We start from the raw sequence: 69921 nt of genomic DNA on the forward strand, positions 1-69921 counted from the left end.
ATCTATAATCTCAAATCTCAAATTATTAATTTTAATTATAATTATTGAAACAAAATTATCTATAATATTAAGAAGTGTTTTACTTTAGACTCTATCAATCATAATATATCACGTATTTGTTTATTTCTTTTAATTACTTTAAAAGGGAAAAAAACATATAAAATGATACAATTGATGTAGCATATAAAGTGAGCACACAAATTAAGACATAGGATTTTTGTTTAGCATGACCTTGCTTGACCTACCCCTCCCTCCAAATTGTGTGTGACCACATATGATAGAATTTATATAAGAGTAGGTCCCAAAAAATCCTTATACAAAATCCCAAACGTCCTTATACAATATAACTAATAATCCAAAACTCCCAACTGTTTATTCTTTCTCGGGGACAATTCTAGGCTGAGTCCCCAGTCAAAAAGCTTCTTCTATCTTTGTTGGCCTAAAAAGACATACATTAAAGGGCACCAAATAATTTGAACACGAAGCACTCAGCAGTGGTAGAAAAAGGAGTGTTTGAATGAAAGAGAAGAATATATATACAATGCACTTACTTAGATTACGCCCCAAACCCATCCCTTTTCTCTTTCTCTATCTTTCACCAATAACGGTTAACTTCATCTAAATAAAGGCGTAGCTATAGCAAAAGCCATCCCTAACTGTTGCTAGCTAAATCTGTGTGTTTTAATTGACCCCATGAAATTTGTGTCAAAGTGAAAGTTAGTGTTAGCCTATAGCTTTTCTCTCATTTCACAATCACACCATTTAGTTTTTCATGGGAACACACATTACATTAGAGCTCTAATTTTATATATATCTCCTTCTCTTTTGCTTAAAGTAAAGCACTCTCTCATAAAGCAACACTAAAAAGTAAAATATGGCATTATCTACTCAAAAGGGACGCTCATTTTGTGCTTTTAAGCTTCAAATAAGCATCTTTGGGCCTATACGTGGCCATGTGGGTGAAAGCAATATTCAAGAGAGGGAACAAAACTCGCACACAGAGAGAGAGAGAGAGAGAGAGTATAGTTAATAGTATTATGCTGGCCGGCCAGACTTTATACTTTAAAGGTAACAACGGAGGAAAAGTAGCTCTAATTTTGACATGACAGCCTTGTTAATGTAAAAGGTGATGGAATTACGTACCAGTACCACACTCCTTTTCCTAAAAGTTTTCATTATTTTATGCTTAGTATCTAAATCCACTAAACAAACTTAAGTTTGATTTTTTAAACTTAAAGGCCGGCATCATGAGACTATAATGGTTATTCTTATTTCTTAGCTCATAATATTCTCTGCAGTGAATTGATGGACTCCGTGCTTTACATGGTTGTACCCTCAGGGGTGGCTCAGTCTTGCACTCGAATGAATAAAAGGATAATTCTATCTAACTCAACCTACAAAGCAGGAGCTTCTCCAACACTGCTTGTACTGCTGTGTTTCTAATTAATTAGCATGGTTTAGCGCATCTAAATTTGTTAAAAGGGATTCAATTTAAATTTTGAACTCTACCCATCTTAATCCAATAAACTTAGTAACTCAAAAAATTTCATCTCTTTTTACAATTGTTAGTGGTGAGCTCATATGAAAGTAACGTTACATCAATCACACAACTTGCTATCTTAACAATCTATGAAGTTTTTTTTTTTTTTTTTTTTTTTTTTTTTGTATCCCGAACATGGTTCAATCTAATAAGTATAGTGACAAACATACCTTAACAAGTTAAGAAAATCTTTTGTATCCCTAACATGGTTCATCTTGACCAATTTACTTTGCCTAGGCTGCTTTACTTTTCTAAAGAATTTTACTTCCTTAGAAAATATTCCATGTATATGCTCTCTGCTGGTCAATTAGGATAGTGCCTTAACGTTGCAACTAGGTGTATGTAAAACCCAGTTGAGAAGGACCAGATAGAGTGGCATCTTCTATACCATGACTGCAAAAGCATTTTACTATAGATGATTAGATGTCAATAGGTATAAAGGGCAGAATCATGTGATGGAGTGTGCATACACAGCGCCTCTGTCAGTGACCCTAACATTATATCAACAATTCTCCAACGCTCCAGTCCGTATAAATTTCCATTTTCCACCATACAAAGAATATTTGAATGTATATTCCTTCCTCTTATGTGATCAATGACTTGAATGCATAAATTTCCACCTTATAGAATTTGAACGTTACGTGTTTTATTCTATACCCAAAAGAAAAGCATTGTCACATGTTTTAACTCGTTATAGGCAGTCATCACGCATGTCGTAGCTAGGCCATTTTGTTAGAATGGAGTACTGTACGGAGATGATATGATTTATTCTCATTCATCCAAAATAAGAAGTACATGTTCATCAAAAAAAAAAAAAAATTGAAGTACATGGTTTTCTTTCTTTCATCAAAAAAAGCACACAGGACTTGACATCCAATAGGTCTTTTCCCTTTTCTGTATTTTAATTTCTTTGTCTTCACTGTTAGTGCTTGAGAAAATGCCCTTTCAGTGCCTCGGGATAAATGGGATAATGATGTATTACTTTCCATCAAGGGCTCTCTGGCTGGAAGATGAACCAGTTTGGCCCCCTATTTTACAAAGAAACCGCGCTTGCCATGGGAGATGACAGATTTTAGTTACTTTCGGTTGCCAAGCATTTCATTTCCTATCCACTGTAATACTGGCAAACAACCAAACAATAAAAGCGATCTGTAAGGATGGAGAGTATGTAATCACTAATCAATGAAAAAGCTTCAACAACAGTAGCCAAATATTCAAAGGAATAACAAAGAGAGAAATTTTTGATAGGGGAAAAAAAAAGGGGGGGGGGGGGGGGGGGGGGGGGAGAGAGAGAACAAAAATTTCAGACTTGGACCCATCCAACGCAACAGCTTCACAAATGCACAAATAAAAGCAGGCAGGGCCCAAGGTAGGATAGAACCATTTACTTTATTACAGAAACCCCATTTAGCAAGAGCATAAGCAAATCTGTTTTTGACTCTAGGAACCAAATTGAAGGAGAGTAGCGTGAAAGAATAATCATTTATTAGGTACTTCTGGATTACAATAACATCATACTTCCCTCTCACATTTATGGTGAATCCTACTAATTACAAAGTATCTAATAATTTTCCTTGTAGACAAGTCTGCAACTAGGCCTGACATTTCCTGAGACCCAACCCATATCAACATTAACCTCAACCCAATCTGAGGGAGGAGGCTCCTAAAAATCCTTGCGCCCCACATCCGCTCTCACCTCTTCCTCGTGTGTTTTCAAGGGTCGGGTCAAAGGGTCCACACTCCTTTTCAAACAAAACCGTATTTCTTGTTTTGACAATCCTTCACAAATCACAGCTGCAAATAAGGTTAATTAGGACTCAAAACATACCTTCACCGAGCAACTCACAAGGTAGATTTACTAGCATGTTTACTCATTTCAGGTCTCAATACTTTATAAAGCACACAAAATAAGTATAAGACACCTTTTTGGTTTCCCTTCTGCTAGAAAGTTACTTGGACATATTTCTATTATCTCTGTATCTTACATTGAAATCGACTACTACATGCTTAAAAATATAACACAAAATAATGGACAGTGTCTTTATGGAGCTACTAATGCATTTGATGACAGAAACCACTACTGTGCAGAGCCGTCCTATCTATGTCACAAAAACAAAATAACAAAACTGTAAGCTAAGCTACAACACCTCGTATGTGAGCTTCACTCATCTTCAACATCTGATAAATTTCCAAGATAATCATCCTGAAGTAGTGGAGCAAGTATGCTTTCCACAAAGGATCTTTGTTTACTAGTTTCCTCGAGTATCAACAACCGAGCTGCCTCACAAGCTTTTGCAGTGGGAAAACCTAGTGTCCATTTCCCATCTGCAACATGATTGGACATCTTCAAGTGGTTGCTTCTAGCTTTACTTGTATTGAATTTTGGGTCAAACTCTCTGATTCGGAGATGCAACCATGAAGGATGGTCGTTGTCTATCTTCGGCTGTATTAAGTGACAAAAATGTTACATCAGAATGTATTATCAAACATAGGGATCTAGCGCAGACACGCACGCGTGCGCACGCACTCACACACACACACACACACACACACACATTTATAAAAGAGAATCATGAGTTTGTAGAACCCCCTTACATCTTTGGCTAAACTCCTCACTAAGCCTTTTCCTCAATAAGAGATAAAATTGAAAGAAAACATGCAGCAAAAAAATTGCAAATTGTTTATGATAAAGGGAAAAGTGAACACGCTGTAATTACAGAAAGACCATTGATGCCACTTCATAGCTCAAATCAATAATGGGAATACAAATTATACAACCAGGATATCCCTGCCAACCAAGACTGTCAACCCATGTGAGCACCCGAGCACCAAATCCAGGAAAGATAGTCAAACCCCATTAAAATCAGTGATCACACCACCAAGATCATGGATATAATGAGAGCGGTTATGCCCGTTACTTAAGAACCATTACTACCACGATGGAGGATGTCTAAAAACAAAGAAGCTTCCCATAGCAATATAACAACAGCTGTATATAAAGGACTCCAATCAAATACAGGAATGAGACAATCAGTGAATAGTTTCCTTCCTTGATCATATTTTCTAACTTATGCATCAGCGGGCCAATGCCACACCAATACCACTCCAACTTTCTCTCATTATTGGCAGGTATCTTCTGGATCAATCCATCATATAAACAACTGCATGAACTGTTTAAATCTGTCATACCTACAGTCACATCTCATTAGTCCTGCATTATTATCTTCAGAAGTGAGCACAACTACAATGCATTGCCCTAACCTAATCATTCCCATTCCTTTTCAATTGATATTGTCATGATAAAATAAACATGCAAATGTGTGATAACTAACAACGCAAAATTTCTTGACTCTCAGATTTATTGACACCTGTTAAGTACAATACATGGTTTTTCTTTTTGCCTCCCTCCTCCCCCTCCTTTTCAATCTAACCCTTCATAGTTCATTGAACAGCGGATACATAAGGTAATTGCAAAATTCTGCTGTAAACCATCTATATTTTATTTTTTCGGGCAAAAGTCAATGTGTAAAAATTGAATGCTGGCATTGCAAAGCACAAGAGAATCAAGCACTCCAGCTGTAAACCTACTTGATATAATTTAGAATTTAAAGAAGAAGAAAAAAAACAAGCATCTCCAAATGCGGCCCAAGAAAGGCCAAAGTTGATAATTGTAAACATCTTTACTTAAATCAATTTAATCATGTGGTCAGACCATCAACAACACTCTGAATGTTGACCAAAGTCTATCAGTATTGGGACTTACACTCAAGCCAGCCAATGGAGCAATAGCAATAACAACTCCTCGTTGACTGCGGAAGGGATGTTTCTCTGTGAGAAGCAATTTTCCAGTTGTTTCCCTTGCCACTGGAATCAGGTAGATATCCCTGATTCCTGCATTGGAAAATGCTATTCTGCAAGGGATTCCAGAGCCTGAAAAAGTTGTATGGAGTTAGAGCATAGTTAGACAGCTAACTGAATTTTTTCTGGAATGATGCCCCACCTAAAGAAACATCCGATCCAAAGCTTGCAGATGGGGTATCCGAAGCATGACCTCTTCCAGAATCAGCAGTTGGACCATTCGGCATGTTCAGCACAGGTTTTTCAAGCAAGCTTCCTTTGAAAATAACAGCCTTAAGCTGAAGATGGAGAATGAAAACCTATAACACAAAATTATTATAAGATATACAATAGCCCAGAAAACTTAAATAACGAATGAACAGTGCCCAGTGGTATATAACATATAACATATTACAACTTTACAACAGAAAACAGGTTCTTCCAAAGTATGAGCTTGGGTTCAACCGGCAAACTAGATATGCAATCACAAAGACAGAAGCAGATGTTTGTAACAGAGAAAGATTATTCAAATGAAATCAGACAAACATATCAGCATGAATTTATGTACAAGAAAATAATTTTTAGGTTCAAAAATTATAACCTAAATTGATACAACCTAAGACAATCTCTAACAAGGAATATGTTAGCTGTAGAGATAAAGCTATAGACAACATGAATAGAAAAAGACAACACACAATGTGCTTAGGCAAGTATTCAGTCAAAGTACATCAATAATATTTAATTGACATTTCTAAACTCTCTTCGTCTACAGAACATGTCAATATAATCTATACACTAAGAACACTACAATTTCAACATTTCTGCCAGGTTGGACACCATCTGCACACCAAACCCACCCACATAGTATTCATTCTGCTCCAAGTTGAGTTAGACAATTTGTAGCCATACTGAAAACTGACCCATATTGGCATCCACATTAAATAGCTTAGAACCCTAATTATACTGAGAAGGCATCCTTTAAACAAAACTAAATGTTGCAGAAAAAAATAAAACCTAGATTTCATTGATTGCCCAATGTATAAATTGCTTAAATGACAAACATCAATACAATACAACACACCCAATAATATAGGTAGTTGAGACTCAAGCTAACATCTGTAGTGAAGAAGGCAAAAAAAGTTCAATTATTAGATTTCAGCCAATAGAAACCAAAAGGTAGTGTCTACTCTCTTTTTTGATGATGAAAAAGGTTGTATCTCTCTCTCTCTCTCTCTCTCTCAATACATCTATATGCTAAACTAACAGGGCTATTAAAAGACAAAATGAGCTCAAATCCCATTATAACAGGCTAATCAGAGTCATTCACCTCTAGCATATTGAATTCAAAAAAATATAATAAAATGTGTTCAACAAAATAAATTTTTAATAAGATTTAATTTTAAAGACCTTCACAGCTTCTACCATCCTTTGCCAAGCAGAAACAGTAGTGGCATCACCTGCAATACGTAAATAATATTTGTTTACTCCAAAAAAGAACAATGTCTTATAAGAGGAAGAAACTCAAATAATTACAACAATTAATTTCAATTAATATAAAAGGTACAATACCATCAGTATCTTGTTGGCAGACAGCAATCTCTAACGCAAAAAAGGGATCTTTAAATTGGGATGATTCCTCAAGAGCTGTATCCAACATTAATATATATAAAATCAATCACATAAACTTTTTTTTTTTTTAAAGAAATCAATCACATATATTTTAAAAAAATATTCCCCTTCTTTTTTACTATGGTCTAACTTTGGTGACACCAAGCAGCAGGGCTAACTACAACAATCTCCTGAAGGGGCACAATTTGCTCAAACCCTTAAGAGTTGATGCCCTACTGCCTCCTAAGGAAAGATTCAGCTCCTAAATGAAGGAAATAAAATCATAAATACCTGTTTTACAGCTTAGCCATTCATTTCTGAGAGTATCCGGGATATAATCAAACCAGCATCCATCAAGTTCTTTACGAAGGCGTTCACGAGACTGCTCATATGAAGTCTGTCAATGAAAACTAAAAAATATAGAACTTTAGATAGTTTGAGACACTAAAATCATGTGATTTGCATGAAAAATATCAATGCAAAAGAATGTGGCAATGTTCTCTATTTATTTCAGCATGTGACAAACTCCCATGATTGATAACCAAATGCAAGATGAGTCCTGAGTCCTGAGTACTGAGTCCTAAATCTGAAGATTATACAATAACAACAAACAAAGCCTTAGTCCCAAAATTTTGGAAAAAACAACTATGGATCCTCAACAAGTTAGTTAGGGTTGGCCATATATATTGTTTTCCTCCATTCTACTCTATTTATAGTCATACTCTTTGTTACTCCCTTAATTGCCATGTCCTTTTTTATTACTTCTACTAATTTTGGTCTTCCTCTACCTTTTTTGGTTCCCTCAACTTGGATCAACTCGCTCTTTCTTACTAGTGAATTAGTCAATCTCTTTTGAACATGACCAAACCATCTTAAGTAACTCTCCCTCATCTTTTCATCTATATAGGGGGCTATCCCTATCTTTAAGCGAATTTTCTCATTTCAAACCCTATCTTTCCATATATTTCCACTTATCCATCTTAACATTCTCATTTCAGCTACACTCATTTTATAAATATGTTTCTTTTTAATCACCTAAAGCATAGTTGAGCATATAGCAATCTTATCAAATTATTATGTAAATATGAATTACATTTTAAGTGTCTTGAGTTAAAGGAATATGACAATCATACGAGTAGAAACTAAGCAAATCATGAAGACAGGGTGAGTTTCAGAAAACCCATCACTCTATCAAAGTTTCAAAAGAAAAAGTACTTCAAATATCACAACCAGGAAAAACAAAGAAACTTACAAGTTGCAGTCAATTAAAAATAAATTTTTATTAACATAATGTATACCAGATCAGATAAATTCTTACATTGAATAGGTGAAAGTTAAGATCATTCACCGTCTTCCCTTGAGAAATCTGAGAAATCAGTAGCTTCCGCAAGAACCACCCTGTATGCCATTGTATTAGTACAGACAACGGTGGTTGGCTTGCTAAAATCTTCAACAATGCATTTAAAATCTGTAAAATAAAAGAAAATGTAAATTCATAATGAAATTGAAAGCCATACTGAACCAGGACATTCCAGGTTACCATTAAGAGTTTAATCAACATCAGCTAGTTGAAACCCCCAAAAAGTAATAAAATGAAATGCATTCCTAATATAAAATTAAAACAATAACACAACAATTATTAAATCAAACATATACCTGGGGCATAAATTTCACAAAAAGACTTCCATCCACTACTTGTGAAGCTGACAAGTCATGATTCTGTAGATGAATATGCCAATACTGTTAAAGAAAAATATCAAAGGATTCTGGGTCTAAATCATCTCAAAAGCACATAGAATTGTTAAAAATGGAGGCTAATTCTACAACTTTTTCAGGTAAGCACATATAGAACAGAGAATGGTTAGTTAAGAAATATATTTTATATTTCCTATAACTGGAAGTATTTCCTCATGGCTAATAAGAGCAGGACAACAAGACCAGTGTAGCGGACAATGAGAAAAGTGGTAGTAAATCCCATCATTATTGATGATAAAGAAACCTTGATTCAGGTACATGTTTAGATTAAAATAAAATTGATCCACCCAGTAATACAGTATTGATACTTACCACTATATCCTGAATTCTGCTTAACCCAATCATTGAAGCTAGCAAATAATCAAGATCTGCACATACACAGAACACACATATGAAACAAACAAACAAACAAACAAATGAACAGCACAAAGATGAAAAAGTAAAAGAGAGAAAGCCAAATACACTACACATTCCAAAGTAATAAATGGATACCTTTACTTTCTGCTAAAATGAGCAATAAAAATAGAGATGCTAGCAGCAGACTGTGATTATTGTCGGCAAAAATATGTGCAAGTACCCCACCCCTGCAACAGTTAAAACTTTCATAAATAATATAAATATACATGGTAGTTCTCACCATTCCTACAATAAGGAAAACAAACTTAGCATGAAAGGCTCTTCATCCAGATGTCAAACATAGCCCATGATGCTATTTGCCACAGATGTCAAACTCAATTACCTGAGTAGCTTAAAAGTCTCCCTAAACTAACACCAAAATAATACAATGGAAGATATGGGCCACAGAAGTGGGAGGAATTATTCACACACAAAAAAAGTGGTCATACAGCAACTAACTTGCTATGCTCAACACTTAACATTGCATTGCTCTCAAGAGCTTTGCAATCAGAGATAAGTATGACCTTGATATCACTGCATTGCTCTCTAGATGAACTTTACCATCATCCTTTAGTTAAATATTTTGGAAAGGAAATCAGCATACAAATAAAATCAGCAAACCTCCATGACAAAACTATTATTCTACCTTTTGGGTGGAAAAAAGTTTAGCACTTGCAATGAATTATCTTCCAAAGTAACTAATGATGGAATCATGCTAAGATTCAAATTTTGAACAGCAACCATAACCTATATGTCAGAGACATTCATCCTATTTTGAGAAATAATCAATTAATTTCATCGATTTTTATTTCCTACAATATTAGTTAAATATTATTCATCCAAGAGTATCACAGGAATAAAATAAGGAAAGAACAGGGGAAAAAATGAAACAGTGAAATAAGGGTGTTCTCTTTTAAAAGTTCCAAAGAATATGAGCTTGATTACTTGAATGTAAAAGATCAGTTTTCATCACGGACCCACCTTTCTACACAGTCATCATTCTGAAGGCCACTTATCAATTGAGAATTAGATGATAAGTACTCTGCCAAATGCCCAAACAAATTGTTGCTTTTGATGTTTTCTGCTCCTTCAGACTCGGGACCAGAGCGTACCCTCTTTTCCATATCATTCAAATGGTCTAGAAATGAACTAGCATTACAAACGCCATCAACTGTGTCCCCTTTCATAGCATCTCCCACACTTAAGGTCATATAAGGATATAGAATAATACCAGCCACAGCATTTACCATGCTTTTTCCATCGACAACTTGAAGAAGACGAGAAACTATGTACAGAGAAGTGACTGATGATATATTTGACCCCTAGAGAAAATACAAAAAATAGTGTTGAATGAACACATCATACATAAAAATCATACGGAGAGAAAGAGTTAAGGGGAAGATATCTCACATCATTCTGCCTTAACTGCAGTAATGGAAGCAATGTAGGAAAAACAAGCAAGCTGAAAAGATTTTGTGAGATTAATCTATTCAAACGATACTCGCCGACACTTAGTATGTCTTTCAAGTAGTAAATATCATCTACAATTTTATCAGTTTCTAGAACTAGTTCATTTCTCCTCTCACGAGTGGATGTTTCCCTGCATAAATGACAAGCAATTTTTTTTCCTTAAATAGATATTTAAACATGCCAAACTATAATTTACCAAACGACTAGATTTCTCTTAAAATTTGAGAAACATACTCTTTAGAATGTAGAAGGGTGTCTAGATGAACGCATTGCTCCTTCAATCTACAAACCAAGTCTGAGAAGTAATTGGAGACTGGAGGAGTTGTTATAAATTGATAGACCATATCATCGCTCACTGCATAATCAAAATGATATTGTTGCAAGATATCACAAATGTATCTTATATCCAATATTTGGCATATATCTTCTACTTGGAGAAGATGGAAAAAGATAATGACACAATACCATTGTATATGTTGAGAGTTAATGCACGTACAGCCGTCTGAATCATCTTTTCCCCATGCCGAGCAAACTTAAGAGCTTCATTATACAGGGGAAATGAGACTACAGCATCCTGCAATTGGAGAGACATGATTCCAAAATAAATGAAGGGAAAAAAGAAAAGAAAAGAAAAACCAAACCAAATACATATAAAGAGAGCAATGGCATTTGAGGCATGCATGCAAGAACAGTGACAGACACATACAAATATAATTCAGACTCCTGATCAAATAATTGTGATACTGTATAATTCAGTTCTCATGTCAAAACCTGTACTTCTTCTTTGAGTTAATTCAACAGAGAAACCGCAAACATGTGGAGGTAGAACATGCCAATTTATTATTGAATGTGGTGATTTTCATCCTCCCATAAATTAGGGGAAAAAAAGTTAACCTGGCCTAAAAGATAATAATTAAGCATAATGTGCCTTTAACCTATGAATGGCATCATGTGCCTCTAAAGAAAAAAGGTAATGAATGTCTGCGCAAGAAATAGAAATGGGGAACACATGGCACACCACTAAGTTCATGTTCTAGCCTAACAAACTTTACCCAACATGGCCTCAAACCAAAGTCTTTCTTTTTTTTTTCTAGACTTGAAATTATAATAATCAAATGCCTTAATCCCTATAATTGCATTTTCTCATCCATCACAAAACCATATTTAGGATAAGATTTAACATACAACCTTTCATGCCAAAATGCATATGCCATGGCCTTAGTAGGCAAATGATACATAACCGTAATTACAGTATATCTAACAAAGCATGAGCTTTAACATACCCCATGAACCTTCACAAGAAGGCAAAGTGTGTCTCTGTTTATTTTGCTGCTCACTGCCCTGATTCAAGAAAGAACCAACAAGGTCAGGAAAGTAGTGAAGAAAAGTTAACATTCCTTGTTCAACAATTTGAAACAAATTACCACAGCAAAAAAGGGATTAAATGTAAAGCAGCTCGAGTATTTTACCAAAATTCAGTTAGAGCGAGAGAGAGAGAGAGGATTAAAACCTTAAAAATGATACATAATATGGAGCTAGATCTCCCACATCAAATTCGTACTGATGTTCTATGATGCTGTTAATGTAATCATTGCTTAAACAGTAATCTGCATCATGCAACCACAAAATGCATCACAAATTTGTATTAGCAGTAGTCATAGGACAAGCCAACATAAACATTTGATAAGAGAAGAAAAGGGGAATAAAAGCTTCAGGCTCATTGTTTACAAAGGAAAAAAAAAAGCCTTTCAGCCTGATCATAGCTTTGATAATCCTCCTCTCAAAAGCCCAAATCCATGATTATGGACAGGAAAAAAAAGGAGAGATAAGGATAGAACCTAAGGTCTTACATATCGCATGCTCACTATCCATATTTTGAATCATTATGCTTAGGTACTGTAGTAATGGTGCCTCGATCCTTGCATTTTTGCCAATTTTTAGCACACGAACAAATTCGGCTAAAACTTGGTATTCCATGAAACATCTGCAATATTTTAAAAGTAGCTATTACAACATTGTCGAGATACTCAGAACCATAACCTCGTAGAGAAAGCTGAATCATTATTAATTCATACTCGAATATCATCGGATCTTGTCTATCGCCATATGTGACTATCTCAACTATAGACTGCAGTAAATCTATTACCAATTCCTGGATTGAACAGATCGAGTGAAGACAAGTTAATACAAAAAAAGAATTTTCGCATGTTATATCATATTATCAAATGAAATTATCAAAAATTCAACTGAATTACCCTGTTATGCTTATGTACAACTTTGATCCCCCGCAGTTCATTGATTACATATCTATATCCACAACAAGATCAAACAAGCTCTTAGTAATAGTACCCAAAAACAACAACGACAACGACAATCATTAAAAAAAGGATTTTACTAATGTGTGCCCTTAGGGCACACATTAATTTCCATTTTTAGAAATAATTTTCTCGAGAATTGAAAAAGTAATGACAGCTTTTTCAATTACCGAGAAAATGTTTCCAAAAATAAAAAGCTTAATGTGTGCCCTTAGGGCACACATTAACCGGACCCTTAAAAAAATAATAACATTGAAAATAAACTTCTTTACCAAGTGAAATTTCTTTCTTAAAAAATGCAAACTAACCTAAAGTGATATCAATACATCATAGACCTTTTCTTGAAGCTTTTAAAAGCCCTAAACTAAACCACTTAAATGAATCATACTCGATGCCCAAACATAAATAATTGGCTACAATACAAAACTCAACCTCTAAGTTTCTTCAAAATTCATTTCAATTCTCTAACTTCGCTTTCGCCCATTTCAGTCTTCTAAGTTTCAAATTTATTCAATCAAAGCCTTACCACAACATTTGTTACAATTTTTTGAAAAAAAAAAAAAAAAATTGGAAAATATTTTTCAATCATTAATTGAATTTTTTTTAATTTAGAAATTTGGAAAATTAACCATAACATATAACAAAAGTTGATGTAAAAACCTTAATTGAATAAACTTAAAAATAGAGGACTGAAATGAATTTTGGTGAAACATAGCCAGTGGATTTTGCATTTTTGCCTAAATAGTTAACCATTCTATTTCTTCCTTGATATCGACTTAGAGTGGATTCCAGTTAGTTCAATTGGTAAAACCTTTTATCATCAAATAAGTGATCTGAGTTTCAATCATCAACTATACCAAAAACTAATTGGTATCTTGATATGATGATAAAAAGCTCTTATCAGTCAGGTGCAGAAGTCATAAGTTAGAAATCTAATGCTAATTTGGTTATTCACGCAGAAAATACTATTTAGTACATTGATAATTAAGCTGATCATGGTTCTAAAGCTTAAATTTTCTAATAAAACCTAATTAGTTTCGGAATCAATTAGTTCAATCGTAAATCTATTGCATGTGATGTGAATGGAATTTCTAGGAGATTAAAATTCATAGCACGAAACGAAAATTTGAAAACTATTAGGAACTTACTTGAAGTGTTGGAGCGAAAAGCGATCGATGGATCGCCAGAGAGAGCGCCACATGGTGAGGTATCTCGATGGCAGATCTGGCTGTGGGATAAGCACTAAAACGCAGAAGAAGAAATGTTGGAGAAGTGAGAATTTGGGGGAAAAGGAGTGTGCGTGTGTGTGGGACTGGGGGGTTTTGGTTTGTACACGTTTGGTTTGGCCGTTTGTTGGTGGTGGTGGTTTTGCTTTGTTGAATTGAAATCTGGCAACCAACTTTCAACGTTTTGGGGTTTTCTTTTTCTTTTTTTAATATTTTAGTTTTTAGGCGGTTGATAGAGAAGTTTTTTCTCTTCTTTTCTTTTTTGGTGAGAAACAATTGATAGAGAAGCAACTGAAGGAAAAGAGTCAGTACGAGTTGAAAATTGAAAAGTAAAAAATAGTGAAGAGTTTGACTTCATATGTGTTTGGAGTCTAGACTTTAACCACAAAAAAAAATGACAGTGTAGGTAGCTTGGTGCATTGAATTCGAGACGGGTTGGATTAATATTAATGAGATGACTTCAACATTAATGAGATAAAAATGAAATGTAAACAGAAAATATATATATATAAAAAGAAATAAGTATAAACAATTAAAGATAGTAATAAAATTTTGTCTCTTGCAGCCTAGGAATCAAAAATATATATTATAACTATGAAATATATATAATCAAAAATTACAATATTATATGAATAAATAAGTAAAGTATATGTTAGATAAAATATGTATTATCCATTTGGGGCGGGACAAGGTAGGTTAAGTCAGGATAAAGTGAGGAAAACCTATCCTACCTCATCACCTTTTCGAGATGAAAAAACCAAAACAAGACAAGGCGAGTCATGGTGAGTAAAGTTTTTGTCATCCCTAAAATCAAACCCAAATTTTTTGCCATTTTAAAGTGTAGACTTTATATGTCTTAACAATTTAACCCCTTCACCCATATATATTTTTCCTAAAATCATTAACAAATCAACCTATAGATTGAAGGAAAATTTTTATTAGAACCCATAAAACACAAACATCATTGTTCGACTTTTGGGTCTTCATAGGTTGGGTTGGAGAATTTTTTCAAACCAACCTATCACTTATGTAGAAACCAACCCATTGGATTGAGTGGGTTTGTGCGTACATGTTTGATGTATTGTAAAAAATTTGAGTTTTTTTCATTACTTATTTAAACACATTTTTTAAAAGAATATTACAACTTGTATAATATGGTTAAATTATATTCCAAATTCTCAAATTCATCAAAACTAATTCTTAAAATACCAAAATTAACCAAACTTAGATATTAAAATAAGGCAATAAATTAAATTTATATACATGGTGTATTGGGTTGGATTAGATGAATTGAAAAACTATCATCCCAAATCCAACCAAACTCAAGACTTAAAATAAAAATTTCAAGCCAACCCAACTCACACAAACCAACCCAAAGCCTTGGGTTATGTTGGGTTAGATCATTTTTGTCAGGTTGGTGAATTTGATACACACATCTAGTTTGCTTATGCTACTATATTAATTTTTTATCTTTACTATCCATATTGTTATTTCTTTTTATTGTATCCATGTTCCACCCTCCCTCAGATTTTCCCTCTATAGTGCGGAGAAAAAGACAAATCTCCCATAAAAAAATCGTGTTATTTGGAGTTTTTACTTTTTAGACACCCATGAATATTCTTCCAGTTAGATAGGTTGTTTCATTATGGTTTTTAAAAATAAATATGGAAGGAATGATTGATTAAATTGTTATAGATTATAAAATTAAAGGTTTAAAATGATAAAATTAAAATGTCAGAGTTTAATTTGTCACGAGTGACAAAATTTTGGATATTTATTTGTTGGTTGGATTTTTCCATATAAATATATTAAATAAGAAGTTAAGATTTAAATAACAAATCCACAGTAAGATTGTTTTTTCAAAAAGATAAAAGACTAATAACTTTGTGATTAATCAAATGTTTAAATTTTAAGTTTTTGTAATCTTAAATTATAAATAAAAAATAAGTTTATTGATCGAATAATAAATAACATCTTATTTGAACGAAATTTGATATGCGAGTTAAGAACATAGAGAGTATACAATCCAATGGTTAGATTTTCAAAATATATAGTTATGTTAATTTTTTAGCAAGAGTTTAAAAGGTTTAAAGAGAAATTTTGTCCTTTTGTAAGACCAATAGCAAATTTTCTTAAAGACGGACCTTTTGTTTTTAGAGAGAGTTTCAACCTATGACATTCGCTCCTAATGATAATTTTATATCATCAAACCAAGACACCAACTGGTTTTTAGTGTGACGGGATTAAACCTCAGATCTCTTATTCAACCATCAGAGACTTTATTAATTGAGTTAATTGGAACCCACTTCTTAAAGACAAACCTATATGTCTTAGTACAAAACAATTTACAGAGTTAAGGGTTCTCTTGTTGTTGTTATTGCCATCATGATTCATGAAGTTCTAAAAATTTAAATCGCAAAATACGTTTGGATTGGGCTAAAGTTCATTTTAACGGCGTTAGATTATCTGCGTGGGTCTCGATCAGACTTTGCGGGGGACCGTGTAAATTGGGCTGGGCTAGTCTGATATCAGCCCATTATGAGTTGATATGGGCCTAAAGCTGAATCCCGAAACTAAAAACAAATATAGTACGCTACACTGCTTGGCCCAACTCTATTACATAAAAATCTTCCACGATCCATTCAAATAGCAGGTAAACATATTTTTTTGGATTTCAATTTCTATGTAATACCTTTTTTCTTCTTCTTTTGTTTTTTGTTTTTTCCTCTTTTGAGTTTGGGTTTGTCCTATAACATGACCAGCTTACTGTGAAACTCATAATGATTTTGATGACATAAGTTAATCGTCTGTTTTAAGACATGTTGATTACAGTTTTATAGTTATTTCTTTTCAACTTCGGGATAATTGCCTAATTGGGTAAAGGTAGATCCTTTGAAAGGTGCACCAAACTTAACTAACTACAACGAAAAAACCAAAAGGAGAATATTGTGGATGCTATAGAAGGATTATATGTCGATTTGAAATAGCTTATTTAGTTTTTGGCGGAGAGTGTGTTAAAAAATATACTCAATACTTTGAAAAAAATGAAATACAAAAACATGAAGTTTTAAAAAGTTATACAAAAAAGCTAGAAATTAAAAATTGAGATTATAAGTTGATGCCAAATAAACAATATATAAAGGATACTTAACTAAACCAGGTAAAAAATTAAAAATAGCCACAAGCGGAGGGGAAAAAAAATCAAATTATTATCAGGCAGTTGAAAGTTGGAACTTGGAATTTATTAGGAAAATGGTTGAGAAAAGAGAATGCAACAACAATATTTCTAATTTTCTAACATGGGTCTATTTGTTGGCACTTACATCAAAATAAAATTTTGAAGCCAAAAAGTGAAAACATCAAAACAAATTCTTACTACTAGTATTAAATTTCTTCATTTTTGAGATTTTGTGTAGAAATTACATTGCGTGAACACCTGCATGGACTATTACAAATGCTTAGTCTAGGATATTGTAGTTATTAACATGGTTTAGACTATTTTGGTACCTTCATTATCTCTCTTTGACTTTAATTACTCAGTACAATTTTTTTTGGGCTACTTTGGTAGCTTCATTGGAAGGCAAGCGATGAGTATAGACTGTATATCGGTTAACCAGTCCACATCCTCGACACCTGCTTTGGCATGTAGCCACCAACAGACCAAGTTATTTTCCAATTTCAAACATCATATCATGGATGATCCAAATGTTTTGGTTTATCGTTTATATGACTCTAGAATTTGCCGACTAAATTTTGTGATATCTGTAATTTGTTGCATTGCCATTTAGTTAGTTGCTAATAGCAGAAGAATCAATGGAAAAGCACATTTGGGACGAACAAACACATATGGTAACCTTAGGTTGTCAATTTTTGTCTACTAAAGATGCTTGAACAAGCTTGAAAGAGAAGAGAAAAGCAAAAGAGGGAAAAGGAAAAAGAAAAGAAGAAAGAAAGGAGAACCAATTCTTGTTATGTCTGGTTGATTACAGAGAGAAAAAGAGGCACATGCCTTTTATTAGTATTTATTTTAATTAAAAAAAAAAAATGAGAATCCAAAAGGCAAGAGTTTTTTCTCATCCATTTTTCTAATTTTCTCTGCTTCTAGGTTAAGACTTCCTAGCAATGACAATATTGAGGGATACATATCAGAATTTCAACAAAATGAGATAATAAATAAACATCAATTTTCATATTTAGAAGTTATAAAAAGATGACAAGCACATCATTACTTAGAACTTAAAGTCTTTCTCCAAGAACTTAAACTCAAAATTTAGGCTTAATCGGATGGTCTGTTAAAAAGTGATGAAGCGCATTGGTTAAGGTTGAGTTTTTTTATTGTAGCCGATCCATGTTTTTTTAGGAATAGCACAACATTAAGTTAAAGGGATACTCCTTTGATTATTGGCATGATAATGATTATGATCGATGAATTTCAACCGCCTAATAAATGAATGTTTGAATCTTTTTTTGTTGATTTGTGATACTTGTTTGTAAGCTATATACAGTAAAATTCGTAGTATCCTTAGCATCACTTTTGTTTATTTGATTTTTTTTACTTCTTAATCCAGTCAATTTCTCCTAAACCGAGTGCAATTGAGCACTCGTTAACATATTTCATCTTAAATAAATGTTTGTATATATAGAGTGTATTAACAGATGCCCTTAAAACAATCATTAAAGACACATAATATAAAATTCACACATTACGGGCCCGTTTGGTAGAGAAGTTTGAGTAATATTATTTGTAGTTTTTTAAAATACGTGTGGATGAAAAAGTATGTGAAAATATGTATAATGTTGTTTAAAAATTGAAAATGAGTTGTTTAATAACTCTACCAAACAGGCCAGTACATCTCTCAATAGAGACTAATCTATATTGTTCACAAACATAAAAATATTGACATGACTCAAATTTCGGTTAAAACATCTCTAAATTATTGTGTAATGTTATTTGTAGAGAAGTTTGAATAATATTATTTGTAGTTTTTTAAAATACGTGTGGATGAAAAAGTATGTGAAAATGTGTGTAATGTTGTTTAAAAATTGAAAATGAGTTGATTAACAACTCTACCAAACGGGCCAGTACATCTCTCAATTGAGACTAATCTATATTGTTCACAAACATAAAAATATTGACATGACTCAGATTTCGGTTAAAACATCTCTAAATTTCCAACAAGTTAAGAAATCATCATGTCAGTGGTGGACATTTTAAGTTTTTAACAAAAGGCACGAGCACTATCAAAGAAGATCAGAAACAAACCCACCAAAAATGCCACTCCAAGACCCACTATATATTGAAAAGTAAAACCACTTAGCACTCGCACCCTTTTTAGAGAGATTCCAAATGCAATATGAAAAACCCATTAAGTTTTCAATTCACAACCATGTGCTCTGAGTCATTTCTTTTTTTCATATCCGAACATGACATTCAATCTTCATTATCACACACGTCCCTATAATCTTCCCCTCATAAATTAAACCCTCTTTTAAAGTTATATATTTTCTAATCAAATTTTTTTTTTCCCTACTTGTGATTGAGGAAAAATGTAATGTGGAAGTTCCAAATTCAATGCTATTTTTGTCATTCAGTGATATTGATTGTTGTGTTCGATTAGATTGTTCTTCCTCACAAATGACAAATGAGTGAGGTAATGAAACCTATCCAAAAGTGGTCCTGCATACTTCCTCTTCTTTAAATTGAAGTGGTCCTGATTGTTATTATTATTATTATTATTATTAGGTTGTTTTCTTTGGTATTTTATTTTAATGGTAGTCAATAGGATAAGGTTTCACCCATATTTATTACTTGGTTATCTATCTCATATAGTTATATATACAAGACATTTCTATGTTTTTTTTTTTTTGGTGAGAAGAACATTTCTATGTTTGTTGAAAGAAGACAAATTACCTTTGTGGGGCTCAAGAAGTTGTGGCCTTGGCCCATTTTTACATTGGGGCTCAAGGCCCGAGCCGAGGAAGGGTATAGCCAAGGACGTGTAATAAAAGTTCAAGTAGTCTTGAGACATAACCGAGGATGATTCTGTCCTCGGCATATCCGAGGTCCCCCTGAAAGAAAGGGTAAGAACGGTATAGGAACAGTTTTGGGAAAAATCTAAAATATCTATGTTAATAGAGAAGGGAACGCGGGATAATATAACGACCAAGGGCAAAGGGAAAGCTACCATTACTGCCATTGAACACTCTGTACCTGACAGAGCCATGCTCTTCAGCTTTTACAACCAACCCCAACCACTTTGGGTATGGGCTGATGGAACAAATATCAGTCATGGAAAATCGAACCTACATGTGGACATAGGATAAGGAATACAGGCTAATATAAAAGGAGAAGCAAGCAATCCGGAAAAAGGGGGGCTGGGAAAAAAGGCCAAGAACCAGAGCCTCCCAGACCGCCTCAAGGAGAAAGACTCCTCGAGCGAACACGATTTAATTCTGTATGAACACCACGATTAACCACCATCCGGTAACCAAGGCCTAGCCTTTCAAACCCATACTCTACAAATGATATTGTTTGGGCCCTCTTTACGTATAAGCCCAATATTATCTTGAGGTCGTCACGAATTGAGTCCCTACAATTGGCACCGTCTGTGGTAAGGGCTTGTGTGTTGGCACAGGTGGTGGGTTGAGACAATCCCCCCATCATTTCAAAGTTCCACAAGGGGCTACGTTTCTTCGATAAGGGTTACGCTTCGTAGCGTCAGCAGCGCGGAAGGTTCTAAGGCCTTGGCCGAGGAGCTAATCCCCCTAAACCAAGGTCCCCCGCCATAGCCGAGGGGTTAATTCTCCTAACTACTTAAAAAATCAAGTTTTGGACAGAACCAAGGTATTGCATGGTCCTCAGACTCAAACCTATGGGGAAACCAACTACTTAAAAAAATCAAGTTTTGGACAGAACCAAGGTATTGCATGGTCCTCGGACTCAAACCTATGGGGAAACCAACTATTTAAAAATCAAGTTTTAGACAGAACCAAAGTATTGCATGGTCCTCGAACTCAAACCTATGGGAAAACCAACTACTTAAAAAATCAAGTTTTGGATAGAATCAAGGTATTGCATGGTCCTCGAACTCAAACCTATGGGGAAACCAACTACTTAAAAATCAATTTTTGGACAGAACCAAGGTATTGCATGGTCCTCGGACTCAAACCTATGGGAAAACCAACTACTTAAAAATCAAGTTTTGGACAGAACCAAGGTATTGCATGGTCCTCGAACTCAAACCTATAGGGAAACCAACTACTTAAAAAATCAAGTTTTGGATAGAACCAAGATATTGCATGGTCCTCGGACTCAAATCTATGGGGAAACTAACTACTTTAAAAATCAAGTTTTGGACAGAACCAAGGTATTGCATGGTCCTCGGACTCAAACCTATGGGGAAACCAACTACTTAAAAATCAAGTTTTGGACAGAACCAAGATATTGCATAGTCCTCGGACTCAAACCTATGGAGAAATCAGCCACTTAAGGAGAATTCTAAGTCACTCAGTCTTTGGACCGAATACCAGAAAAGACTAAAGCTATGAAGGTCATTAGGAAGATGGCGAAACACCTTAGTACTCAGCAACCAGCATAGGCTGCTCATTTTGGGTTACATATCCTCGAATGATTACCTCCTGCACAGCACCGAGCATTCAACCATCATCTCATTCAGTTTGGGGTATACAACCCTTTTTCAGGTCGGCTTTATTGTGCAAGATAGTTTCAATAAGTTCATAATAACATCTTTTATAAGGGTTTCGGCCCTAAGTATTGTTTTCTCAGGTCGGCATTACTGTGCCAGACAGCTCTAATAAGTTCATAATAACATCTTTTATAGGGGTTTCGGCCCTAAGTATTGTTTTCTCAGGTCGGCATTACTGTGCCGGACAACTCTAATAAGTTCATAATAACATCTTTTATAGGGGTTTCGACCTTAAGTATTGTTTTCTCAGGTCGGCATTACTGTGCCGGATAACTCTAATAAGTTCATAATAACATCTTTTATAAGAGTTTCGGCCCTAAGTATCGTTTTCTCAAGTCGGCATTATTATGCCGGACAGCTCTGATAAGTTCATAATAACATCTTTTATAAGGGTTTCTGCCCTAAGTATCATTTGTTCAAGTCGGCATTATTGTGCTGAATAATTTCAATAAGCGCAGAGTAAGGTCTTTTTATCAGCAAGGATTTCGGCCTTAAGCATCGTCCAGAGTATAAAAATGAAAAGAAGTCATACGGTAGTACGTCCATTCACGGCATAACCATTGCAGGAAAGAAAGAATACATAAAATAAAACAATGGCAACTTTTATTAATGTAAAGAAGTAGTACATCGTACAATGAGGGGCTTAAACAAGCCTATATAGGAAACAAATTACAAAAACAAGAATAAAAAAAAAAAAAAACAAAACAAACAACAATAAGAAGTCTTTCTAAATTCTGCTCTACTAGCTACCATATTGAGAGGAGGACCCCTTTTGATGGAAGAGGAGAAGAAGAGGAAGAAGTAAAAGCACCAGGATGGATCTGGTGATGACAAAGAAGAAAAAGGGGAGGCAAAAGGAGGCACCAGTGAAGGAACAGAGGAAGAAGCAGGGATACTTAGTCCCTGCGTCAGCCCTAACTCCTAACACGCTAGCGCCATATTAGCTATGCTCATAAAAGAGCGGCTGGTACTGATAATGGATAAACCCAGCTCAATCGCACCAAAAGCTTGATGCGACTAGCACCTGCTTCGGATTTTGGCTGAAGGAGAGTGGGAAATATCTTGAGTCTCTGCCAACCCTGTCCTGACCGAGCCATCTTAAGTTTCAAAGGGACATAACGCTTCTGAGAAGGATGTGATCTTTTCATCCCCGCTTCTACCATAAACGTGTCACACTATAAGCTTCGACTATGCTGATGAGGAAGACTTTGAGCACAGCTTGAGGTTTATGGCGTTAGAAAGGTTAAAGGGTCTTTACGCGAAGGGAATACCCTCTCGTCTGGCTTTTTATATGGAAGGTAAGTTCAGTGGCATTTAATCCGTACAGATTTCCAAGAAGATCTGCAAATGAGGTAGCGTCTATTCAACTCTCCAATGTCATCTATAACCGTCAGATTTGATCGGCCTCATAGTGTAAATCTATTAAAGATGCGCCTCGTACACTGAAACGGCAGGAACGTCCCGTGTGAAAATCTAGACGAATGTCTCGTAACCCAGCGCAGTTCCTAAATAGATGAAGGAATTCCAACATTAATAAAGGTCAAAGCTAAACGAACTGTAATAAAGGCTTGGCATCACCAAAACCTTCCTCTCCGACTAAGAGGTCAGACAGCAGGATTTTGAGGGGCTATTGTGGGGCTCAAGAAGTTGTGGCCTTGGCCCATTTTTATATTGGGGCCTAAGGCCCGAGCCGAGGAGGGGTATAGCCGAGGACGTGTAATAAAAGTCCAAGTAGTCTTGAGACATAACCGAGGATGATTCTGTCCTCGGCATATCCGAGGTCCCCCTAAAAGAAAGGGTAAGAACGGTATAGGAACAGTTTTGGGAAAAATCTAAAATATCTATGTTAATAGAGAAGGGAATGCGGGATAGTATAACGACCAAGGGCAAAGAGAAAGCTGCCATTACTGCCATTGAATACTCTGTACCTGACAGAGCCATGCTCTTCAGCTTTTACAACCACCCCCAACCACTTTGAGTATGGGTTGATGGGACAAGTATCAGTCCTGGAAAATCGAACCTACATGTGGACATAGGATAAGGAATACAGGCTAATATAAAAGGAGAAGCAAGCAATCCGGAAAAAGGGGGGCTAGGAAAAAAGCCCAAGAACCAGAGCCTCCCAGACCGCCTCAAGGAGAAAGACTCCTCGAGCGAACACGGTTTAATTCTGTATGAACACCACGATTAACCACCGTCCGGTAATCAAGGCCTAGTCTTTCAAACCCACGCTCTACAAATGATATTGTTTGGACCCTCTTTACGTATGAGCCCAATATTATCTTGGGGTCGTCACGAATTGAGTCCCTACAACCCTTATATGCTCAGGGGGATCTTTCAATAAACCCATTAATGAATGGTTGGAAGATAACTGTAATACAAAATTGTCCTTTACTATATGGGAATCCCGGGGGTATTGTATTTCCTATGGTAATTTGACACCTTTGGCTACAACGTAATGCTTGTGTGTTTAGGACTAGTATTCCTAATACTAAGGCTATTGATAAATGCAAACAAAGCGCTCCAGAATTTTTTGCTATAGGAATGAGAGCTAAGCTCGCTATTTCTAAGTCCATAATCCTTGTGGCTTGGAGGAAACCACCAGTGGGATGGGCTAAACTCAATACTGATGGTTTGGTATTAGGGTACCCTGGAAAGGCTAGAGGAGGCGAGCTGATTAGGGATCACAATGGAGACTGGATTACAGGCTTCTCTAGAAGTCTTGGCTGCACTAATAGCTTTATGGCAGAGTTGTGGGCCTTAAGAGATGGTCTTATTCTAGCCAAGGACCTCAATCTAAATAGCCTTATTGTTGAATTGGATGCTAAGAGTGTAGTTCAACTAATGAATAACGATTTTGCCAATTTGCTAATGGAGCTTCTTTTGACTGACTACAAGACCCTTGCGAGAGCCATCCCCAACAAACGGGTTGAGCACATCTATCGCGAAGCTAATCAATGTGCTGATGCTTTAGCAAGAGTAGGGGCTAGGCGTAATTTTTCTCCTTTGTAGGTTTTGTGGAACCACGGCCAGTGGTGGAGTCTCTGTTAGCTCATGATAAAGCTAACACTTTTTGTAATAGACTTAAGTAGCCTTTTTTGACCAAAAAAGTAAAGAATACAAAACCCGCGGTGAAATAAGTTTATACATATGCCTTCATAAATTTTTTTTTTTTGGGTGTACTATGCCTTGATAATTGAGAATAAAGAGACAAAACTAGTGGAATAAGTTTCTATGTATGCCTTCATAATTGAGAATAAAGAGACAAAACCGGTGGAATAAGTTTTTATGTATGCCTTCATAATTGAGATAAAGAGATTGAATAAATCTAGGGAAATGTTAATGAATACTCTAAGGATATTGGTTTATGAACTATTTTTTAGAAACATTTTATGGGAAAATGATAAAATAATTAATTTTTCTGCAAATTTTTTATATTTCTCATAAAAGTGATAATAAAACTTTCATATTATGATTTATTAACAATTGTCCTAAGAGTACTCTTTTTTTTTTTTTTTTTTTTTTGATAGAACATCCGTTAATATGACCCATAAATCTAATATAGGTAAATAGTAAATACCAACATGGGATTACCCACATGTAGAAATTAGAAGTGGAGGTTATACAATAAGTACAATTAGACCTGACTATATGTAAAGACAAGGCAGTTTATCTCGTCATGCAGGGTGAAGCGGGAATGAGATAAGACAAAATCATGTGAGGCAAGATGAATACACAATTCTTTGACCCCGCCATGCCCCATTACCATCCCCAATCCTAATCGGTATGCTTTAGGGTATTGAAGGTTTTTAATTGGAGCTGCCAAAAGTAGCATATATATAGATTTGTTCACAGCTCTTGTTTTCAATTTACTTGTGAGTTTCCACACATGCTTCAACGGTGGCCAATTGAAGTCTGAGGTAAGTTGTTGCACAGATTAAAATGTATTGCACGTATTTTAATTGCCTCACCTAATTCAAATTAAAAGCTTCACCTAAAGGCTAAAGGTAATGTTGCTGTCATGCGCATGTATGCAAGATCCGCGACAATGGGGTTCTAATGAAATGCGTGCTCATCATATTGAGAGGAGTTGCCATTATTTCATGTGCACCAAATCATTATTCTTGACAAACAAATCAATAGCATCTAAATATCAATGTCTACTGGCTCAGATTTGTTCCTGTTTGGTTGAGTTTTTTTCTTTTTAAGGCAAATGTTAACAAACATCTATTAAGGTTAAAATAATGAGAGTCCCACTTAATAAAAAAAATTAAATAAATGGAAGAAATGGTATAAAATTGACCTTAAAATCTATAAAATTGACAAAATACTAATATAAAGCTGAGTGACTGATAAAAATTCCAACATAAAGCTGAGTATTAACTGGTACAATTTACAAATCAATTAAACAGATGAAATAAAAGTCATTCAAATGCACAGTAAAGTGATTGAAAAAATGGAATTAAAAGTGACAAAAGGGTTCAGAAGCTTACCTACGAAGATAAAAAAGAAAAAGGAAGACGCCGCAGCCAAAAAGTCATGCTTAGAAACAGGAATAGAACACCCACAAAAATGCATGATGTTACAGTAGAAAGCAACATAAAAACAACACCATCAACAGCTACTGTAGATTAAGAACTTAGAACATATAACGGCTAATAATTATAATTAGATCTGAATAGAAAATTTTGAAAATTCCACAAGACATCATTCAAAAAATGTCAACATCTTTTGATAAATTATTATGAAAGAGATATCAATGATATCATCATCCTAAAACATAACATTATTTTACTATCTGAACGATCATCATAAGAATATTAAAAAAAAAAAAAAAAAAAAAAAAAAAAAACAACACACACACACACAGTAAATTTGACTACAACCCCAATAGGCACCGTAAGCAAAAATGGCTTTGATGTCATCACCACCCAGCATTATCTTTGCCTCTCATTCCTCAGCAACCTTCACATGCATAACGTGCCCATACCCAATAATGACCAATCCTTTTTGGCAGCATTATTTTCAACTAGTACCAACTTTTACCTATAATTTGAGCTTAGTCCAGCTCACTTGTTACAGCTTTGTTGCCTAAATCCAAATCTCTCATTTTCCAAATCATACTCCACATATAAATTCTGCTGCTGAAAATTCCCCAAAATTATAGCTGGACCGACTGTTAGTCCTGGACCAAATCCACCGTCTGTCACAATAGTCAAGCACACCACACTAGAATTACCAGCAAATGCAAAATAATTTACCACTGGTAATTCCAACTTTGCTCCACCTTTAAAGTGAAAGGTTAAATCTGGAAATTTAACCTTCTCTAATTTTACCCCAGCAAGATTATAACAAGGCCCCAAGCCAGATTTTGCTTCCACGTCAGCAGCTCTAGGCAAATTACCCATTTGGGTCTTGAACGCCGTTACCACGGCGTCAAATACTGGCTTTTCCATGAAGGTGAGGGTGGTACCAGAGTCCACGATAGTGCCACCGTTACCGTTACTGTCAGGAACCAAGTACTTGTACGGAATATTGACTGACTTACCGCCCACAATGACTTTACGAAGGTTAAGGTAATAGTACTCGAGAAAAGCTGAGTTGTTGGACACTGGGTTTTTCCTAAACGGTGTGTAGCTCAGGCCACTGGTTTTGGAATCGGAACTAGACCCACCGTACAAAACGAGGTCACCGCTCTCTGATGTATCGTCGAGGCTGCGAGAAATTAAGCAGTATGAGAATTTACTGAGACCCAATTGGGAAGGTAAAGATTCTGGGCTCCGACCAAACCCGGCAATGCCAGCAGGTTGTCGAGTCGAGAAAATGGAGCACCCAACGAGAAAATCAGTGAAAAGTTTCTCAGGAAAATTGAGGGTCTCGGAAAGTGATAGCCCAAGAGTTGAGCCTGAACCGTATTGAAGCAAATACGGAGGGCAAGCTTGGGTACAGTTTTCTGAGTTAGTACAGTCTTGGCAGCGAGACACGACATTTGGGCCTGAAATCCAACCACATTTGGGGTTTTTGCAGCCGATGATTTTGGAAGAAGATGATAGTTTTGGAATGAAAGATGGGATTTTTGATGGGTCTATGTTGGGGAAATTGCAGTCGGTGCAGAGATATCGTGAGGTACAGGGAAACCAAACGAGGCTACTGCCAGTGTCTAAGAGAAAAGGAATGGTTTGTGGGGGTGTGCCAAAGCTGAGAGAGATTGAGTAGCCTCCATAGCTGTGAGGAAAGACTTTGGTTTTGGCAAGTGGGGATTTTGATTTTGGGTGTTTGAGGTGGTGAGCTCTGGTTAGAGAAGCAGAGGCTAAGGAATTGAGAGTCTTGATTGGATCTGAAGATGGGTGTTTTGTGAAGATGGGTGTGAGAGGAATGGTGAAGGTTGTGGAGTTGGGAGTAGCTTTGGATGGTGATGAAGATGAAGCTAAGAGGGAAAGTGTTGAGATGAGAAAGATAAGAGAGAGAAGCAACGAAGCCGCCATTGATGGATGGGATTTGAGAGTAAGTGTGTGAGAGTGAAGAAAAGTGGTTTTAGGCTGTTTTGGATTTTGGGGTTGTGTTGTGTTGTTTATAGGAGATGAGGAAAAAAAGTCAAGAAAACAACGGTCGGCAAGAGAATCAAGTTCGATTAACCAAACATGCCATAACTTGTAGGTGAAGAGGTCTTTTTTTATTCTTTTATTTTCTCATTTATTTATCTTTTACTTTACAAAAAAAGGTTCCTTTTCATATTTCAATTGTGGTTTCTTTTCTTTTCTTTATTGTTTTTATTTTTGGTGGAATAGCAGCATGCGTGAGATTAGTGTAATAGAAATGTAGACTATGTCACCAATTCTCCTTTTCTCCCTTTCCCTACTAATGAAGCAATGGTGCTTCTTATGGTTTACAAAAATAAGGTTTTGTCCGAAGACGGTTGAGGACTGCTACTATCCCTTTCTAACCATTTTTTTTTTCTTCTCTATAAAAAGGAAAAAGGAAAAAGTTCTATCTTCTGCAATTATATTTGATCAGTTATCACTTTATCACCTTCCCTTACTAGTGCCAAAACATCTTGCTGTAAGTGATGTTTCTTTTCGTTTTATTAATTAATTTATTTTTTATATTTGTTTTGATTGTGGGGGCATTCTAGAATCACCTTTTGTTTAAAAATAATAATAAATTTTATGAATACAAAAAGAAACAAAAAGGAGAAGGACACTACTCATTCCTAAGTCCTAACTTCATTTCTACAAACTTTTAGGAAATTCAAGGATGTTCTATCGTTCATCTCCAAAAAAAAAAAAAAAATAGGAAATTCAAGGATGGGAATATGATTCCATTCATAGTACACTAAATATTAAATGCCCATTAGACTAGACTTTGGGTAGGCAAGTTGACTCTTTTGAACAAAATTAATACCAAAACTTTCAAACTTATTCAACAACAAACTAATATATATCTTCTATGATTGAAGTCTTCTTCGTCAAAAAAAAAAAAAAAAAAAAAACTAACTAATATCTTCTATGATTGATGTAATTGTTTAATGAGGAGGATGATTCTAATTTTTTCAAAGGGCTCAACACAACCCATTCAAAGCATCATCACCTTCTAGGATATTTCCTTGTATTGCATGTGAGAGTGCAAAAAGAGCTGTCATGACTTCCCCACACAAAGGAAAATCACCATCTTCCTAATGTCCCTAAACATGAGTGATAATGCCTACATGACTCAAAGTCTAAGCGTGTGTTTGGGTGCAAATTATTCAACTTCCAAGATATTTCCTTGTATTGCATGTGAGAGTGCAAAAAGAGTTGTTATGACTTCCCCACATAAAGGAAAATCACCATATTCCTAATGTCCCTAAACATGAGTGATAATGCCTAAATGACTCAAAGTCTAAGTATGTATTTGTGTTCAAATTATTCAACATTTGCCTTTTGGTTGGGTCCCACACATTGTTCACGACCTAGCAAAAAACGCAAAAACGTGCATAACCATGCATTTTTGGGTCCCACGGCACTATTTATATTTTTAAAAATTATTTTGTTATAGTGTTTTCAGCAATAAGTTTTCAGTTTTCAGCAAAATAAGTGGTATCCAAATAAACCCTAAGTATAGATTCAGATTATTTTCAATCACAATATATATTCCCCATCCTTTGTTAATTCTTTGTAAACAAACAATGTAAATTTCGTTATTAATGTTACATTATTTATTACTTACTTTTAGTTGAATTGATTTTTTTGAAAATCTCATCGGATGTTGCATATTTTGTTTGTTTTAATATCATGTCAAATTTCATATCAATTAATTATTATTAGATGTTATTAATTTTACAATCATAAGATCATGTTCTTTGTGTTTAAAAATATAAAATCTTGAAACATAAATAGCTTATAAATAAAACTAAGTTATTCATTAATTATTTTAAAATTTTACAAATGTAAAGATATATCTAGACAATATAATAAAATTTGAACCTGTAAACTCATCTCATATAAATTTATCAACTGGTATGATACACTTAGATTTGCATTTATCTCGTGTAATGGATAAACTATATCCATATTTTCAAACAAATGAGTGATGAAACAGTTTGTTTAATCTCTTCTCTCTTTTTTTTCTTTTTTTTTTTTCTTTTTTTGGGTAAAATGTCATTTTCGTCCCTAAACTTTTATAAAAGTTTGTTTTTTATCCTTAAACTTTCAGAAATTCGTTTTTTATCCCAAAACTTTACAAAATGTTTTACTTTTCATCATTCCATCTATGTCTGTTAGTTTATGTCCTATGTGGCCTAATAGAGTGACGATGTGGTATCTGACTTGAACCAAATTATTTTATTTATAAAATTATGGACACATGGCAAAGAGTTATTGGCACACATGAATTAAAATAATAATAAGAATAAGTCAGATTTCAATGTAAGAATTTATCAGGATTTAAAATAAAAATTCAAAACACCAAAATATCAAAATCCCTAATTTAAGCCGACTATTCATCTCCTCCAATCTCTCGCTATCAGCACCAATTCAAGCTTTATTCTTTGATAACCACCACCTACCCATGTCCTCATCGGTTTCATTTTAATCCATCCAAAAGTTCATCCTTTTTTGCAATGATGATGAGCACTAGAGAAACAAGGAGAGCATTGGAGAAAGAAGGAGATGATGACAATGACAACAAAGTAGTGGCAACCAATAAACATTGGCCTTTACGAATTACAAAGACTTTCATCCTTGTTCATAAAAAATCTGCCCTCACTTGCACACCAGTCCACACTACAAGAAGATCTGTTGTTTTCTAAAAAAATAGAAGAAAAAAAAACCCCTTCCTGTGTTCACGCCTCACAATATATAACACCCTAAAGATCCAAAACTTAATCATAAGATAATAGAAGCTAATACTAAAACCTACCAAAAAAAAAAACCATCAAAACATCAAAAATGAATGAAAGATTTGGGAAGTTTTGATTGAATGTCATTGGACATGGACAACTAGAATTGGTTTTTTTTTTTTTTTTTTTTTTTTTTTTTTTTTTTTTAATGTTTTGGTGTTTTAAGTTTTTATTTTAAATCCTAATAAATTCTTAACATAAATATGAGCTAGAAATTTTTTTTTAATGCCTCATCAATTTGTAAGGATGCCATGTCACAAAATATTTATTTCATGTGTGCCAAAAACTATTTGCCATATGTCCATAATTTTATAAATAGAATCATTTGGTCCAAGTCAGATACCACGTCATCATTCTACTAGGCCACATAGGACATAAATTAACAGTCATAGATGGAAGGATAAAAAGTTAAACGTTTTGGAAAGTTTATGGACAAAAAATGAACTTTTGAAAGTTCAGAGATGAAAAATGAACTTCTATGAAAGTTTAGGGATGAAAATGATATTTTACCATTTTTTTACTACATGTAACTTCTTAAAACAAGGTTGTTAATATTGTACTAAAGGTTGTTTTGATTCGGTCAACCTTACAAAATATATCAATACATGTGTACTTATCAACATACGTATATACATACAACAACCAAATCTTAATCTTAAAACTTTAGGGTCGGCTATGAATATTCAACAGTTTAATCATGGTAGACCACATATATTATTTTGTGTCATTTTATTTCACTCAAATTCATACTCTATGTTACCTCCCTAATCAATATATCATTTTTTTTTTATTACTTATACCAATGTTATTTTAGGAATTGATCTTTTTTTTTCCCCCATTTTGTCATTTGTTTCTACTTGCTCTTCATCATTGGTATTGTGTGGACGAGGATCCCTAATCTCATTTAAGAGGATTGCTAAGATGATTTTAGAGGATACACCTCGAACCTCGGGGATGAGCACTAGATAACCACGAGACAAGCACTCGTTGACCTGGGGGACAACCAGTAATCATAGGAGGCACATAAAATTAAAATATCACAGAGGGAAGAAAGTAGACTTGACATGGGTTACGAGGAGGGTAAAAGGAGAAGGGAGTAGAAGCTATCCCCTCCGCATTAAATGCAAGACAACTACTCCTCTGACCACATTAATAAGAAAATGACCATGAACAGTGGTGGCACAACTCAGATTGCAAAGCAGAAACTTACTAGTATGTTCTGGATGAGATAGAAGTCCCCAAAAAAAAATGCAATCTCAACCCTCCAAGTGTAGGATTAAGATAAGCTATGTGTAAATATAAAAGAAAAAAGGGAGATCCTTATGAGAGAGAGAGAGAGAGAGAGAGAGAAGCAAGACTTATATATAAAAGATCTTCCTCGAGTTGGACCGAGGATTCCTTTTTCTTCATACTTGTGTGTCCCTAGCCTTTTATTTGGCGTTTCTTCTCACTGTGATTAACTTTAGCTCCTTAAGTAGTCAATATCCTACCCATTCTCTAACAAATTCATCGTGGTGGGTTAATTGGGCCACTATCTAGTCGTTCCTAGGTCGCAGGTCTGTTTGTGTCCTTACAGGTATATATTGAGACAAAATTTTTAACCAAACACAAATGACCATATCAAACTACCAAGTATGCATAGAACATTCCAAATAACCAATTACAAAGTACCGCATGCTACTTAATGGGTCTCATAGTTGTCATTCAGAGACTAATGAAAAATTCCAGTGTCACTAAGTAGGAATAATATACATTACTCAATGGCCAATCACATATGTCTGTGCCAATATTTTAATATTGGCAACCTAATTAAATATTACCATACATCACATACAATTAAAGTACATTAATGAATCAAATAATGCCACGTGTTTATTGGAGAAAAGGAATTAAAATCCGTCCAACTGAATCATGACACATGGTATTGAATTTCCTCTATATTCATATGAATAAAGGAACTCACTAGCCTCATGTGGGTCTTCATTCTCAAAGATGTTCTAAGATTTTGTTGAAATCAAACTCCAGAACTTCTAAGAATATTAAGAGTTAAGACTCCAAACTTCGAACCTTTATCAATTTAAGATGTAAATCGTCAAAGCACTTCTACCTCGAAATATTCAAACAATCATCCAAATGATTTTTATAAGTTTCAAAGTTTCAAAGTTGTATTGAAATCAAACACCAAAACTTTAAAAACTCTAATCCATTGCAATTTCATTGGATTCAAGCTGTATAGCGTCAAAGAACATACGTCTATCACATTTGAATATGAAAAATATTCGAATAATGTAAAGAATAATGTAAAGAACATGAAGAATGAAGAGTCTCTTATAATTGTGAAGTAAGAGATTTATTGTAATTTTATTGTAAAGTCCTCCAATTCATTTTCCAATCTAAGCGAAAGAAGCAAAAAAACACTTATATTTATATCAAAATGATGTGATTAACTGTAAGTAATTGTTAGCGTAAATAGTTTGAAATAAGTTGTGTTTGGTATACGTGGTATGTTTGAGATCCGGTTTGTTTGGCACAGGAGGAGAACCGGACACGTGAATTGGGGAGAATAATGGTGTTCTTGTCCATGTCAGTTTGTCAACCTCATGATTCACACGAGTCCCAGTCCAATCCATGAACAGCCTATAACACGGAGACCACAGCCTATAACATTACTGTAAACCGATTAGAGAACTGTTCAGCGAAAATTGGTCCTGGTTATGATCAAAATTGTTATGCTCTTCATTTCTTCACAATAAATTTAAAGTAATAAATAATTATTAATTATTATTGATAGATAAAAAAATAATTTTAATAATAAATTTAAATTAAAAGTAATAATAATTTATTATTTAAAATTTATTATTAAAATATTAGGTACATAATAACAATTTTAATTCTATATTTGACCATTGACATGTCAGAAGCATCATTCAGAAATGAGAAAACCCATAACGGTTTTCATGAACCATTCACTCGACCAGCACAGCTCAGTGTGAGTGGGGGTTAGTATTGGGTCACTTTCATTGATTGACTGCTACCTTAGGCTGACTCGAACATAAGCCCAACCTATAGCTCACTATTTGATGCTTGAATGTGAATCACATGCTTCAGCCATAATCTATTAATCTATTTCTATTATCTATTTTTATTTTTATTAAAGGAATAAAAAGAACCAATAGCTCATGAATAGTATTTATTATCTATTTCTATTGACTATATAAAAAGAGTCAATAGCTCATAAATAGTGTTTTTGATTTATTCAATAAACCCATAACGGTTTTCATGAACCAGGGGCACTGGACGAGCATAGCTCAGTGTGAGTGGGGGTTAGTGTTGGGTCACTTTCATTGATTGGCTGCTTCCTTAGGCTGACTCGAACATAAGCCCAACCTATAGCTCACTATTTGATGCTTGAATGTGAATCACATGCTTCAGCCATAATCTATTAATCTATTTCTATTATCTATTTTTATTAACTATATAAAAAGAGCTAATAGCTCATGAATATTGTTTATTATCTATTTCTATTAACTATATAAAAAGAGGCAATGGCTCATGAATAGTATTTTTAGTTTATTCAATCGTTGAGTTTTTTTTTTTTTTTTTTTTTTTTTTTTTTTTTTTTTTAAGTACTTCAGTTTTTTGAGCTTTGTTTTTTCTTTAATTTGTTTGTTTTTTTTTTTAATCTTTATATGTTTACTTTGCAAGCTAATGTTGTCGACATACAATAGGTGACAAATATTATACATATTTGCAAAAAAAAGTAAATCATTATATAAAAAGCGTGAATGGAAAAGGCAATAATAGCTGCGCTATAGTAGTTTTGGTTTGTCCAATTTTCACTGTTTTTTTTTTTTTTTTTTTTTTTTTTTTTTTTTTTTTTTTGTGAATGTGTAAAGCTGCAATAGATTTGTTCCGGTATTTTTGGTTTGTCGAATTCGCACTGTTTCACACTATAATAAAATATTAACATAACAAATTGGCACAATATTTTCACAGTTGTTAAGGTGTTAATTCCTTATAGGTTAAAATAAAATTAAAAAATATCACACTGGAACCAACCATAACTAAAAATAAAGGTATTGTAAAAAAAGAAGTATTACATCCACAATATTTTACATAACACTTTCATAACAAATCATAAACGGTAAATTGTTACTAGTTCTAATTTAGACTTATCAATGAAACTACTTTTTTGCCCATCAATAACAACATGTAACAATCTACTACTTATAATTTGTTGTGAAAATATTGTAGACATAACATTTTTTTATGAAAATGTTATGACATCTTATTGTCGTCACAATATTGTCAAAAGTGCTTAACTGTCAATTTTTTACAAGTCAAAATAAAATATAACAAAATTATAAAGGTATTATGAAAATGTTGTGCTATTCTGTTGTGTTTTTAGAATTTTTTTTGTTGATTTATTCAGCTTTGTTGAGCCAAAATTCATTATTTCACATACAATTTTCTTTGGTTGACTTTTTGTATTTTTTTTTTCTTTGTGCACCATTTTAAGTAAAAACACATAGTTTTGTACACAAAAACTTAGGATAAAAACACTTTTCACCCTTTATGTTTGGAGTAGTTTACAATTCCTCCTTAATTTTTAAAATTGGGCAATCTTTCCCTTAATATTTTGGAAAAGAGCAAATATGTCATATTGTTATTCTCTCAGTTAACCCCACTTTAGACCCTCTATGATTTGCTACACCATCAACATAGACCTTCTAGGACAGAGGTTCTTGTAGGGAGATTGCACCAACCGATTTTTCATCAATGTTTTATTCTTCAGCAAACTCGGCTACCAGGTCGGCGAGGACCTAACTTTGACAAAGGTGCGAGGCATGTATTTGATATCAAAGGCCCCTAGAATCGTACCCCACTTCACAATTCTCCTTGTAAAGTTAGCGCTTCAAAGTAGAGAGCTAGGTTAGAACAACAACCATGTGTGATTGGAAATAGTGGGGGAGCTTACGTGTAGCATGCACCACTGCCAAAATGACCTTCTCCAATGATAAGTAACGAATCTCGGCCTCATTTAGTGACTTGCTCACATAATAAACTAGCCTCTGCACACCGTTGTCAACCCTTATCAGCACCAAGCTTATTGCATGGGGAGCCACGACAATATAGGCAAACAAAACCTCGTCCATATCGGGTCTGGACATAATGGGTGGCCGAAATAAATATTTCTTCAACTACTAGAATGCCAAAACACACTCCTCGGTCCACTCAAATTCTTTCCATTTGTTCAACAATTGAAAAAAAGGCCTACACCTGTCTGCTGACCGAGAGATGAATCGGTTTAGAGCAGTGGTCATCCCTGTTAGCTTCTGGATCTCTTTGGGATTCCGAGGTGGTTGCAAATTGTTGATTGCTTTGATCTGGTCTGGGTTAACTTCAATTCCACAGTGTGTAACCATATACCCCAAGAACTTTCTTGATCCAACACCAAAGGAGTATTTAGAAGCATTAAGGCGTAACTTGTATTTCCTCAAGATCCTGAAGATGTTCCCGAGGTCATTAATGTGCTCGGACTCTGCCTTACTTTTTACCACCATATCGTCTATATAAATCTCGATGTTTTTCCCCAACTGAGACTCGAACATCCTGGTCATCATCCTCTGGTAGGTAGCCCCTGCATTCTTCAAACCAAAGGACATCACTTTGTAATGGTAATTTCCAATAGGAGTGACAAAAACTGTCCCCTCTTGATCGTCCAAAGCTAAAGATATCTGATGGTACCCTTTAAAGGCATCCAAGAAGCTCATCTGAGGATGGCCCATAGTTGTGTCCACCTATTGATCAATCAAAGGCATGGGGAAAGGGTCCTTTGGGTAGGCTCTGTTCAAGTTTGTAAAATCTACACATACACGCTACTTCCCAGTCTTCCTCTTTACCACCACTGTATTAGCTAGTCATTCAAGGTAGAACACCTCCTTAATAGCCCAAGCCCGCCTAAGTTTCATCACCTCGTTTTTTACAGCGTCAGAATGATTTTTAGATGAGCGCCGAGGTGGTTGTTTCCTAGGGGTGACGGATGGATTAACGTTTAAATGATGACAGATGAAGCTTGGATCCACTCCTGGAGTTTCGTAGGCATTCCAAGCGAACACATCAACGTTCATCCTGAGAAACTCCACCAGTTGCTTCTTTTCCCGAGGCAGTAGCAGAGTCCCAACCTGGAAAAACTTCTTTGGGTCATTGCCTACAGCAAACTTCTCTAAGTTCTCACATTTCGCATCCTCGGCTGGCCCGTCAACAGGTAATGTCGAAGACTTTGACTGCTATAAACCTCCCTCAACAGAGGCCGAGGATTCAGATGCAGGCTGATGCAAAATTGCAGACACAAGGCATTGTCTGGCCATGGACTAACTTCCTACCAGCTCCTCAATCCGGTCCCTAGATGGATACTTCACTTTTTTATGAAAAGTCGAAGAAACAGCCCCCAAGGCATGAAGCCAGGGTTTGGCCACTATGGCCGTGTACGGAGAATACACGTCCACTACAATGAAGTCCACTTCAACCACCTCTAAGCCTGCCTGTACAGGCAACCTAATCTGGCCCTTTAGGGTGACTACTTTCCCATCAAAACTCACTAAAGGTGAATTATAGGTTGTCAAATCTTCAGACTTCAAGCTCAGCCCTTTGTACAAGTTGGGGTACATAATCTCTGCACCGCTGCCCTAGTCTACCATTACCCTCTTCACATCATACTCTCTTATTCTGAGGGCTATCACCAAAGCATCATCATGTGGTTAGATGGTTCCAATCTTATCTTCATTTGAAAAAATCAACACCGGTCGAATCTCCATTTTAGCCCTCTTCGGCCCAGAATTAGAGTCCTCGGATTGAAACCGAGCTACAGACATTACGCTGGAGGGCTGAGAACCAGTTCTCCCAAGTGCAGCGAAGATGATATTGATCGTGCCTATTAGGGGCCTTGAAAAAGCATTCCTCTGAGCCCTAGACCTCGATTGGTCTCCCTACCCGTTGGGACGGTACAAAAACTATTGTAACCTTCCTTCCCTAACCAGTTGCTCCAGATGGTTCCAAAGAGTCTTGTAGTCTTCAGTGGTATGCCCCCATTCCTAATGGTACTGGCAATAAAGACTCTGGTTACGCCTTGAAAGGTCTCCACTCATCTTATTCGACCATTTGAAGTATGGCTCGTTCTTGATCTTCTCCAAAACTTGATGCACTAGTTTTCGGAACACGGTGTTAACCACTTCAGGAATTGCAGGCCTAGACTGCCTAGAAAAATCCATCCGAGGTCTGTTATTGTTATAGCGGTCCGACCTGAAATCCCTCCTCTCTAGGGGACAACCTTGTCCTTTCCCTTGCTTTGCTATTGGTCTTCTTCGACCTTCTTATACTTATCAATATGATCCATGAGCTGGCGTACACTGGTAATAGGCTTCCCAGTCAAAGACTTCTTCAAGCCGTGCTCGGCAGGTAAGCCAACCTTGAAAGTCTTGATGGCCATGTCGTCAAAGTCGCCATCTATCTTATTGAACATCTCCCAGTATTTGTTCGAATACGTCTTCAGGGTCTCCCCCTCTTATGGACAAGGACAACAAGGAATCTAAAGGTTGAGGAACCCTGCTACACATGATGAAGCGGGATCCAAATGTCTGAGTGAGTTCCTTGTAGGAACCAATTGAACCTGCACCCAGACCATCATACCACCTCATCGCCATAGATCCCAAGCTAGATGAGAATACCTTACACATCAAAGCTTCGTTCTTGGAGTGCACATCCATTCTTTGATTAAAATGGCTAACATGCTCCATAGGGTTCGTTTGACCATTATACATGGTGAACATGGGCTGAGTGAATCGTCGAGGAAGTCTTCCTCCCTTAATCTTGTGTGTGAAAGATGATCTAGAGATCTGGTTAAGTGCTCTACCCATAACATCATTTCCCAAGCCTTTCGAAAATGAATTTATGTTTCTGCGCTCATGATGGTGGTCCTTATCATACGAGAATGACTCACTGGGGGGAGTTTTTGATCTACGCCTATAACTACCATCCTCTTCACCATCAGAAAAGGAGTCAGAAATGGAAGGAGCTCTCTTTCGCCGTTCATGGTGTAAGCTTCTCCTTAGGTGATCAATCTCAAGCTGCATGACTTTGGTATTTTTCTCATAGGAGAGATGACTACCACCCCAAGAACGGTTCCTACTAGTATGGGTAGTATGCACACTCCCATCCTGGTCTCTCCTTTGCTCAAGATCACGGAAGTGATCTCGACGTTGAGACCCCATGGATTTGTCTGGTTTGAACCTAAACCTACCATCGTTCGAAGTCAGACTCACTATCACTCCAATCTTTCCCACGTACGACGCCAATTGTAAGGACCAGATTTAGTTCCTTAGCCCAAAAGGTGGATGAACTTTGGTTCAAAAAGCCAAAAATAATGAATTTGTAGAGAATGTGTTAGAAAATTGGGTTTTAATGAATCAGGCAAACAATAAAGTAGATCCAGATGACAAGTGGATGAAATTAGACAAGTTTATACTAAAGAAAATAGTCCTTGGCATAGTCCGAGGAGATCAATTCTTATATATTTCTTTCGGATTTGATTACAAAGTTAGTTCTTGATTGTTACAGTGTTTCTCTCTTTCTTTCTTCTCCCCCTTAATCTGATTGCACCCCCTTCTTTTATACCATTTTCCCTTTTCATCTCTACCCTCCACGGGCAGGCCAGATTGGTTAATTTTGATACTTGTCCCATCAACCCCTTCCCAAAGTCTTTAGGTAATAGATGTAAGGCTGAAGGCTACTGTTCAGATATCACCTCCACATTAATGCGACCAAAGAGTTAGCTGCTTTCTACTTAGATATTTTATGACTCCTCCCTATCTGATGTCTCTGCAATGCTTATCTGCCCCAACAAAATCTCCTGGAACGTTATCCTGGTCGACAGACTACCTCTTCGGATCTCGGCTTTGTTCAGCCGAGGATGCATTTATCCTCGGCCCACCCTCTTAAACCTTTATGACCTAAATTAACCTCTTTATTCACTAATACAGCCTCTTTTGACAAAGATTTCTCCTTCTCAGATAAACCCTCGTCCTCAGCTTGGGCCATAAGCCCAATATACAAATAGATATTGAACTCCTGGGCCCCATATCCCTATAGTTATCATTTTTAGAAGTTTTTAGTGAGTGAAAATATTGCCTTTAGCAAATAGGAACTAAAAAACTATTATAGTAAAATAGATATTTATATGTTAAATAGCTACCCTAATTTTGTGGTTGATCAAAATTTTTATACGAATGAGATTAACTTTTTATGATTTAATTATCAAAATTCTTAAAATTAATGTCTCTTTTGATTAATGTAAATCTCTATATATTTTAAAAATCAAATGATTTATATCTTTATTTTGTGATACAAATAAAATCTAAAATTGACATTAATCACTACTCTTTTTTCACAGCAAGCACGTGCCTTGCACTTGTTGGGCCTAGAAGTAGGCCTACATATATTGGAATAGAACATTCAGCAACTTTATTGGAATAATCTTCCAACCATCCATATGATCACATGACAATGTGAAGTGTTACATTGACCATGTTGCCACAATAGAAGTAAAACTGCTTATTAGTTATTATGAGCCTGAATTTAGCAGAAAAGTGTAGCTCACTTTTTTTTTTTTTTAAAGAGAGTTTCAATCTATGGCATCTGCTCTTGATAATAACTTTTTATCATCAGATCAAGACATCAATCGGTTTTTGGTATAGGTGGGGGATTGAACCTCAGATCTTTTATTCAACTACCAGAGGTTTTACCAGTTGAGTTAACTAAAACCCACTTAATTATGTAATAATTGTCTTGGTTGGAGACTTTGAAGTTTTTTCTTTTATTTTTCAACTGTAGATAAATAAATATGTATATTAAGAATATGAAAAATGTGATTTTTATTTTTGATAGGTGAAAATAAAAATTTCAACACTAAATATAGTGTGGAACAAAATAATAAAACCAGAAAACAATTGGGAATTCTCCATGGTAAACTAAAGTATGAATGGCTTATTCTAATTCACTGTCAAAGTCCAAAATAAGGCCAGTGCTCTCGTTTGTATCATCGTAGAAGTGAGGCAACAAAATACCAAGAATTTGGTGAGACCCAATTGAGAAGGCAATGATTGTAGGGGCATCACCAAACCCAATAACTATGATGGGTTGAGGAATTTGAGCAACAAACTAGAAAATCAGGCACAGTTACCTCTAGGATCTCTAACAATAAGTGCCCACTTGTTGAGTCCATTGAAATCCCATCTGTATAGCCCATGAAGAGTCCAAAAAGTGGTAGTCTGGGCAATTCCGGGCATAATTACATTTATTTTTAATTAGGGCCCAAATTCCAAGTCCAACCACATTTGCCTGGTTTAAAGGTTGGAATTTTGGTGGGGTCTATCAGGGCATGGAGCTAAAAATGCCCAAAATTTCAGTTCAGGGGCAAGAATAAAAGGTCATATTAAAAAGATAAAAATAAATGGAAACTAATTAATAAAATATAAAATAAACAATTTATAAACATTTGTAATTTGTCATATAAAATCTAATAAAAGGTAAGCTATAATTTATTTTCTCATACCTAATTTAATTTACTTTTGTCATACTTAATTTAATTTACTCGAAAACCTGCATTCAAATTATTTTAGAAAAACAATCTACTTTTTTTTATTTTACACAATAACTTTACAAAAATACTTATATCAGATTATTTATTATACACTCTCTTTTATTTAAATAATATTTTTTCTCATTTTTTATTTATTTCACACCTACCCCACAACCCCACCCACCTTAACAAAATCCAAACTCTTTATTTCTCCGAATACTCTCTCTCATTCTTTTTCTTTTACTCTTTCTTCTTCTGCCTTTTCTTTTGCAATTTGGGTTTAATTATGAGCGGTGATCTTAGGTGGGTTTGCAATTTGGGTGGCAATTTTTGTGTGGAGAAAGCAATGATTTTGAGCAAATTTCTTCGTTACTATGGCAATGATTTTGGGCGGATTTCTCCACTTCTTCTTGCAATTTGGGTTTGATTATTTATATGGGTTTGATGAATTTTTATTTTTATTTTAAAGAGAGGATTTGATGAATTTGGGATCTAGTGATCTACATTTAGAATAAGTTTGAAGAATTTGATGATTTTTATAGATATGTTGTTGGATTTAAGAGAAGATAGAGGAGAGAGAGAGAGAGAGAGAGAGAGAGAGAGAGAGAGAGTAGAGGAAGAGGGAATTTGATGACAGAGAAAACATAAATTAAAAAATCAAATAGAAAGCTACAGTAACTATGTGTGGTGGGCCTTTTGTGATTTTGGGCTGGACTACCTCCTGCTATATTGGGCCCACATATTCTAGACAAGAGAGTCAGAACCGGTCTAGTTGCAACTCACCTTGGTCCACTTGTGCACAAACTATGCCCTGTTTGCCGAAACTTTTAGTCACATGCCCATGGTAGGTGAAATTGTTATAGAAAAGCTATGGCAGATAAATGCAATAAAACAATAATAAAATAAATAGGTTTCTTGTTAGGCAAAACAAGCAAGGGATCCTTAGTTAAAATAGGGAAAAAGGACACATTATAGGCGATATTGCAAAGATAAGATAAGAAACAATAGCAAGAAGTGATAAAATCAAAGAATGAAAGATCGGTTTGCCATGTTCAATTGTATTACAAGGTTGAGGCCAAGGAGGGAACCATTTCCTCAATGCGGATAACTTCACAGGATAATCCTACCGTAAAAATTATCCACTTTGAGAGAACAGGTTTGAATAGCTTATGCCCAAATAAGTTCTTTATCCTCAATGGAAGGTAGGCTTTTAGAGGGAGAGAAGAGATTAGCCTATTGGTGCATGCTTGCCATTCTACACTCTGTTTCTTTTATCTTTTCTCTCCTTTTTTTACTTTGATTTCTTTCCCACTCTTTTCTCTTCTTTCTTAATACTTGCTTATATGGTGTTATGGTGATGGTGGTGCTATGATTCTCTCCTAGTGGTTGCTATTGTCCCTCCCTCCTTCTGATGCTGCGCACGACGAGGGCCCTTTATATACTGCTTGTCGTGACTGATTTTACCATCTTAGACTTTAACCACTTTTGTCTGGTTTAGGGTGTTCCTCCCGACCACCCACTGGTTTGCTAGCTGTCCAACTACCACCATTTACCTATGCTGACTGTGCCACTCTCCATTACTAGACAAAAAAGACTATTTTGTTTGTTTACTCACTGTGGCATTCTCTCCTGCTATCCCTCATGGCATGCACCTAGTGGTTTCAACTCATCCTTCCTTTTTTTGGGTGGTATGTCATCCTAGTAGGACATCACCCCCAAAAAAATATGAGCGGGAACCTTAGAATAGGCTTTCCCTTCTCCCTTCCACCAAACCATACCATCTTTTACCTCTGACCCATGACCCACCACTCTTGTATTGGTTGGGTATAGGCTGGTGGTGCCTAGGCCTTGCGCGTGCTTCACTTCTCATGTATGCCAAAAGCCTGTCTGCTGCTCATGTGCCTGTCGTGGTCTGGAGGCTCGTCTGTGCATTCTACCGCTCATCCTTGACCTCTTATGGCATGAACTATTTTATGATTTTCCATTCTTTATTAGCTTGTTCCTTTCAAGGGCTGGGCCTTGCTTGATTGTAGGTTTTCCCCCATTTAGCCCATTCTTTGCTTCTTCCGCAATCTTGTTGCCATTCTTGCTATACCACTATGCTATTCCTGCCGTATTGTCATTTGATCTGTGCTTGCTAGGCCTCTTTGGGCCTGTTGCCTATTCTTCTCTTAGTGACTTAATATGGTCATTGGACTTATATTTATGCTACTTTGGGTTTTTCTTGACCCATTACATTACTTGTGGTCTCTTTTGTGCCATTTCTTTCTTCTTGAGCATCCTCGTCCCATTTGCTTTCCTTGGACATCCTTGGCCAATTTTCTAATTCTACATACCCATGGGCTTTTACTAACTCTTTTAGGCTTCCCTGACCCAATTACCTTATCCTTCATCCTTGGGGTTTATGGGTTTTCCATCAACCTCTTACTTTCTTACTTCATTACTTTAGGCCTGCTATGCCCATTCTCACTTTTCTACATCACATAACATCCATGGGTTTACTATTTCTCTCTTCGGGTTCTTTTAAGCCTGTTTGTTTTCCTCAAGGCCTATTTATATACTTTATGGGCCTATGAACCATTGCTCCTACCATTTGGGCTCAAATGTTTTTTCTAACAATCTACTAACTCTTCTCTACCCATATTGCTGGGCTTGTTCTTGCTACTAGGCATCAAAATGAGCATCAACACTATGTAAATATACATGATTACTGTAGCAATAATAGAAATGCACAATATTATAAAGGGACTAATGTGTGTATATTTTGAGTAAAAATGTGTAAAATTATGCACTTTTTCTATTTTGCACCGTGTGGTACGAGTGCTCTTATTATCTATCTTGCACTGGTCTTTTCAATCTGGTTGGGTTTTAAAGGTTGATTTCTTTATTTATCATTTCTTAATGATCTTTTTAATCTTATTGTGTTTTATAAGTCATGTTTATGCTAAGTAGATACTTTATCTAATTACCACATGTATGACTTCTATTCAATCTATGTTCATTATATAAAATTATATATTTTATAAATTCATGACTAAAACCATGTAACGCATGGAACTTCAATTAGTTATTAGATAACAATGATATCCCACAAAATTATTTTACTATATGGACAATAATTATGATATATAAAACCTAATAATTTTGACTACTCCCCCAATAGCCATAGTAAGTAAACTAACTCTACTCCACTAGTTTAGTGTTGTTCAGTTAGTGTTAAGTGTGTATTTATTCACTTTTCATTTTCTGGACTCATTTTATCTTTCTTAAATCTTGTACTTATTTTCTATCTCCAACTCACTTTATGTTTGACACAAATTTTCATGTCTACTTTTTTTTTTTTTTTTTTTTTCATTTTTCAATAAAAAATTCAACACAAACATTATTTATTTATTTTTAAATGCCACAATATTGATTTTCAATGAAAATAAAAATGGCAAAAATGTGTATCTATTTTTTGTATTCAAAGTTTCAACTCACTTTTTTGGATACTGAAAATGAAAAAATGAGTACGAAGAACAAAGTTAAACCAATTTTTTAGTGATGGACCACATTGAAAACTGAAAATAAAAACAAAATACATCACTTTTTTCTCTTAATCAAACAACCTCTTTTTGATGTCACCACCATTATCTTTGCCTCTCAGTCCACAGCATCATTCACATACGTAATGTGCCTATACACAATATAACCAATCCTTTTTGGCAATATTATTAATTTTTTTTTTATTGAGAATAAAATCTTTTATCAGCAAACACAAGATACAAAATGAGTATCCTCCTCTCTCTCTCTCTCTCTCTCTCTCTCTCTCTCTCTCTCTCTCTATATATATATATATATAACTGAAGCCCAATTGACTTTTTGTTGGCTTCATAATATTGTGACACCTCACCTTGGAGGCATCACAATTTTCCACCTCAAATCATTAAAAAAGAAAAAGAAAAAAAAAAGAACACGCTACAAACTCCAATTGCTAAAAGTAAAACATAAAAACCATAATCATGTGCCTCCACCCTTCCCAAACCCTACTTGAACCACACTACCAGTGGCTCCACTTTGAGATGGAAGTCAACAAACCCTAAACGCATGCAACATTGTAGTGGCTTTTCCTTTGTCTCTAGTATCTTCTCCAGCAATGGATTCAGCCTAGAGGTCTTTGATTTCATGAAATTCCACTGTATTCTTTTCTTTCCTTTTTTCCCTCATTAGAAGGTAGTGGCAATATGATTCTTAAGTCCCCAGGAATGTGTAGCCCGACTCCAACATCTCCATATCATCGATACTATGCGTTAACAAGTCCTTTAAATTTCTGAGTCTGCCCTTGCATGAAAGGGTCTTAATGGAGAAGACTTGGCGGATATATCAACTAATGGAATGACTTATTATATTGAACAATGTGTAAGATGTATAAGGGATTGACTTTATATAAGCATGATATGTGTGTTGTACAAAGAATATATAGGAGTATAGTATCATGCTTTGTTTATTTTGGCGACAATGCTTTCTAGAAAATGATTCATTTTCCAAAAAGAATTTTTTTATAAAATTATATTATTTTTCAATATTTGGTATCAACCTTAAATAAGTTTAAAAACAATCTCTTCTATCATCCCTTATTTAACCTGCTTTGAGATAGAGCTGTTTAATTTCCAACCAAAAAAAAAAAAAAAAAGAATAGTGGAAAACAATCTTTAAAAATAAATCATATTTTTTTTGTTGATAAAATATTATAATTTTCCTTTGACTCATTTTATTAAATTGATAGTCATTTTATTAAAATGACTCATTTGACTCATTTTATTAATACTACTAAATACTAAAAAACACAAAAACTATCTTTACACAAGATTTTCCATCGAAACAAAATACACTAATACATTAGGCCAAAACCTGTATAAGCCTAACACTCCAAACAAACACACAACACATGCCAATTATGGATACAGTAATTAAGTACCATAGCAATATTACTACTAAAAAGTTTACACAAACATGGTCCAGATAGAATTGCAACGTACATACTACATAGCTCTTAATCTAGCTCTTATTTCCATGTTTGCATTATCAAGTACCAATTTAGCATCAAGGTTGTTTTAGTAACAAGCTTGTTTCAGAAATCCCAGTCTTGAATTTTCCAAATCAAGCTCCATATAAATAGACTGTTGAAGACAATTACCCAAAATTATCGATGGCCCACCACTCAAACCAACGTTAAGACCAATACCGCCAACATTGTCTGTTATGCATGAGAGACAAACGGAGTTGGAACGATCATCCAACAGCAAATAATGTATCCATGACAATTCCATCTTCGCACCACCTTCAAATATCAAAGTTAATGACGGATAATACAACGAAACCTCATTGGGTACAAGGGCGTAGTCAGGATTTTTTATATGGGGGGCCGATTTTCGACGACGATGATTATCATTGTTGTATGGACAGTCTATATTTTTAGGTTGATATGGACATTCTTTGAGATAAGCTCGTCGGATTCATCTTGTTTGTTGATAGGAAATTCACATATTTGTTTACATGATCCTGAATCACGATCTATCTCTTCAGATTGAATTCTTGAACATTTGGAAGAGTGTTCATTAGGCATTAAAGTATCAACATTTATTTCTACAGCCACATTTGTTTCTACAACCATAGGTGTCCTAAATTCTGAATTGCTAACATTTTTTTTCTTAAAGAATGCATCAATTGTTTTTCGTTTGCTCATAATTCTTTAAGCTTTAAGAATATGACTCAAAAATTAACCTGAAAAGAACTTAAAAAATAAACTCTTAATTAGAAATTTTTACTTAATTATATGGATGTTATTCGTACTTAAGAAAAAAACAAAATTGCCATTGTAATTTAAATAGTCAACCTATCATCATTCCTATTATTAATTATGTGGATGTTATTCATACCTCCCCATGCCTTCAATCATATATTTCTCTAAAAATCTATGAAAAATTAAAGTGCATGTAAATATTTAAGTAAGCGTATATAGTTGAGAAGAAGAAGAAAAAAAAAACACTAAAAAAAGAGTTGAAGGTGTAGTGTTGAAGAAAGAAAAGAAAACTGAAAACTCACCCTCTGAATGATTTATTTTAAGAAAGCAAGAAGAAAGAAAATAATGGTCAAGTTTTTTTTTTTTGGGATCGTGAGGACTGAGTTTGAAAGGAGGGCTAAACTGAGGTTTTGTTTTGTTTGGGGGCTTCTGGTACCAGTGGAATGGGCGGTGGCGTGTACACAGAAGACAAGAAGAGAATAAAAAGAAGAGAAATGATATGTCTACAATAATTTCCCAACATTTTTATAACAAATCATAAGTGGCAGGTTGTTACTGATTGTTATTGTTGGAGCAAAAAAGTAATCTTAGTGTTAGGTTCAAATTTGAATCAATAACAACTAACCACTTATGATTTGTAAAAATATGTAAAAATTTTGTAGACGTAGTACCTCTCTAAAAAGAATAACAAAAGAAAGGGTTCTGATTTTGAGATTGAGAATGGGTGATAAAATGTTATTTTGTTGGGTAGTGCCTTTAGGTATTTAAATATAAGGGGGCCATGCTTTGTTTTATTAGAAGATAAAAGAGGCCTACAATTGACACTGGAGCATGCTGGGGCCTGGGAGTGAATTGAAGAAAAATGGGAGGGAGGGCCGAATGTACATCATTGGGGGGGCCCAATTAAAATTTCTATATAGGTTGGTGGACCTTTTTTTTTTGCAGGGGCCACGCCCCCCCCCCCCCCCCCCTCCCCCCGAAGGGGCAACGTGGCTCCAGCCCTGATTGGGTATAAGTTTGAAACATGACCCAAGAACACCTATGTAAGGAGTGTTGGGGATTTTACCAAATCAAGGAGTAACAATGAAAAAACAAAATGAACACATCAAGTAAATAGAAATTAGTGATTGAGTTGGAGATACAATTGAATGTTATCCTTTGACAATATTTATCCCCATACACAAGATGCTAAAAGGTTTTTGCAAACTTGCCCCCAAATACAACCAAGTTTATTGGGCTCTAAAAATCCCACTTGTTGAGCCCATTGAAATCCCATCTGTATAGCCCATGAAGAGTCCAAAAAGTGGTAGTCTGGGCAATTCTGGGCATAATTACATTTATTTTTAATTAGGGCCCAAGTTCCAAGTCCAACCACATTTGCCTGGTTTAAAGGTTGGAATTTTGGTGGGGTCTACGGGGCATGGGGCTAAAAATGCCTAAAATTTCAGTTCAGGGGCAAGAATAAGAGGTCATATTAAAAAGATAAAAATAAATGGAAACTAATTAATAAAATATAAAATAAACAATTTATAAACATTTGTAATTTGTCATATAAAATCTAATAAAAGCTAAGCTATAATTTATTTTTTCATACATAATTTAATTTACTTTTGTCATACCAAATTTAATTTACTCAATAACCCACATTCGCTTTACTTTAGAAAAACAATCTACTTTTTTTTTTTTTTTTAAACACAATAACTTTAAAAAAATACTCATATTAGATTATTTATTATATACTCTCTTTTATTTAAATATTATTTTTTCTCATTTTTTAAATTTTATTATTTCACACCCACCTCACAGCCCACCCACCATAACAAAATCCAAACTCTTTATTTCTCTGAATACTCTCTCTCATTCCTTTTCTTTTACTCTTTCTTCTTCTAGTTTTTCTTTTGCAATTTGGGTTTGATTATGAGTGGTGATCTTAGGTGGGTTTGCAATTTGGGTTTGATTTTAATTGGGTGGCGATTTTAATTTGTGTGGAGAAAGCAGTAGTGATTTTGGGCAGATTTCTTCGCTGCTATGGCAGTGATTTTGGGTAGATTTCTCCGCTTCTTCTTGCAATTTGGTTTGATTATTTATATGGTTTTGATGAATTTTTATTTTTATTTTAAAGAGAGGATTTGATGAATTTGGGATCTATATTTAGAATAAGTTTGAAGAATTTGATGATTTTTCTAGATATGTTGTTGGATTTAAGAGAAGATAGAGGAGAAAGAGAGTAGAGGAAGAGAGAATTGGATGATAGAGAAAACATAGATTAAAAAATCAAATAGAAAGCTACAGTAACTTTGTAAATATATACGGTTACTGTAGCAATAATGAAAATGCACAATATTATATATAGAGGGACTAATGTGTGTATATTTTGAGTAAAAATATGTAAAATTATGCATTTTTTCTATTTTGCACTGTGTGGTGCGAGTGCTCTTATTGTCTATCTTGCACTGGTCTTTTCAATCTTGTTGGGTTTTAAATGTTGATTTCTTTATTTATCATTTCTCAATGATCTTTTTAATCTTATTGTGTTTTATAAGTCATGTTTATGCTAAGTAGATACTTTATCTAATTACCACATGTATGACTTCTATTCAATCTATATTCATTATATAAAACTAGCTTATAATCCCATGCATATGCATGGATAAACTTAAAAATATACAAAAAGATGCATAATATAATTCCTATATATATAATTTAAATACTAGATAGTCATTTTTATTTTTTATATTTTGTTAACTCTTTAAAAAAATTTGTAAGAATATTATTAGGTATAAAATGTAAATTTTCTATGTTTTTTGAAAAAAAAAAATTATTGTGAAACATTTTTTTTTTTTACGATTCATTTATTCTAGACTTTATGGTTTTTGTACTTAATAACTCACTTGGATAAATATTTATGATATGTGGTCCCACATTTGATTCTAAAATTAAGAAATAAAACTTTTTAAGAATAAATAATTAGTACACGTGACGCAAAATTGGAACTCTAATTTGGAATTCTAATTTGAGTTTCTCTCAGTTTCACCTATTATTATATATAGATTATATATTTTATAAATTCATGACTAAAACCATGCAACGCATGGAACTTTTTTTTTTTTGAGAAATGCAACGCATGGAACTTCAATTAGTTATTAGATAACAATGATATCCCACAAAATTATTTTACTGTATGGACAATAATTATTGTAAGGACGCGATTCGTGGCGGACCGTAACAGTGTCGGGTTCGCACGTGAAAAGGCCCCTAACAACATCATTTGTAGAGCGTGGGTTTGGAAGGCTAGGCCTTGATCGATAGGCGGTGGGTTTTTCGCGGTATTCGTACCAGTTTACGTTTTCCTACACCCCTGGAGTCTTTCTCCTGGAGGTGGGCTGGGAGGCTCTGGTTTTTGGCCATTTTTCCCAACCCTCCCATTGATACACCTTCCTTTTTATTATATAGTCCGTCTTGGTTGATCCTGACCCTCCACTTGTAGGTCAGGCAGGAGTTTACTTCTGTATCCATCCCATCAACCGTCCCATCTAACTTTCTATTAGTTGCATGGACCGACGTTTGCACCGCCTAAACGTCTTTTCTCATTAACCAGCTCTGGGTATTGGCAGGTGCATTTACTAAAGGGGGTGGGACGCACTTTCCTTGGTCCGAGTTCACACCCTGCTTCCCTTTGGGCCCCATTCCGTTCACATCCCCTTGAGGGGGTTGTTCGGGGATTGCCTACACCAGGGTGTTGGTCTTCCTGTTGAAGCTATGAAATACCGAGGACAGGGTAAGTTCTCAGCCGTTCCCCTTGCTACCTCGGCCACTGATCATTCGTCTTCGGCAAGGTACCTCCTCGGCACGGGCCCTGGGCCCAGATAGAGTTTGGGCCGGACTGCAGAACTCTCGGACCCACAATAGCCCCTCAAAATCCTGCTATCCGTCCCCTCGGACGGATAGGAGGGTTTTGATGACATCATGGACCTGCCAATGCCTATCAATCCTTGTCATCTAGCGATTCCCGAGGTTTTTCACCTGCCCAAGGCACGTTCCTAGAGCCGTTGGAAGGCGAAACGTGGCCTCATTAAATACGGGCGGCTTGGTGCTTCCCACGTTCAACGGTGTGATGGAAATCGAACGGTGGTGATCTCCTGGCCTCTTTGGGCGGGAAAAAGGGCGTGCAGTTTACCCTAGAAAGTATAAAAGATTTTTTGGAGATGGATCCGTCTCTCCAGTTCTATACTTAAGAGTTTTAGTGCGTGTATCCAGGGTTCATCCGAACTTCCGCCCAAATTCAAGTCTATCTCAAGCACATATAGCCCATCCGAAGCGTAATTCTCTTTTTATGTAAGTTCCCTACCTCTATTAACTCACGTTTTTTCTTTTCTGAATTTATTTCTCTTTGGCTCCCTTTCTTTTCCGTCGCGGGTTAGGTTTGTTTTAGTAAATGGCGAAGGCGGCTAAATTGAGATTGAGGAAGTTGGTCGATTCTGAAGAGGCGATGAATAAGTTCATCGTTGATTATAGGATTCCCCCCAACGTAAGGCTGGAACACTGTAAGATGGGGGAATGGCACATTAAGAGGGGGACGGGCGCGGTTGTAATTCCCGTCCTCGCCTTTGTAGAGGGAGGTATGAGAATCCCTATGGGACCAGTGACAAGGGGTTACCTCAGGCATTTCCGTTTAGCCCCTACCCAGTGCGCCGGCAACGTTCTTAGGATTTTGGGTTGTGTGGACGCTTTAAACGAGAAGATGGGTTTAAGACTGACCCACCATGATGTAAACTGGTGCTATAACCTCCAAAAATTGAAAGGAAAGACCTACTACATGAGGTCGAGGGATGATAGGATTCGGTTGATCCAGTGCCTCCCTGATTCCAACAAGGGACTGAACAAGGATTTTCTTATCGTCTCTGGGGAGTGGCATGATGGCGATCCATGCCCCGTAGTAGAAGGAGAACCAGGTGGGGTATTAGGAATGGAAGAGGGATAACCCTTTAAACCATTCTAACCTAACTTCCTTCGATAACTAATTACGCATATATGTTTGTTGCTTTTGTAGATGAACGCGCCTATAAACGGCATTTTCATTTAGTCAATCGGGCAGACTTGGAAACCGTTTTACAAGCGGCAGTTTTTGTGAATGACAGTGATGGCCAAGTCCGTGCAGCTCACAAAATACTAGGGTACCCTCCGGTTCAGAAGTCGTTCGGGGACGCGAAGCACGTGATCAGTGCCCGCCGTCCTTGGCTTCCAAAAATTACCGTGGTAGAGAAGGGATTTTTGATCTCGCAGGAGCCAGCTGTCCCCAAGAACATCCCCTTGGCGGGCCCCTCTTCGTCTCATCAAGCAGCAGAAGACGAAGGTGAGCCAGATCAGCCGGAGGAAGGGTTCGGGGTATTTGACTTAGTCTACCAATCCGAGGACCCTCCTGGTGACCTAGGTGACCCAGCCTTGTCCGAGGCGGAATTATCATTAATAGGCACCTCTTCTCAAGCCGAGATGGGAGTCAAAAGAATACCTTTAACCCCCATTCTCCAACTCCTCGAGGGCCAACCAGGGAAGGATACCCAGGAGGCACCACAACCCAATGCTCCTCCTCTACCAGCTCGGCCCCTTACAATCCAAACCAGGTCATCCTCCACCAAGTCCCAACCACAATCCACCCGCTACGAACCTCCCACCTCCTCCCAACCAACTCGGTCTCCTCGACCCGAAGGTGCTGATTCCAAGAGAAAGAGGAGCCCCAAGGGCAAGGACATCGTGGACGAGGGAAAATCCCAACCTCCTAAGGAGAAGGATGAGACTTCGCCCACAAAACAACCGAAGACCGGACCCCAAGGCAGAGACAAAGGACCCGCAGTTCAAACCTCTCAAGGCAAAGGAAAAGGAATTGATTCCCAATCCCTTTCGAGCGCCTGGCTTCCTGCCCCAATGCTTCACGGGGGTCCATTACTGGAAACTGCCTCTCTGAGGGACCTTGGAGACGGCGATGGTGGATACGTGGCAGATGCATTAGGGAGAACCATGCTACTCCCTAATGACATGGAAGAGCTGAAGAGAATGAGGATGCAGGAGGTTTTTCTTAGTACTAAGAGATACTTGGGCATGGTAAGATTTCTTGAAACCTAACACTTTACTAATTCTCGTTACCAGTTTGTCACTCACTACACGTTCATCTTTCTTGATAGGCTCTCCAGGCAACCTATAGGATGGAGGAAGAAGTGCATGACAGGAGTAAGGTGGCCGAGAACGAACGCAAGAGGCGCATAACGGCCTCAAAGACTCTCGAAGCTTCTGAAAAGGAACTTGCCAAAGTCAAGGATGACTTAACAATGACCACTCGCGAGAGGGATAACGTCTCGGCGGGCCTTACCAGTGCCCAAAAACAGGCCAAGGACCAAACCAAGCGCGCAATTGAAGCCGAGGATCAGCTGCAAATAGCCAGAACTCTGATCGAGGATTTAAATAAGCAGCTGACCACGGCTCTGCATGAGAAAGGAGTGGCAGAATATGCCCGTGATGAAGCCGTAAGGGCAAAGCAGGAGGCCGAGTTTGCCAGGAATGAGGCAGAAGCTGCTAAGAATACGGCCGAGGGCGATGGTTACAACATGGGAGTAGCCGAGACCCAGGCCACCCTTAAGGCGCAGATCCCTGGTGTGTGTAGGTTTTATTGCTCCCAGGTTTGGGAGGAAGCATTGAAGCGAGCTGGGGTGGATGCTTCATCTGATTTGTGGAAGGCGGAGAGCATATTCTACCCGGCAGCCATCCGCGAGGCCACTTCGACCAGACCCGCGGCTACTCGTGATCAACCCGAGGAAGAGATCACCCCGTTGGAAGACTTACAGGCCAGCGATTCTTCTAGCAAGGCGCCCAAAGAAGGAGAACTTCAGGATGTGACAGTGATATCCCAGCACACGGATTCTGAGGCACCTAAAGAGGTTGCCGAGCCCGTGGTTGGCATTCAGGTGCCTAATACAGAGGAACCCACCATACTTGCAGAGCCGCCACAGGCCACTTCCCTTGCTGTGGTTCCTCAGAGTACCAGTGCTGGTCCTGTTCAGCCTTCCCCAGAAGGGACCATCCTTCCAGGCACCGAAGCTGAATCTGCTCCCATCTCCCAAAATGTCACCGACAAAGAAGCAGAAAAGTAGAAGCCCTCGTTGGGCTTTTTGTATTCGTTTCTATTTGAACGATTAACTTGTTTCTTTTCCTTTCACAAACTTCCTAATTTATTGATGGTTTACAAGCATTTGAACATGTATATATGAAATCTTGCTTTTCCTTTTTCCTTCTGATTGCATCGTTAACCGCCCTCGTTGATGCGCACTATTTGCTTATGAACTCTGCGTTGATTTATTCTAACATGTACAAATAGCTATGCATATAATACATTCATCATCATGTTCCCCGAACCCTAATTTACTTGCGCCCACAAAGGCCTTAGATTTATTCCTAACCTTCGTCTTACGAAGATATAAGCACCATTTTTAACGTCACGCATAATAGCTAAAACTCGCTTAGTGCCTGGTTTTCCTCATCCAAGTAGTTGGTTCCCCATAGGCTTGAGTCCGAGGACCATGCAATGCCTTGGTTCTGTCCAAAAACCTAGTTTTCCTCGTCCAAGTAGTTGGTTTCCCCAGAGGCTTGAGTCCGGTGGACCATGCAATGCCTTGGTTCTGTCCAAAACCTAGTTTTCCACATCCAGGTAGTTGGTTTCCCCAGAGGCTTGAGTCCGAGGACCGTGCAATGCCTTGGTTCTGTCCAAAACCTAGTTTTCCACATCCAGGTAGTTGGTTTCCCCAGAGGCTTGAGTCCGGTGGACCATGCAATGCCTTGGTTCTGTCCAAAACCTAGTTTTCCACATCCAGTAGTTGGTTTCCCCAGAGGCTTGAGTCCGGTGGACCATGCAATGCCTTGGTTCTGTCCAAAACCTAGTTTTCCACATCCAGGTAGTTGGTTTCCCCAGAGGCTTGAGTCCGAGGACCGTGCAATGCCTTGGTTCTGTCCAAAACCTAGTTTTCCACATCCAGGTAGTTGGTTTCCCCAGAGGCTTGAGTCCGGTGGACCATGCAATGCCTTGGTTCTGTCCAAAACCTAGTTTTCTCTTTGTGTGGGATCTTGGCTTTAGGGGAGTTAGCTCCGCAGCCAAGCCCCTAGAGTTTATCCATACGGTTAACGTTACCAAGTGCCTAGTTTGCTCTTTACGGGGGACCTTGGCTTTAAGGGAGTTAGCTCCTCAACCAAGCCCCTAATCAAGAAACGTAGTCCGTAACAGAACTTTGTACTAGAACTCTATAACCAACGGTTAGATATAACGAAGAAACTCTATCGACCCACTTCCTATACCAACACACAAGCCTTCCCCACAGACGGCGCCAATTGTAAGGACGCGATTCGTGGCGGACCGTAACAGTGTCGGGTTCGCACGTGAAAAGGCCCCTAACAACATCATTTGTAGAGCGTGGGTTTGGAAGGCTAGGCCTTGATCGATAGGCGGTGGGTTTTTCGCGGTGTTCGTACCAGTTTACGTTTTCCTACACCCCTGGAGTCTTTCTCCTGGAGGTGGGCTGGGAGGCTCTGGTTTTTGGCCATTTTTCCCAACCCTCCCATTGGTACACCTTCCTTTTTATTATATAGTCCGTCTTGGTTGATCCTGACCCTCCACTTGTAGGTCAGGCAGGAGCTTACTTCTGTATCCATCCCATCAACCGTCCCGTCTAACTTTCTATTAGTTGCATGGACCGACGTTTGCACCGCCCAAACGTCTTTTCTCATTAACCAGCTCTGGGTATTGGCAGGTGCATTTACTGAAGGGGGTGGGACGCACTTTCCTTGGTCCAAGTTCACACCCTGCTTCCCTTTGGGCCCCATTCCGTTCACATCCCCTTGAGGGGGTTGTTCGGGGATTGCCTACACCAGGGTGTTGGTCTTCCTGTTGAAGCTATGGAATGCCGAGGACAGGGTAAGTTCTCAGCCGTTCCCCTTGCTACCTCGGCCACTGATCATTCGTCTTCGGCAAGGTACCTCCTCGGCACGGGCCCTGGGCCCAGATAGAGTTTGGGCCGGACTGCAGAACTCTCGGACCCACAATTATAATATATAAAATCCAATAATTTTGACTACTCCCCCAATAGCCATAATAAGTAAACTGACTCTCCTCTACCAGTTTAGTGTTGTTCAGTTAGTGTTAACTGTGTATTTATTCACTTTTCATTTTCTGGACCCATTTTATCTTTCTCAAATCTTGTACTTATTTTCTATCTCCAACTCACTTTATGTTTGACACAAATTTTCTTGTCTACTTTTATTTATTTATTTTTTCACTTTTCAATTAAAAATTCAACACAAACATTAAGTTTTTTTTTTTTTTTTTTTTTAAATGCCACAACATTGATTTTCAACAAAAATAAAAATGGCAAAAATGTGTATCTATTTTTTGTATTCAAAGTTTCAACTCACTTTTTTGGATACTGAAAATGAAAAAATGAGTACAAAGAATAAAGTCAAACCAATTTTTTAGTAATGGACCCCATTGAAAATTGAAAATAAAAACAAAATACGTCACTTTTTTCTCTTAATTAAACAAACTCTTTTTAATGTCACCGCCATTATCTTTGCCTCTCAATCCAGAGCATCATTCACTTATGTAATGTGCCCATACAGAATATAACCAATCCTTTTTGGCAGTATTATTATTAAGAATAAAAGCTTTTATTAACAAACACAAGATACAAAATGAGTATCCTCCTTAATCTATATATATATATATAATCGAAGCCCAATTGTCTTTTTGTTAACTTCATAATATTGTGACACCTCACCTTGGAGGCATCACAATTTTCCACATCATAATCATTAAAAAAGAAAAAGAAAAAAAAGAACACGCTACAAACTCTAATTGGTAAAACATAAAAACCATATACATGCGCCTCCACCCTTCCCAAACCCTACTTGAACCACACTACTAGTGGCTCCACTTTGAGATGGAAGTCAACAAACCCTAAATGCAAACAACATTGTAGTGGCTTTTCCTTTGTCTCTAGTATCTTCTCCAACAATGGTTTCAACCTGGAGGTCTTTGATTTCATGAAATTCCATTGTGTTCTTTTCTTTCTTTTTTTCCCTCATTAGAAAGTAGTGGCAATATGATTCTTAGGTCCCCAGGAATGTGTAGCCAGACTCCAACATCTCCATATCATCGTTACTATGCGTTAACAAGTCCTTTAAGTTCTTGCGTTCAATTATAGTTTATATATATATATATATATATATATGTTGGTAGAAAATTGGGGTCAAATTGTTATGTTTAGTGTTTCATAATTCTTATGAGCTATGCTTCGGCTCATCGGTACTATGTGTTAACAAGTCCTTTAAGTTTTTGCATTTAGTTATAGCTTTGTTTTGATGTTGGTCGCAAATTGGGATCAAATTGTTATGTTTAGTGTTTCATATGGACTATGCTTCTTTTTTTTTTCTTTTATTATTGTTATTATTATTATTATCATCATCATCATCGATTAGGTTTCTGTGCTTGGCACACAAGAGATACATTGTGACCATTCTAATTGGTTATTTTTATCGTAACAAATTATATGGTTAATTAGCTTAATTATGTGAATTTTACTAGGTTTGTATTTTTCATGACTTTCTGAAACTTCTATGAAGGAAGGTTGGACTGCACAGGAAGTTTGTATTTTCATGGTTTTCTAAAGTTCTATGTGTATAATATATATATACACACATATAGGAAAGATGTTTTATATGAGGTTAGCCCTCAGGACTAATTTTCAATGACATCAATAGCTTCTCTTCATCTTTCAGGTCCTATAGATGCAAGAACCCAAAATAAGGTTTGTTCTAAATTTTTTTATACAATTTTCAAATTAAATATGGCCTCTTATTTGAAGATACTAGAGTTGAAATTTTCAACCTATAAATTAGTTTCTAGAGTGTCACCACATTCATTTGCCATTTACCAATTATCATAATCTTAGTTTGCTTATTGCAGTATGTCCTCTAGATTTACTTTGTTGGGGTTATATTCATTAACTAATTTGAAGAAGTTTTCCGTCCATCTTTCATATGATTTCCACAATATCCTTGCACATAATGATAATGATTTGAACATTTTTCACTATTCTCATATAAAAAGGATTGTTCAAAGTGCCTATATGTAAGAGCTTTTTGAGTCACAATTGGTTAGGTATATGTCATAGGCTTAATTTTAAAAAGTAACTATATTAATAGCAATTATATATTTATACTGTACGTGTAGTAATTATTTTATCTTCTAAAATTATTAGTACTAATCAAAACAAATGTAAGAGCTCTTTTATAGTAATGGATTTAACTATATATGAATTGTATTCATGTAGCCTAAGTTTTTTGTTATCATTTTCAAGTCATAGTACTCTCAAGTAAACTAAATGGTTTTAATATTTATTTTAGTATCCTGTGCATCGCACATGTACATCAACACTCGTTAGCAACTAGTTACATCCAAAAACCGAAAGGAGGAGCTGAACTGGCAATATTATTATTATTATTATTTTTTTAGCAAGGCAATATTATTTTCTGGCATTACCATCTTCGCCTAAAATTGAGTTTAGTCCAAGCTCACTTTTTATTACAAGTTTGTTTCCGAAAGCCAAATCTGTCATTTTTCAAATCAAACTCCACGTAAAAGTTCTGCTGCTGGGTATTTCCCAAAACGATCGCTGGCCCGACCGAATCAACTGTACTGCCCGTCATAATGGTCAAGCACACCAAGCTAGAATTACCAACATCAACAGGTACAAAATAATTCACCACCGGTAATTCCATCTTTGCCCCACCCTTAAACTCAAAGGTTAATTCCGGAAATTTAATCTTCTCGAATTTTAACCCCGTAATATTAAAACATAGATTCGTACCAGTCGAAGCTTCCACGTCAGCAGAAGCTCTAGTAAAATTACCCATCTCTGCCTCAAACGCCGTTGCCACGGCGCCAAATATTGGCTTTTCCATGGTGGTGAAAGTGGTCCCAGAGTCCACAATAGTGCCACCGTTACCATTAGCGTTATTTTCAGGCACTAAATATTTGTAAGGAATATTAACTGACTTACTGCCCACAATGACTTTAAGAAGGTCAACGTAATAGAACTCAGGAAAAAAAGATGGGTTTTTCCTAAACGGCGTGTAGCTAAGGCCAGGGGTCTTGGCATCAGAACTAGACCCTCGATACAAAACGAGGTCACTACTCTCCGATGTGTCGTTGAACCGTTGAGAAATTAAACAGTAAGAGAATTTACTGAGACCCAATTGGGAAGGCAACGATTCTAAAGTTCGACCAAACCCGGCAGTGCCAGCGGGTGGCTGCGTGGTCGAGAAAATGGAGCACCCAACAAGAAAATTAGTGAAGCGTTTCTCAGAAAAACCGAGGGTTTCGGAAAGTAATAGCCCATTAGTTGAGCCTATACCGTATTCAAAAAAGTAAGGGCAAGCTTGTGAACAATTACAGCCTTGGCAACCAGACAAGGAATTTGAGCTTGAAATCCGAGCACAATTGGGATTTTGGCAACCGATAAATTTTGAAGAAGATGATAGTTTTGGAATGAACAATGGGATTTTTGATGGGTCTATGTGACAATCGGTGCAAAAATATTGTGAAGTGCAAGGGAACCAAACAGGGCTGCTGCCAGTATCTAAAAGGAAAGAAATGGTTTGTGGGGGTGTGCCAAAGCTAAGAGAGATTGAGTAGCCTCCGTAGCTGTGAGAAAACACTTTGGTTTTGGTAAGTGGGGGTTTTGATTTGGGGTGCTTGAGGTGGTGAGCTCTGGTTAGAGAAGAAGAGGCGAGGGAATTGAGGGTTTTGATTGCATCAGAGGGTTGGTGTTTGGTGAAGATGGGTGAGAGAGGAATGGTGAAGGTGGTGGGATTGGGAGCTACGGATAGTGAAGATGAAGCTAAGAGTAATGTTGAGATGAGAAACAAAAGAGAGAGAAGCGATGTAGCAGCCATGAATGGATGAGATTTTAGAGAGAGAGAGAGAGAGAGAATGAAGAGTAAAGAGTGTCGGGATGTGAACAAGTGAAGAAAGAGTTTTTAGGCTGTTTTGGTTTAAGGTTTTGTTCTTTTTTATAGGGGATTAGATATTACCTTGCACCTTATTTTTAATAATGTTTTTTTTATAAATCGTTGCTGTTGTCGTCGTTGTTGTTGTTGTGATTTTTATTTTTTATTAATAAAGTTGACTTACTCCATTGTCGTTGTTGTTTTGGTTTATTCAAGTTTTTTTTGACTCATTTTAATATTACTAAAAAACTTTTGATACTTATTCAAGGCATTTGGTCAATCCGGTGAGATGGATTTTTTCTTCTTAAGTACACCAGTTTGTTTTTGTTTTATATTATATTATCTATATATAAAAAGAGCTACTATTTTTGGTTTGTTCAACTTCAACTATTTCAATGGCTTTTTTTTTAATGCGTAGAGCTATAGTAGTTTTGCTACATTATTTTTGCTTTGTTCAATTCACAATGTTTCATAAAATACTAACACAACAAATTGATATAATATTTTCACAATTGTTGAGATGTTAATTTCTTATAGGTCAAAATAAAATAATAAGATATCATATTGGAACCAATCATAACTAAAAATAAAGTTATTGTGCAAAAAAAGTGTTACATCCATAATATTTTTCACAACATTTTCATAACAAACCATAGGTAGTAAATTGTTATTGGTTCAAATTTAAACTTGCTAATAAAATTACTTTTTTGCTCACCAATAACAATTTATAACAACCTGCTACTTATAATTTGTTATGAAAATATCGTGGACATAACATTTCTTTTGTGAAAATGTTAGGGCATCTTGTTGTTGTCACAGTATTTTCAAAATTGCTGAGCTATCAATTCTTTACAAGTGAAAATAAAATATAATAAAATTATAAAGGTGTGGGGCCCAATAATTTAAGGGCCAGGCCTAGTTGCTCTTAGAAAATCCGAAGGCCCAAGCCGAGGAGAGCTGTGGCCCAAGCTCTACAATACAGTACAAAACAGTTTTGGGAGGCAGCCGAGGACAGTCCAGTCCTCGGCAGATCCAAAATCCCACCGGAATAAAGGGGTAAAACTGGTATAGGAACAAATTTGTAAGGAGATTCAAAATATCTTGGGGGAAGTTATCCTTACTACCCTTCCAGATAAGACTCTGCACCTGACAGAGCCGTACTCTGCAGCCTTATCAACCATCCCCAACAATTCTGGGATTAGACTGATGGGACAAATATCAGTCCTGTAAAGATTGACCCTACACGTGGACGGAGGACAGTGAACGCAGACGAGTATAAAAGAAGAAAGAAAGTAAATCGAAGGGGAGGGGGGCCGATTCCACCTCCAAAAAAGGGAGACAATCTGGGTGAGAACATCTCAACAACACCTGAGATTACGAAAAAAACCCATCGTCGGGTAACCGGGGTAAGACCCTAATGGTCCTCGGATCAATTCCGAGGAGGCCCATCCCATAGGATGCGACGCCGTAGGGCTTAAACGTTCAAGCCCAAATCCTTTTTCTACACGAATTCCTCTAAAACCAGAATCGGACGCCGCCCCGTGACCAACGGCTAGCTTTTCAAGCCCACTCTCTACAAATCATATTGTGAGGGATCGTTCATGCGTGAGCCCAACATCCTTATTGGGCCGCCAGAGAATTGTGCCTTTACAAAAGGTATTATGAAAACGTTGTGCCATTTTGTTGTGTTTCTAGAAATTTTTTATTGGTTTAGTCAACATTGTTAACCCAAAATTCATTGCTTCACATACAATTTTCTTGGGTTGAATTTTTTGTTTTTGTTTTTCTTTATGCACCATTTTAAGTAAAAACACATAGTTTTATACACACACACACACACAAAAACAAAAAAAAGAACAAAAAACTTAGGATAAAAACACTTTTCATCCTTTATATTTGGGGTAATTTACAATTCCTCATTTAACTTTAAAATCAAGCAATTTTTCCTTAATATTTTGAAAGAGAGCCAATATATCATATTGTGATTCTCTTGGTTAAACCCTAATGAAAGCTTATAATTCTTAAAATATTTTATTGTATAATGTCTAAAATACTCCCACTAAATTTTAACACTCCAAAAATTTTCTTCACATGTTTTGAGTTTTAGATAGTAGTAATGCTTGAAAAGTTAAAATGATAAGATAAGGTGTTTTATTTGTTATCTAAAGAATATTGATTTTTTAGGTTTAAATTTTCAAATTTTATAATTTATCTAATGGAAAATTTGATGACACATACCTTTTATTATTATTTTTTTCCTTAGCAAAACTTATATACTTATTCTTGGAAGATGAAAAAGAAATTTGTTTAATGATTTTAATTAGAATGTAAAATCCTTTCCAATGAAAATAAGATAAATGATTATCCTGCCTTTATTAAGAAGCGAAGTCTAACCCTATTTTGTGGGCCCGCAGTCCGAAAGACCTTTTCAATGGACAAGAAAAAAAAAATGGTTCCTGTTGAACTTGTCTAAATCTTTGGCTTTGATTTCTACACTTTCTTAAATTTGTAAAAAGGGTAACGCTTCCTGGTGTTTAATTTTCAGATTTCTATTGCTACTTTGCTAGTCTTGTCGCTGTGACCCACTCTACGCTATAGGAGTTTCGTTTTTTAGAAGTTTCACACGTAAAGAGCCAAGTCATCAACACCGCACATACGTTGGCGGCTTATATTAAAGATATTGATTTCTTTGTAACATGGACGGAGGAATGTGTACTTCAGTGAATCACATGTGATCCATGTTGCTTTGTTATTATCTTCTTCTTAATAAAAATCCTGTATTTCTCATAATAATATATATATATAGTTATATATATATATATATATATATATATTCCAGCTTATATCATGCGAAGGTGCTCAGCAAGTAGAGGCATCATACTATAGTTATGTTCAGATGAAAAATGCCAACTCTGATCGTCCTTTATCCATTTTTTATTAAGCAAAAAAAAAAAAAAAAAAATTGGGGAACTTATAATTACTAATACTTTTATAAATATTAGTAATATTGCCGACTCAGGTAGTATAGTGGGATGGTTTAATCTTTGCCTTAAGATTAAAAAAAAAAATATATTTTTAAAGTATTTTAATCAATAGTTTTTTATACATTTTAATGTTTTCATATTTATGAGGTTTCTGCTCAACATGTATCATATGTCAGTGGTTGCTTTTGAGTTTTTAAATGTTAATTTAGGTGGTAGAAAAGGAGCATGACGTGCTATGTTATCTAATTTTGAATATGGTTTTGTGTTAATACATGTTAATTATTATTTATTTAAATTTTGAATAATTTGTTTGTATTGATTTATGTCTCTTATTTTATTGGAGGAGTTACATAGATGGAGAGTTACTTAATTTTTATTTTACAAATCTATGAAAATTGCAAAACATTCATATGCATCTTTTCTAAGTATACTATGCATTTATACAAATTAAGTATTCATGTTAAAGTTAAACTAAAATGATATGATGATTGTAGTTCCATAATATATATATATATATATATATATATATAGACACACGATGTTGTAGTAAAATAAACTAATATTAAATCATATCTCATACTCAATAGTTTTTTTTGTTCATCATACGAATTAGCGACTAATTTTAGGAAAAATAAAGCATCTAATTGATATTCCCATGTGAGTTGAAGGCGTGGGCTAAAAAGAGTACAAATGGTATATATATATATATATATATATATGTATATATATATATGTATATATATATAATTATATTGGCCATATATCAAAGAATTAGAAATGTCAAATGTTACTAAGTAAAATCATATATTAAATTTCAAATCATTACCAATGCCAATGGTGAAATTTAATATTATCTACTTATATATATATATATATTTATGCCATTGTCCTATGCTTTGAAAAAAACATATGTGATCATTGTATGTGTAAGGGCACGTTTTGCTTCCCAGGCCCCAAAATTGAAAAGGACAAAGGCCTAAAGAGCCCAAAACAATGAATTTGTAGAGAGCGGGCTAGAAAAATGGACTTCTATGAGTTGAACAACAATCACAGTAGGTTAAATGGTATAGGTGAATAAGAATAAACAGTTTTATGCAAGGAAAATCCTCCTCAGCAAAGTCCAAGGAAGGTGGTTCTTATATATTTTTCTTGAACTTTAGCACAATTACCGTTCTTCAGTGTACAGTCCTTTTTTTATTTCTTTTTGATTCCCCGATCCTCCCCTTGTAGGGTTTTTCTTCTTTACATTTCTATTCTTTACTTCATCTTAGCCCTTCACGTGTAGATCAAATTGCTGGTTTTGATACTTGTCTCATCAGCCCCTTCCTGAAATCTTTGTGGATAGCTGTAAGATTAAATATTACTGTTCAGATATCACATCCATATTAATGCGGCCAGAGAATTAGCTGCAAAACATTCAATGCGGTGGTAGTAACTTTCTCCTAGATATTTCTCAGTTTTCCTTTGTCTTATTCCCCTTTAGTGCTTATCCTTACTAGTATGATCTCCTAGTGTGTTGTTCTCGATGAAAGGTCGGACCTTTGTCCTCTACTCTGCTTAGCTGAGGAGGTACTTCTCCTCAGACTATAATCCCAACCCCTCACGACCAGACTTCTTCCATAGAATATTAACTTGTATGCCCCCACTAGTGTTTACTTATCCTCAGACGTTTTAATGTTCTCGGGCATGGCCCACGGCCCAATATCCATTTGTGGGCCCTTTATCCCTACAGTATGTATCATCCAATTGTTGTGATCTGACTTTCATACTTAGATATAATTAGGCACTAACTCAAGTCATACATGACATATAGAAGAAATTGTAATAGTAATATTACTAAATGGTGCAATAGAATACAAAGTCTAACATAAATCATAATCAGTTTAAAATGTACCTTAATTCACTAGTCATTCATAGAACCAAAATTTAGTAATTTAATAATGATGAAAATAATGTTATAATAAAAATAAAAACCCGATTGTTTTGGTCAAAAGAGGGCAATCTAAACAAATCCCCCTGTTTAAATAAATCGAAGCATAATATTATGATAAAACTTAAAACGCAAACCATTAACCTTCTAGCTTATAGTTTTTTCTAGTCTGTCATAATGTATATCATAGAAATGTATACAAAAAACTGCATCTTTTACACAACATAAAAATGAAAATTTTAACATGTACCATAGATAATCAACAAAGTTATTTTCATGTATTAGAGATTTCAATTAATTTAGGAATTCAACGAGAGTTTAAAATTAATAATAACAAAATTCATTAATTAGTTTGTAATTATAATAATTCCAAAATTATCTTACTGGTAATGTAAAATAATAGAAAATAAACAGGAAAAAAAAATTACTAAGCAAAATAATATGTTGATGAAGGTGGCAAATCAATGACACTATCTTTAGAAAGATTTCTTCATGAGATATTTCTAAAAAACACCCGGAAACTACCAAAATAGCAACCAGTAATTCAACATGTGAAAATATGCATCTCTTAATTAAATTAAAAAACTTGGCTATATTAATAATTAGTCGCTAACTCGTGCGATGCATGAGATTGTATAACTTTATTTTGTACATGCTTGGGGAGGATTCAAACTGTCGGAATGAGATTTTTCCATCGCCATTGGTGTCAAAATGCTTAAGATACATTCACAGGTAGTTAATCTGCATTTAATAAAAATCTTGGTTTACTCAATAAAGGCTCACCAAAATAGGAAGTGATACACAGTTTTTGAATCAGACCCTTTTACAAAGCAGCAAAAATTTCATATAAAAATGTGCAATATATATATATATATATATATATGCACTACCATAAGTGCAAAAGAAACTAAAACAATATCTATACACACTACCATAAGTGCAAAGCAAACTAACTACGCTAGAGTAATTTTTGAGCATGCTTTCAGGAGGCACAGATTTCAGCCATCCAAATGACCTTGGTTGCCCACTAAGGCTATTTAATTCGTTCCTTATTCTCCGAATACTCCTATATAAAGTTGGGGAATGGTAATATTTGGGTTCAAAATTCCAATTCTAACAAAATCATATATAAAACAACAATGAACTCAATTCATAACAAAACGAAAGAAACAAAATAATTTATTTCTCTTCTTTACCTCACACTTTCTCAACAGCCAAACAATGAAATGAATATAATAAAAACTCAACTTTGAGGACCTATTCTATTTAAACCAATTTCACTCTGAATTTTAATCCATATCAATCAAAGAAAATTGAAACTTGCAAAAGACCATATAAATAAATGTTGAAGATGCAATGTCTTGCCATATGATGTATTTGAAATCAACTTTCTTGCAGCTTCACATAGATTTGAAACACAAAGAAAATTGAAATATCCTTAATTTTCATGGGTCAAATAATTTGGTTAAGAATTAGAACACAATCACTTATTTAACAAATAAGGAAAAAAGATCACTTCACTGTAAATAAAGTATTATTCTTCTAAATCAATGAATTAATTAATTGGTGGTATGTTATGACATAGACAAATAGTTCCAATGATTTAGAATTCCTAAGAGATTTAGGGTTCGATCTCTACCCATTTTTAATATTCTCTCTCTCTCTCTCTCTCTCTCTCTCTCTCTCTCTCTCTCTCTCTTTATTTTTCTTATTTTTCTCAACTTATTGTTATACTTTCTCTAATTTTTCCCCTCCTTTTACCTTTTTATCTCCCCACTACTATCTACCTTCATATCACTTTTCATCTATCCCTTTATCTTCCATTATTTTTGGCTTTTCTTATTCCCCTCTTCTTACTATTAATTTACAATTCTCTTTCTCATTCTATACATAGTTTTCCCACACTCAAAATATTATATCTTTCTCTCAATTTTTTTTTTTCATTTTTGGTGGATTTAAAAAAAAAAATTCTTGCATCTCTACTTTAGGTTGATGAATTTTTGTATTATTTAGAACTCTACTTTGAGTTGATGTGATTATGTTTTGTTTTTTTAAGTTGTTATTTTTTTTATTCTCTTTGATTTCATAGTGTTATCATATTGCATTATAAAGATATTGTAAGGACGCGATTCGTGACGGACCGTAACAGTGTCGGGTTCGCACGTGAAAAGGCCCCTAACAATATCATTTGTAGAGCGTGGGTTTGGAAGGCTAGGCCTTGTTCGATAGGCGGTGGGTTTTTCGCGGTGTTCGTATGAACTTAAGCTTTCCTACACCCCTGGAGTCTTTCTCCTGGAGGTGGGCTGGGAGGCCCTGGTTTCTGGCCATTTTTCCCAACCCCCCAATCGGTGCACCTTCCTTTTTATTATATAGTCCGTCTTGGCTGATCCTGACCCTCCACTTGTAGGTCAGGCAGGAGCTTGTTCCTGTGTCCATCCCATCAACTGTCCTGTCTAACTTTCTATTAGTTGCATGGATCGACGTTTGCACCGCCCAAACGTCTTTTCTCATTAACCAACTCTGGGTATTGGCAGGTACATTTACTGAAGGGGGTGGGACGCACTTTCCTTGGTCCAAGTTCACACCCTGCTTCCCTATGGGCCCCATTCCGTGCACATCCCTTTGAGGGGGCTGTTTGGGGATTGCCTACACCAAGGTGTTGGTCTTCCTGTTGAAGCTATGGAATGCCGAGGACAGGGTAAGTTCTCAGCCGTTCCCCTTGCTACCTCGGCCACTAAGCATTTGTCTTCGGCAAGGTACCTCCTCGGCACGGGCCCTGGGCCCAGATAGAGTTTGGGCCGGACTGCAGAGCTCTCGGACCCACAATAGCCCCTCAAAATCCTGCTATCCGTCCCCTCGGACGGATAGGAGGGTTTTGATGACATCATGGGTCTGCCAATGCCTATCAATCCTTGTCATCTAGCGATTCCCGAGGTTTTTCACCTGCCCAAGGCACGTTCCTAGAGCCGTTGGAAGGCGAAACGTGGCCTCATTAAATACGGGCGGCTTGGTGCTTCCCACGTTCAACGGTGTGATGGGAATCGAACGGTGGTGATCTCCTGGCCTCTTTGGGCGGGAAAAAAGGGGCGCGCTGTTTACCCTAGAAAGTATAAAAGATTTTTTGGAGATGGATCCGTCTCTCCAGTTCTATACTTAAGAGTTTTAGTGCGTGTATCCAGGGTTCATCCGAACTTCCGCCCAAATTCAAGTCTATCTCAAGCACATACAGCCCATCCGAAGCGTAATTCTCTTTTTATGTAAGTTCCCTACCCCTATTAACTCACGTTTTTTCTTTTCTGGATTTATTTCTCTTTAGCTCCCTTTCTTCTCCGTCGCGGGTTAGGTTTGTTTTAGTAAATGGCGAAAGCGGCTAAACTGAGATTGAGGAAGTTGGTTGATACTGAAGAGGCGATGAATAAGTTCATCGTTGATTATAGGATTCCCCCTAACGTAAGGCTGGAACACTGTAAGATGGGGGAATGGCACATTAAGAGGGGAACGGGCGCGGTTGTAATTCCCGTCCTCGCCTTTGTAGAGGGAGGTATGAGAATCCCCATGGGACCAGTGACAAGGGGTTACCTCAGGCATTTCCGTTTAGCCCCTACCCAGTGCGCCGGCAATGTTCTTAGGATTTTGGGTTGTGTGGACGCTTTAAACGAGAAGATGGGTTTAAGACTGACCCACCATGATGTAAACTGGTGCTATAACCTCCAAAAATTGAAAGGAAAAACCTACTACATGAGGTCGAGGGATGATAGGATTCGGTTGATCCAGTGCCTCCCTGATTCCAACAAGGGACTGAACAAGGATTTTCTTATCGTCTCTGGGGAGTGGCATGATGGCGATCCATGCCCCGTAGTAGAAGGAGAACCAGGTGGGGTATTAGGAATGGAAGAGGGATAACCTTTTAAACCATTCTAAACTTACTTCCTTCGATGACTAACTATGCATATATGTTTGTTGTTTTTGTAGATGAACGCGCCTATAAACGGCATTTTCATTTAGTCAATCGGGCAGATTTGGAGACCGTTTTACAAGCGGCAGTTTTTGTGAATGACAGTGATGGCCAAGTTCGTGCAGCTCACAAAATACTAGGGTACCCTCCGGTTCAGAAGTCGTTCGGGGACGCGAAGCACGTGATCAGTGCCCGCCGTCCTTGGCTTCCAAAGATTACAGTGGTAGAGAAGGGGTTCTTGATCTCGCAGGAGCCAGCTGTCCCCAAGAACATCCCCCTGGTGGGCCCCTCTTCGTCCCATCAAGCAGCAGAGGACGAGGGTGAACCAGGTCAGCCGGAGGAAGGGTTTGGGGTATTCGAC

General features: G+C 36.2%; 4 protein-coding genes across 5 annotated transcripts; all 4 read right to left on the bottom strand.

Annotated features, from left to right (window-relative positions):
- Positions 1-3387: 3387 nt before the first annotated feature.
- On the bottom strand, positions 3388-14304 carry LOC115952593 (protein TRANSPARENT TESTA 9-like). 2 transcript variants are annotated; one of them, XM_031069766.1, is made up of 20 exons: positions 14070-14304; positions 12862-12913; positions 12682-12758; positions 12457-12590; positions 12117-12213; positions 11890-11947; positions 11072-11180; positions 10841-10961; positions 10547-10736; positions 10118-10458; positions 9233-9324; positions 9053-9108; positions 8642-8704; positions 8304-8453; positions 7277-7367; positions 6947-7021; positions 6785-6834; positions 5541-5697; positions 5304-5470; positions 3388-3983 (listed from the first exon to the last, which is right to left on the bottom strand). In XM_031069766.1, exons 1-20 carry the CDS (start codon positions 14120-14122, stop codon positions 3702-3704), a joined length of 2415 nt encoding a protein of 804 aa, XP_030925626.1. In that variant the 5' UTR covers positions 14123-14304; the 3' UTR covers positions 3388-3701. The 2 variants fall into 2 exon arrangements, with proteins under 2 accessions (XP_030925626.1, XP_030925625.1); XM_031069765.1 differs by having other exon boundaries at positions 7277-7382; positions 14070-14303.
- A 12244-nt stretch (positions 14305-26548) lies between these two features.
- On the bottom strand, positions 26549-28512 carry LOC115953875 (probable aspartyl protease At4g16563). The gene has a single exon (XM_031071696.1). The coding sequence runs from the start codon at positions 28336-28338 to the stop codon at positions 26923-26925; it is 1416 nt and encodes a 471-aa protein (XP_030927556.1). The 5' UTR covers positions 28339-28512; the 3' UTR covers positions 26549-26922.
- An 8638-nt stretch (positions 28513-37150) lies between these two features.
- LOC115952001 lies at positions 37151-37900 on the bottom strand. The gene is made up of 2 exons (XM_031069107.1): positions 37616-37900; positions 37151-37516 (listed from the first exon to the last, which is right to left on the bottom strand). The coding sequence occupies exons 1-2, from the start codon at positions 37898-37900 to the stop codon at positions 37151-37153; spliced, it is 651 nt and encodes a 216-aa protein (XP_030924967.1).
- Positions 37901-59254: 21354 nt separating this feature from the next.
- LOC115952002 (probable aspartyl protease At4g16563) lies at positions 59255-60657 on the bottom strand. The gene has a single exon (XM_031069108.1). It carries the CDS (start codon positions 60635-60637, stop codon positions 59255-59257), a length of 1383 nt encoding a protein of 460 aa, XP_030924968.1. The 5' UTR covers positions 60638-60657.
- Between the last annotated feature and the right edge of the window lie 9264 nt (positions 60658-69921).

This window comes from Quercus lobata, chromosome 7 (genome assembly GCF_001633185.2).
Source record: "Quercus lobata isolate SW786 chromosome 7, ValleyOak3.0 Primary Assembly, whole genome shotgun sequence".
Lineage (NCBI taxonomy): Eukaryota > Viridiplantae > Streptophyta > Magnoliopsida > Fagales > Fagaceae > Quercus > Quercus lobata.

What these genes read in the sequence shown, in the direction of transcription:
- LOC115952002 (XM_031069108.1), bottom strand. Translation starts at nt 60,637, where the DNA reads ATGGCTGCTACATCGCTTCTCTCTCTTTTGTTTCTCATCTCAACATTA.
- LOC115952593 (XM_031069765.1), bottom strand. Translation starts at nt 14,122, where the DNA reads ATGTGGCGCTCTCTCTGGCGATCCATCGATCGCTTTTCGCTCCAACAC. An exon ending in CAAGATCCGATGATATTCGA is followed by an intron (nt 12,591 to 12,681) that starts GTATGAATTAAT and finishes AAAATATTGCAG; the next exon opens with ATGTTTCATGGAATACCAAG. An exon ending in TTCTTGTGAAGGTTCATGGG is followed by an intron (nt 11,181 to 11,889) that starts GTATGTTAAAGC and finishes CTCCAATTGCAG; the next exon opens with GATGCTGTAGTCTCATTTCC.
- LOC115953875 (XM_031071696.1), bottom strand. Translation starts at nt 28,338, where the DNA reads ATGGCGGCTTCGTTGCTTCTCTCTCTTATCTTTCTCATCTCAACACTT.
- LOC115952001 (XM_031069107.1), bottom strand. Translation starts at nt 37,900, where the DNA reads ATGTACCCCAACTTGTACAAAGGGCTGAGCTTGAAGTCTGAAGATTTG. An exon ending in GGGACCGGATTGAGGAGCTG is followed by an intron (nt 37,517 to 37,615) that starts GTAGGAAGTTAG and finishes GGTTTATAGCAG; the next exon opens with TCAAAGTCTTCGACATTACC.